This window comes from Bidens hawaiensis, unplaced genomic scaffold (genome assembly GCF_021521415.1).
Source record: "Bidens hawaiensis isolate Kalapana, Puna unplaced genomic scaffold, B.hawaiensis_p1.1 tig00012466_1, whole genome shotgun sequence".
Lineage (NCBI taxonomy): Eukaryota > Viridiplantae > Streptophyta > Magnoliopsida > Asterales > Asteraceae > Bidens > Bidens hawaiensis.
In genome coordinates this window covers 113,468-172,681 of record NW_027492016.1, presented here as the reverse complement: position 1 = coordinate 172,681, position 59,214 = coordinate 113,468, and the positions used below count along the sequence as shown (strand labels likewise).

At 39.3% G+C, this 59,214-nt stretch overlaps 2 protein-coding genes and 2 pseudogenes across 3 annotated transcripts; 2 read left to right on the top strand and 2 right to left on the bottom strand.

Moving 5' to 3' along the window:
* The first annotated feature begins 9,425 nt into the window (after nt 1-9,425).
* On the top strand, nt 9,426-11,599 carry LOC143541023 (UDP-URONIC ACID TRANSPORTER 1). Its single transcript, XM_077033943.1, has 4 exons — nt 9,426-9,878; nt 10,169-10,272; nt 10,358-10,586; nt 11,201-11,599. Exons 1-4 carry the CDS (start codon nt 9,426-9,428, stop codon nt 11,345-11,347), a joined length of 933 nt encoding a protein of 310 aa, XP_076890058.1. The 3' UTR covers nt 11,348-11,599.
* Nucleotides 11,600-12,045: 446 nt separating this feature from the next.
* LOC143541001 (pentatricopeptide repeat-containing protein At2g22070 pseudogene) lies at nt 12,046-14,387 on the bottom strand (annotated as a pseudogene).
* Nucleotides 14,388-20,606: 6,219 nt separating this feature from the next.
* LOC143541022 (dual specificity protein phosphatase 1B-like) lies at nt 20,607-22,021 on the bottom strand (annotated as a pseudogene). Its single transcript, XR_013136685.1, has 5 exons — nt 21,950-22,021; nt 21,719-21,854; nt 21,506-21,623; nt 21,076-21,221; nt 20,607-20,913 (listed from the first exon to the last, which is right to left on the bottom strand). The product of XR_013136685.1 is annotated as a dual specificity protein phosphatase 1B-like (transcript).
* A 2,711-nt stretch (nt 22,022-24,732) lies between these two features.
* On the top strand, nt 24,733-29,998 carry LOC143541057 (nuclear pore complex protein NUP93A-like). Its single transcript, XM_077033972.1, has 15 exons — nt 24,733-24,865; nt 24,934-25,025; nt 25,862-25,928; nt 26,215-26,274; nt 26,380-26,469; nt 26,571-26,840; nt 26,928-27,023; nt 27,113-27,247; nt 27,354-27,407; nt 27,737-27,820; nt 27,905-27,991; nt 28,058-28,948; nt 29,023-29,204; nt 29,294-29,585; nt 29,808-29,998. The coding sequence occupies exons 1-15, from the start codon at nt 24,764-24,766 to the stop codon at nt 29,883-29,885; spliced, it is 2,580 nt and encodes an 859-aa protein (XP_076890087.1). The 5' UTR covers nt 24,733-24,763; the 3' UTR covers nt 29,886-29,998.
* Nucleotides 29,999-59,214: the final 29,216 nt, after the last annotated feature.

Below are 59,214 nucleotides of genomic sequence, written 5' to 3'. Positions count from 1 at the left end.
AGGAAGTTAACATGAAGCTCAATCCGAGCAAATGTACTTTCGGCGTACTAGAAGGAAAATTTCTAGGTGTAATGGTCACCAAGGATGGCTTCAAGGTGAACCCTGAGAAGGTGGAGGCCATCCTTGACATGCCCTCGCCATCCACCATGAAAGAAGTTCAGAAGCTGAATGGTAGATTGGTATCAATCAACAGGTTCCTAGCGAACCATGCAACCAAATCTACCCCATTTGTCAATACATTGAGAAACTGCTTAAAGAAAAGTCAGTTCAAATGGACTCCTGAGGCCGAGCAGGCTTTCAGTGAGATTAAAGAATGTTTGATAAATCTGCCCGCGCTCACAGCTCCTTTTCCTGGTGAAACTTTGACATTATACCTATCAGCAGGAGAGCGCGCCATCGGCGCATTATTATTGGTGGATCGCAAGGGAATCCAAACGCCAATATACTATGTGAGTCGGGTGCTGACAGATCCTGAGACGCGCTACTCCATCATGGAAAGTTAGTTTTATCACTAACACACGCGTCGCGCAAGCTTCATAGATATTTCAATGGTCATCCCATTAAAGTTCTGACTGGTTACAACATCCAGCAAGTCTTGCGGCGCCCCGCGCTCTCAGGAAGGCTGACAAAGTGGGCGCTGGAATTAGGAGAGCACACGATCTCCTATAAGCCCCGTCCAGCAATAAAGGGACAAGTCTTGGCTGATTTCATTACAGAAGTCCCAGAAGGAAGAATTGAAGAGGCTCAGCGCGAGGTAGACCCTCCGCGAGCCAATGATGAAGAAAATGTTTGGAGATTGTTCACTGACGGAGCTTCAAACAATGAAGGTTCCGGCGCAGGTCTCAAACTGGTGGATCCAGAGAATCATGAATATACTTACGCCATCAGGTTGGACTTCAAGAGCACCAACAATGAGGCTGAGTATGAAGCCCTGCTGGCTGGCCTGCGCATCGCGCACAAATTCGGGGTTAAAAAGCTAGAGGCCCATGTTGATTCATACTTGGTAGCAGCACAGGTCAATGGCCTTTATGATGCCAAGGAGAACACCATGCCTCTATATCTAGAGCAGGCGAAAAAGCTCATCGAGCAATTTGACTGCTTCAGAATCATTCATATTCCACGCAGTGAAAACAAATCTGCAGACGCGCTGAGTAAGATGGCATCAACCAGTTTTGATCACTTTGGCAAAGATGTCAGGGTAGAAGTAATGAGCAACCCGTCGGTGGTAGCGAAGTCTGTCCTGGTAACTCATACAACCCCTTCATCATGGATAACTCCAATAATGAAATTCTTAAAGGAGGGAAAGGTACCAGATGATCGCGCGCAAGCGAGGAAGATAAGACACAAGGCGCAGAACTATGAACTGCTTGACGGTACATTATATCGACGCTCTTATCTTGGGCCGCTCATGAAATGCCTAGATGCTGAGGAAGCAAGCTATGTGATCAGAGAGATACACGAAGGAATCTGTGGAATTCATGCTGGCCCGCGCATGGTGGTTGCCAAGGCAATGAGCGCAGGCTACTATTGGCCAGGCATGTACTTGGACGCTTTAAAAGAGATCCAAAAATGCAAAGCATGTCAGAGCTATGCGCCAAACACCATGCGGCCAAAGAACAATTTGATTCCAGTGACCTCCGCATGGCCTTTCCACAAATGGGCAATCGACATTGTGGGTCCCCTACCGCAAGCGCAAGGGCGAGTAAAATTTTTGGTAGTGGCAGTAGACTATTTCACAAAATGGGTTGAAGCCAAGCCACTAGCAAAAATCACAGCCGAAGCGATGAAGCAGTTTATATGGAGCCACATCATATGCCGTTTTGGCTTGCCCATGGAAATTGTGAGCGATAATGGCAAGCAATTCACTGACAAGAAGATATCCAGCTGGCTCAAGGAATTGCGCATCAACCAAATTTTCACTTCAGTTTATCACCCTCAGGGGAATGGACAAGTGGAACGCGCGAACCAAAGCTTGTTAAATGGGCTGAAGAAAAGGTTGGAGGGAGAATCCCATTCTTGGGTCGAAGAGCTACCTAATGTCCTGTGGGCACACAGGACATTAAGCAAAACAAGCAATGGCGAATCCCCGTTCAGCCTAACCTATGGAACAGAGGCAATGATTCCAGCAGAAGTTGGATGCCCATCCCATAGAGTGCTCATGATGAGCAAGATTGATAATGAGCGCGAAAGAAGGTTGGATCTCAACTTACTTGAAGGGCCCAGAGAGGCGGCTATCATCAGTGAAGCCAAATACAAGAAAAAACTGGAAAAATATTACAACCAGCGCGTGAAAGAATGCCACTTCAAGAAAAATGATTTTGTCCTTCGAAACAATGAAGCTAGCCGCGCGATACCCCCGGGAAAATTGTCCCCCAATTGGGAGGGACCATATCAAGTCTTGGAAGAATTGGGAAAAGGCGCATACGCCTTAAAAGATTTGAATGGAAAGAAGATCCCGCGCGCATGGAACGCGGCACAGCTTAGAAAATGTTTCATGTAAAAATTGTCAAGTTTGTAATCAAGGCTTAATAAGCCATTATGAATAATGATGCGCGCTATCTACTCTTAATGTGGATTCTATTACCTTTTGCATACATGTTTCACACTTCCCTTTATTAGTTTTGAGCAATATGACAACATAGTATTGACATCAAAACGAAATAAAAACGAAGTAAAACATACATGCGCGAGCTTCAAGCTCAAACGCGTTAACGAGTCTTAACTCTAAAACGTCAGGGCCTTAGCCCAATTCTACTACCTTTTGCATACATGTTTCACACTTCCATTTATTAATTTTGAGCAATATGACAACATTGTATTGACATCAAAACAAAATAAAACGAAGTAAAACATACATGCGCAAACGCGTTAAAGAGTCTTAACTCTGAAACGTCAGGGCCTTAGCCCAATAATGTGAGCCTTAGCTCAAATAACTCACAACATCCATCCTGCATGCTGCGCAGCCTGACCATAAAATACCTAAACACAACTAAGGCAAAGCAAATGCCAAAACATAGTTGTTAAGGTCTCAGGTCGAGGTCTCGCATAAAATTGTAATGGATATCTGAGTAACACATATTGACACGTAAAGGCTAAAAAACTCATAATTCCATTCGCGATGACGTCGCGCAAAAGAGGAATAATGAAAGCGCCAAGACACGTGTCAACATAATCAAGATATGGCAAAATCACTTACAATATGACAAGGGTTAAGTATAATAAATTCATTACAACCTTGTTCTTATTCCAACGTGCAAGCATATCTTATATTCAACAAGCAAACATGCGATATAAAGAGATGAGTAGGAATGCGCAAGATGCGAAGAAGGGAAAAAACAGAATTTCATTCAAAAGCAGTGAAATTTACAAGTTTACAAGATGAGATACAAACTACAAATAAAAATAAAAAACATGAAGGGCTTCTCAAGTCTCCACGTTGACATCAGTCTCTTCATCATCCTCATCATCGCCCTCGGCATCTGGCGCAGCCTGCTCCTCATCATCTCCAAACTGACCATAGTCAAGTTGTTCATCTTGAATGGAGTCTTCGAGCACGACAGTGTCAGGAGCGGATCCTTTGGCCACGCCAGAGCCGCTAGCAACGCCAGCATTCGCCGCGCCATCATCGCCGCCGCCAGCCCCTTCGCACTCGTCAAGTAATTTCTTTAGCGCGACGAGATCGGGCTGGTCAGCAAGCGCGGATATCTGCAAATCATAAGCAAAAATATGAGTACAAAAAGACTTAGAAAATAAGTCAAGGTAATCTCATTAAGGTTAAAATACCTGCGCAAGGATGGGAATGGGAGTATTCATATATTTCTCCCCCATCGCGGCCATTTCCGCGCAGGCCGCGTCGCTCTGATAAGGGTACTCGGATGGGTTCTTCTTCAACATGCCATACTCATAACCATCCGTGAACCCTTCAGCTCGGCCCACTAAGCGCGCGGCAGCGTTGCAATCCATCACCAGGGCCTGAAACTCGTATGAGTATTTCATCGCGTAAGCGCAACGAGTCATGCCCTGTGAGATCAGCCATCGGCGATCCTGCGCGAGGCCAGCAACAGACGTCTCGAGGGCAGGAACCTGAGAGTTTAATAACTCAACAGTTTCCTTAGTCTTTTTTAGCTCCTCTTTGTCGGACGCTGCTGCCGCCAGGACTTCTTCCTTCTCCGCCCGCGCAGCATCAAGTGCTTCCTGGCTAGACGCTGCCGTCGCCAGGGCTTCATCTTTATCGGCCTGCGCGGCCGCCAGCTCCCTCTTCAGGCGCGCAACCTCACTCTCCAGTGATGATTTTTCAGTGATAGACTGGACAAGAGCTTGGTCACGCGCCTCCGCCTCCAGCTCCAAGTCGCGCGCTCTGCGCGCGTACTTGGCCGCGTCCGCGTCCGCCTCCGCCGCCTGCAGCTTCTCCCGCGCCGCCTGAAGCTCATGCCCGCGCTTCACGAAGGCGCTGTTGGCACTGGCTCGGTTCTCACTGAGCTCTGCTTGGAGCTTCTCAGCTCTTTCGCGAGCATCAGAAAGATGCCAAGCAGACACCTTAGCCTCTTGCTTGGCTTCCGCAAGAGCATCACGTACTTTAACGTAATCAGAGCGAAGCTCTTGGGAGGCAGCAATGAAGGCCGACCCAGCAAACATATGATAGTTGAGCAGGTCGTCGCTAGCGCGGTCCTCCTGGAACCTCCTTTCAGATGGAGGCACAGCATGAGCCCAGAATTCCGCACACATACCCATGGACTGAAAGGTGCTGTCTTCAGTAATATTCCATCTCGGGCGGTAAGTGTGATTGGCTTCCTGCAAAAAACAAAGAAATTATTTAAGTCATCAAAACATTAAGATGGAAGTCCGCGCAGCGGAGCAAAAAAGAACCTATACCTGCGGGGATGAAGCAGAAAAGTCAGCGCCAGCCCCACGAGAAGGCTCCGCCGCGAAACCTCGTGGCGCTGCAGGGCTGGCGCGGGCGCCGTACGAGTCTTCAGCATGAACCTCCTCATCCTCCTTTGAAATAGGCCTCTTCTCCTGCGACCTAGAGTCAAAATCAGTCTCGCGAGGAGGGCTGTGCGCAGGAGGAGGTGAGGAAGGTCTCGACGCCGCCAGGTCGGCGCGCAAAACGGCCTCCTGCTCCTTAGTAATCCCAATGAGGGGAGATTCATCGCTTGCAGGAGCAGGAGCAGAGCCAGCGGCGCTGGCGCCGGCGCCCGAAGTGCCACCAGAAGCTTGTACGCCAGCTACGGGTTCTATGAAAAAATCAACAACAAGAAATGGTTACTGACTTGATCTAAAAGAAAGTCAGAAAATAAGAGCGCAATACGTACCTTGGCGCAACTCCGTTCGCGAAGCAAACATCGCCATGAAGTCCATTCTACCCTTCTTTGAGGGTAAAACAGGGGACTTCGAAGCGACCTCCGGCGCAGCCTCGGCATCTTGTTGCGCTGTCGCCGGCTCTACAAACATTTGAGTGAGCAAAGATTCATTAGTAATTCTATCAGAATCGCGCTCACAGAATCATAAAAGATAATCAAAAGATAAGCAAAATATACCTGTCGAGGGCGCAACACCGCTTCCCTTTTCCGCCGCGCGAAGGGAGGAGGTAGCGCCACCATATCTCAAGTGGACAGGAGGTCTGCCCACTTTTTGAGGCAGGGAAGCCAAGGAAACCTTGGTGGTAAACCCCTGGGTTTTCCCAAATCCCCCCGCCTGAGTAGGAGGATCCTGAACAACAGGGGCATTATCCTTCTTCTGCTTCTTACTGGCCCCTGCGCCAGTTTTCCCCTTAGCTTTACGCTTTAGTTGGGGCGGCTCCTCCTCTTCCTCCTCCTCTTCCGCGAGCTCCAGCTCGTAGTTTTCGAGCGCATCTACAATACACACAACAGAAGTGTTAGCAAAATTTGGTATTATAAAGGAAAATGCATAAGTACAAAGGCTTACCAGGCGCATCGCTGTCGAAGACAAATCCCAGATCAACAGGGATGAACATGTCATCGAAGCGATCGGGAAAACCAATCTCCCCAGCGCCGAGCGCGACGGAGCCACCCTCCATATGTTCATCATAGGCGGCGTGGATATAATCCTTGGTGACTGCACAAAACAAGTCAAATGATATCAGCAAAAAAAATTATATTCGCGCAGAAGTAAAGCAATGAGATAACTTACACAACCCGTCGACTTGGATAACGGGCTCGAGCGCGCTGTCCGCCCACCTCTTGCTCATACCAACCCCCACCAGCGCCTCCTCACAAATGTTCTTGGCGGGGGATGGTTTGGCGGTCAGCTTATTAACCCAGGCGCCAGTTGGGTTCTTGAGGACACCCACATCCGCAGGCGCAGAAGAAATCGAGCGCATGGTCATACGGATGGGGATCACACCAGCCCTTATATAAAAAAACCTCTCAGACCAGTCATGAAGGCTCTTGAATGAAACAGTGGAGCACTTCACCTTCTGACTGCGAGGAACGAAGGAGAACCAAGAATCTTGGATCTTGGGCTTATAAAAAAATTGAAAGCGCCGAGGGGTGGGCTCCTCGCGCTGGGATTTGCACATGAACTCAAAGTGAGTCATGCGCACAAGTCCAAATGGATGGACTTGGGATATATGAATCCCATAAAACTGAAGCAGTGCACCCACAAACCTTGTCATCGGGAGACGAAGGTTGCAGTGGGTGAAAAAATGGCTATAAAGGGATATATAGCCGGTAGGCGGGTCCGCCGCCGTTTGCCCGGCCCCAGGCAACATGCAGCCAAACAAGGGGGGAAAACCCTGAGAGGCAATAAGGCTGTCAAGATCAGCCTGCCTCAATTTGCAGGGGATTTCATTCCACCTCTTCACAGCCTTGGTCCTCCCTACCTCCTCCGATGAGACCTCAGCAGCCTTCTTCCCCTTGCCGGTCTTCTTCAATGTAGACATTACTAACGATTTTCTACGGCAATGGATGGGGGAGATTGTGTTGTCGGAGCTATCAGACATACAACTGTGACAACGAACAAAGATTGCTTCTGAATAACAGATATTTGGGAAGCAGAACAAAGATAATCAGAAGACAAAGAAAGAATACCTCTGAATAATAAACAAGAAGATGAAGGATAAAAAAACTCTAAGGGCTGGCTTTTATAGGCCCAGGAGAGAGAAATTTTGGTGCTGAACGGACTTCACGCGCCCCCACTCGCAGGTTTAAGCCAATGCGAGCGCGACACGTGTCCATGACACTGTGTGAGGGGACATGAAAGGAAACTATACGGCTGCTGCCAGAGTTCACGCGCCACCACTCGCAGGAACGGACCAACGCGAGCGCGACACGTGTCCCTGACAGCATGTGAGGGGACACGAAAGGCAACTGTAGCACCTCGAGCACACGAAAGGTCTGACACGTCTCCATCACGTACAGGGACGATTCGTTTGCAACCAAAAGGATAGAATTTCGCGCAACGGTGAATAATAAGAAGTAAAAGACAAACCCCTATTAAAGGAACAAACTGTTAAGTCTAATATCTATCTTGCCTCGCTCGCGCGAGACAAGACACACATTAGACTGGGGGGGCTTGAAGAGGTATGTACCCGCCTCAACACCGAGCAAGGCGGGTCAACCCACAAGATATAGACAAGAGGCTTGAAATCAAGGCATTACGAAGTCACAAAGCCAAAACCTATGCGCATGGCGCATATCACATATGCTCATGCATCACATGCTCAGGCATCATACGCCCAGGCACCACACATGCTCAGGCATCACATATGCTCACGCATATCACATATGCGCGTGGCGCATCAGCGCGCGGCGCATATCACATGCTCGTGCATATCACATCTGCGCATGAAACATCTGCGCGTGAGAATAAAGAGAAGACCTCGCGCATCCTCAGGATTGGCGCATATCACACACGCACATAATCAACCTCGTCCTTATCCAAATCAGGATTAGGGCAACCTTGATTGTGCACGTCAGACAACCTTCCAGAAGGTATCTTTTTAAGGAATAAGAATATGCTGATGTTGACAGCTGCCGAATGAAAGGTGGACAACTCAGCATAACCCATGTGCTACCACGTGATTATAACCAATGAGAAAGCACCAGGTGTCCCAGAGGACACGTGGCGCAGAGCAATTGGAGGAGGCCAACAAGGCTGAGCCCAATCAGTGGAAACCCTAGCACTATAAATACAGCATCAACTCCACAAGGAGAGACACTCAATCATATCACATTCAATCATATTCAATTACATTCAATCACAGACAGTTACAGCCAGTAACATACACAATCATCAGATAACATCCAATTACAGAGTATTCACCTATTAAGCAATACACTCCAAATTCCTTACTCTCACATATTATTATCTTCTCCCACAAATACTTATTCTCACACCGGAGGGTTACCCCAAAGAGGACCCCTCTGTCCCTTTCTGAGGGGTAAGTTGACGGTGCTGTTCATTTTGTAGGTGGAAGAACACAGATCCAAGAAAACCATCGGTGAAATAGTATAATCACACCCGAGGAAAGTAGATCGTCTACCAGTGAGTCGATCCACGCTTCTTCACATAGATATTATTTTCATTTAATAGTTTATAAAGTGTCAACACACCTAGACGTGGGCTGAGAAAACGGCTTCTATGCACCTATGTTATAAATGAAATGTCGCCTTACCCATTCGGAGCCACCACTACATAGAGTAAAATTTGTTTATCTTTTACCTAGTGATGGCTACAAATTCACAATAATAGATTATAGTATGTGTTAATACATCCCTTGTCTTTTCACCACTCTTGTCCGTTGAAAATTGCCTCTTTGGTGGTCATGTATAACAATTTACTCACAAATCTTAATTAGTCCACACGGAGTCCACCAAGAAAAACAGAAAATGGGAGATGAGATGGGCTCGAAATGGAGAAAATAATGAGGGTGATAGTTGGTGGGTTTTCAACAAATTTTCAAAAATGCAAGAAAGATGAAACAAATCCAAGAAAAATGGTGTACCAACTCGTGATTTTGTAAAAAAAATGCAAAATTTAGGGATATCGGTACCAACCTGGTGGCCTTATATATTTATAAAATATATTTTATTTTTTTAAACGGTAATTTAAATCACTAACTAACCCTCTCAATCATCTTTATTCCCTAAATATAGAACCATAAGGTACTACGTTGGCATGTCCTGGACGAAATCTCATTCACCTATATACCTGTACTTGGAATCACACCCTTTCATAAAATAACTATAATCGATAATTTCATTGGTTTTTAAATTATATATATTTTCTATCAACCTAATGATAATTTAAATAATATTCACGGTAAAACCTATAAACAACACTTGTTCCAAGTTCCTTCCGACATAAAACACCTCCTAATTTGACTCCAACACAAATTCACCCCATCACAAACATCAAGATCCAATAACCCATCTCCATCTTCATTCATAGATCCACTCGCCAACATGTCAGCTTCTTCTTCTTCTTCACAGATACTATTCATATCCTCGCTTATCATCCTCTGGTACTCATCAAACATCGGCGTCCTCCTCTTAAACAAACTACTCCTCTCCACTTACGGCTTCAAGTTCCCAATCTTCCTCACAATGTGCCACATGTCAGCCTGTGCCATCCTCAGCTACATCTCCATTGTCTTCCTTAAACTTGTCCCCTTCCAGAAGATCAAATCCAGCTCCCAGTTTTTAAGGATTGCAACCCTCAGCATTGTGTTTTGTGGGTCCGTTGTCGGTGGGAATATTTCCTTGAGATACTTACCCGTTTCCTTTAACCAAGCTGTCGGTGCTACCACACCGTTCTTTACCGCCTTGTTTGCGTATCTGATGACTTTGAAGAGAGAGTCTTGGGTCACTTATTGTGCTCTTCTGCCTGTTGTTACTGGTGTTGTCATTGCTAGTGGGGTGTGTTGTTTAACCCTTTATTGAATTAGTGAATTAATTGTTTGATCCGATTTTCGTATATAAAGTATTAATCTTTATTTATTGAGCATGGATCTTGATATGTAGTTTGATAAATGTTTTTAACACAAAGTATTGATGCTAATGTAATAATATGTCACTTATTTAAGTTGACTAAAAGGGTATTTTGGACTTTTTAAAAATTCCTGATCATCATTTATGTTTGCAGTATCTTGAAATTTGATGTTAATGAATATGCTAATGAATGTAACTAGTTAAGTGATTTGTGACAGGGTGAGCCGAGTTTTCATTTATATGGATTTATTATGTGCATAAGCGCGACCGCTGCTAGGGCTTTCAAGTCGGTTCTTCAAGGGATCTTGCTTTCTTCCGAGGGGTAATTTGCTTTCCGCTCGCATAATATATTGACAATGTATATGATAAATCATATTTGTTAAAAAGACAGAACTTTATGTTTGTAGGGAAAAATTGAATTCTATGAATTTGTTGCTATATATGTCTCCGGTTGCTATTATTGTTTTGTTGCCGGCTGTACTTGTAATGGAACCGGATGTGATAGATGTTACCGTCTCTCTTGCAATGGAGCATAGGTTCATGTGGGTGCTGCTTTTGATTAACTCAACTATGGCTTATGCAGCCAACTTGACTAACTTTTTGGTGACTAAGAACACGAGTGCATTGACACTGCAGGTTTGTTACTCGCCATCTTGATTCCTTTTGCATTGCTTATTTGCTTGTATTAATTAATGTGGTCATAACGGGTTGGGTAATGTATCTACAAAAGTTGTATTCTTAAATGATAATCAGTGTATATAGATGAAATGATTTGGATGGTTGTAACTTGTAAGCATTTGAAGACCATTTAAGTGACTTTTGACACATTTGGCCCGTTTGACTAGTTCTTCTATAGCTACTTTTTTCCTATTTAAGTTATATAGAAAAACATGAAATGACTCATTGCCATATGATCAATTTTCAAACAATCTGAGTGTAAATTTTCTCTCTGCAGCGTTCGTTGTAGAACTCGGTTGTTTATAAAAGTTCTATTCGGAAACTTAAAAAGTAACTTCTATTTAAGTTAAATTATTAGTCGGCTTGACCTAAAAAGTCAAAGCAGTTTACCAAAGCTGAATCCAAAAGGACATCAAATGGATTCCTTTAACTTAATTGTGTGTTTTTCAAAAGTGTGCATAAACTTTTTTTAAATAACTAAGTATAATATGATGCCTCACACAACTGTAACACATAGTTTTATGAAAACAAGATATTTTGTCTTGGAATTGAACTTTGTAAACAATGATCAGGTACTCGGGAATGCCAAAGGAGCGGTAGCAGTCGTTATCTCAATACTTCTTTTCAGAAACCCAGTGACAGTTGTAGGTATAGCTGGTTACTCGATGACGGTTATGGGGGTGGTTGCTTATGGAGAGGCCAAGAGAAGATACCAATGATATTTGCAGCCAGTCACCCTTTGTATGTGGATCTATGATTAAAAATTGCGGGAACACGAGTATTCTTTTATTAACGAATTTAACGAACTTTTATGAGCATATAATAGAGTTTTTATACGCATATTATCTAATGAATATTTGGCTGTTTTTATTTAGAAAGGGTTTGTTTGTATTCGATTGTGGTATGTAATTGTTAGCATTAGATTTGACTGTGCCAAAGTCAATATTGTTATATCGCGTGTTCCTGTTAACGATACTCTATTATTCATGTGTTTGTACTGTTGTATCCTGCCATAAACTGTTAGGTTCTAGTTTTAGAAATTGCAGATTTGGTGATGATTTAAAACTGATTAGTTAAAAGAAAAGGATAAAAGTAGTTTAAATATAAAATCGCTTACAACAATTTGTACAACACGAGAAGCTAAAATATTCAACTGTTGACATGATAATAACTATTCAGACTTTATGACACCATCCTTTATAAGATAAAACTTACTGAAGGAAGTTGAAAACAACTTCATCTTATATTCTTCTGAACTCTGATAGCAAAGAATTTGCATGCTCTAACTTACAACTATTTGTACAACACAAGAAGCTAAACTAAACTGAATATTATAGCTTGAAAGTTTCTATAATATATATATGTGTGTGTGTGTGTGTGTGTGGGTGTCAATTGCGCAACTCATGTCATGACATGGCTACCAGTAATCACGACATGAGCATGTGCCATTTTTGAAATGATGAAACCGAGTTGCATCTCTAACAATAATTTCCCTACCAACAAGTTTTGAAATAACTTAATAGCAGAGGCTGCAGAGTGACAATCTTTACACACCCTCAAATTCTTCATGATTCTCAAAGTACTGTTTTTTGGAGTCTTCATTAGTGCAAACACGATAGCAAGTTTTTCACTATGATGCATAAGAATTTGCTCTTTAACCTCTTCATCAAGATCATGCAAAACCGCTTCAGTTTTTGGTACAAACCCTAATTTCTTGATCTCCTTCCAAATCTCAGCCATATTTCGATAAATTTCATCTCTTTCAGGATGAAGACCATCTTCAGCTCCAAACACATGAACTTGATTCATTATTTGAACCCAACTAAACCCTTGATCTTTCTTCACTTGTTTGACTTTCATTGACTTTCTAATCTCAGCAGCATTCTCCCAATTCCCACAAGCAGAATAAACATTAGCTAGAGCCGAGTAGGCCCCACTGTTATCCGGTTCAATTAGCAACAACTTTTCAGCTGCAATTTTTGCAAGATCCGTGTTTTTATGAACATTACTAGAAGCTAAAAGTGAACCCCAAGCTATAACATCAGGTTCAATTGGCATATTTTGTATGATATCATATGCTTCTTGAAGTCTTCCCGCACGTCCATAAAGATCAACCATACACGCATAATGACTTAAGGTCGGTTCAATCCCGTGTTTTTCTTGCATTAATTTAAAATACTTGACACCTTCTTCAACCAATCCCATATGGGTGCAAGCCGAAATCACTCCAACATAAGTTATATGGTCGGGTTCTATATCAAAACTCAACATTTTTCCAAATAACTCCAAAGATTCTTTTCCATGGCCATGTTGAGCTAACGAAATGACCATGGAAGTCCACGAGACAGTATCTTTTAAACAACTTATTATATCAAACACACGATTTGCATTATCAATATTTCCAGATTTAGCATACATGTTAATCAAAGCATTACTTACAGAAACAGACGGAGCAGATTCGGATTTTATGGCTCTGGCATGGATTTGTTTGCCATGTTCTAAAGAAGCCAGACTTGAACTTACACTCAATATAGCTGCCAGAGTGTAACTGTTAGGTTCCGGACCCTCTTTGATCATTGATCTAAAGAGATTTATTGCTTCATTATTAAATCCATTCTGCATATACCCTACAATCATGGCGGTCCATACTACAACATCACGGTGTTTCAACGAATCAAATATTCGTCTGGCTGGATTCATGTCCCCTTGCTTGATGTATCCGTCTAAAAGAGATGTAAACGCGATTATGTTTAGATCTGAAATATGATTTTGAGATACAATCTTTTGAGCCGTGTTCACATGACCAAATTTAGAGTACATTGAAATCAAAGCATTCCCAACAGCTCCAGATAAATCAAGTTGGAATCTCACAATGTGGCCATGAATTTGTTTCCCCAAATTCAAGTCATTAAGATTCGCACAGGCTGATAAAACACTTGCCAATGTAAACCTATCTGGTTTTAGAGGCGTAGTTTTTAGCATATTTGAGAACATATCAAGAGCTTTAATGTCCAAACCATGTTGAATGTAACCCGAAATCATTGAATTCCATGTAACTATATCTCGGTCAGTCATTTGCTCAAATTGAGCAAGTGCAAGATCGAACCGTTTACATTGCATATCCATTGATATCACAGTATTCCAACTCGACAAACTCTTCACTTTCATCCTACCAAACACGCTTTCCGCTGTAAACAAATCACCTGATTTCGCATACATGTTTAGCAGAGAATTAGCAACGCTTGGGTACCCACTGAGCCCGACTTTCACTACACACGAGTGAACTTTCCTACCGATCTCCAACGATTTCATTGCAGCACATGACGCAAGAACAATAGTAAACGTGTACTGGGTCGGTATCACTTTGGAATTTATCATGTCAATCAGCATCCTGATAGCCGTTTCGAAACGACCAATCTGATTATAACCCACCATCATTGTAGTCCATGACGCGGAATCCGGTTCAGGCATTTCGTCAAACAGGCGGTGCGCGTATTCAATCCTTCCCTGTTTCGCATAAGCGGAAATAACCGTGTTCCAAGAAGATGCATTTCTAACAGGCATTTCATCGAACAGCTGACGGGCGTCAGCAAGAAACCCGGTTTTGGCATACAAGTTAATGAGATTGTTGATTAGATTCACACCAACAAGAACACCAGACTTGATTATTCGAGCATGAATGGTTTTTCCCGCGCATGGGTCTTTGTTAATCAGGGTATTTTGAATTAGAGAAACATAGTGTTGTTGATGTGCCATGGAAATATAAAAATTGAATTTTATTTTATTCGAATTCAAATCAATTTAACGGTGTAAAAAAAAAAGGGAACTGAAAAAGACCGAGGCCGAATATTTTGATAGGCATTGATGTCATTGATTTCAGGTTGGAATATTTAACGCTCGGCTACGTTTTCATATTGGTGTCTGTGTGGAATCTTGTGGTTGTGTGGGTTGTGATTACGGTTCTGTTGTATTGTTGTGATTGTAATTCTCTTTTCTCTTTTTACTCTCATTCATTTTTACCGGTTCAAGTATCTTCTTTTTCTGGGTTTTGTTGGTTTTGGTGTGGCTTGAGCTTGGAACACCATGAGTTCATTTGTGTCGGTAATGTATGGGTTTTGGAATGCTTCTATTAGGTCACTCATGTGTGAATTAAAAACAATAAAACAAGGAACTCCACAAAAATCATATTATTTACTATTCACGTATGGTTAGAATCTTAACCATATAATTAACACAGAAGTTAATGTGTTGATTTCCTAACTCTTATGTTTAACATTAGGTAGGCCCGGCCCAAAGGGAGAGTAAAGAGGGCGACGGACCCAGACCGACTCTCCTGAGAGACCCATAATTGTTAAAAAAAATAAAATTATATGTTATATATAATTTTGTTTTAAAACAAAAGCTTAAAAGATGAGTTATTGGTTGAAAGGAAAGAGGGGTAGAATATGCAATTAAAGGTCATGGGTTCAATTTCCATAATTAGTGTTCTTTTTTTCATAGAAAAAAACTATTTATGTTTTATATGAGTTATTTTAATAACTTGTTTATTTTTATTTTTTTATGTTTTGGTTCATACTGGGCTTTTAAAAGGTAACCCTATTGGTAAAATTGTCTATCACATAATTAGAACACGATTTTAGGGGCCCATTTTTTACTCGTTCCAGGCCCCAAAATTTTAAGTGACTCTCGGAGACGGCCCTGAGATTATGTGTTATCAAAATACCCATGTTGCTTAAACCAGTGGCTCTGATTCCACTTCTGTCACAACCCCCATCCCTATACCTCGAGAGGGGAGCCGTGAACGCGAGCGGTGGTATCAGTGTTTATTATTTACCGTAGTTAGGAAAAATCTTCATAGTGTAAAACACCATGATTTTCATTTCATAAACTGGGATAAAATCCATATTTATGTGGACAAATGTTTTATAGGGATAAACCCTAATTTACAAAACATGTTTCTTTACTCTGGTGATAAGCCACTTATTAAAGCTGGAAGGCCCGTAGGCGTCATTCCTTTGTCTTTAACAAGTCACCTGAAACATGTTTAAAATATTTGACCAGCATGAAATATTAGTGAGTACATTCATTTATAAACAACTCATTTTTACAGTTACAGCATTAAGATGTATTTGCATCTGCCCACTACAAATTAACGAAAGGTACTTGTCACTCGACTATATCTGTGATTGTGGTCATATTACTTATTGGCTAACACTTGTCCAATAAGTAACGTGTAATAGCCCATTAGGCAAGCCTTGTATACAAAGCCCCACAATACCAATACTCACTATCCCGTAAGTCTACAGAGACTTAATCACTGTAATGCAATTAAAATCTTTTGAAAGCATTTTGACTATCTGTCATGAATTTAATAAGTTTAAAAAAATCATCATGACAGTATTGGGAAACTAGTTGTCTCACGCAAAAGTGAGTTGTAGAAAAACTCGAATGTCTCACCTTACAAGTTTACTGTTTATGAGCTTCTTGGTATTAAGCACCAAGTTTAGTACATATATGCATTAGTATAAAATGATAAGTTTTAACGATAAGCACGAGATCGAAAACTTTACACGATGGCACAAAGTCTCACGTTGTTCAGGGCGAGATTTGGATTCGTGTACTAAAGTCTCGATCAATCAAACTAGGTATCGTTGCGGCTACTCAAGGTATTATACTAATACTGTAATATATCAGAAAATGAGAGGAAGCGCAAAAAACTGAACAATTGAAACAGGCCTTGAGCTTCCCGTTTTATAGCTGATTTTAAAGTCAGTGTCATATCACGGACTCGGGAAAAGGTCATCGCATAGTGCAACGGCCATATAGGTTTGCTGAGTCATCCCTAGTTATGCCACACGGCGTGAAAGTGTAAAATGCGCCATAAAAGCGCTCATCGTCCTTCTTTCGTGCCCACGCGCGTGCACGGCAGGTGCTTTGCACCCTCGCTAGAACCACTAAGAATGTGTCTTCTCATACAAGAATATTATCATATGAGCTCTCTTCCTTATAATGAGCTCACAAGTTTTGTAATCTAGCAATATGATACAAGAATTTACTTTCTAATGTATATCAAGGTGGAATGATTTCATTTCTTCCTTCACCAATGTGGGATGAACCCACCTTCTTATTTATTCAAAGTGGGATATTTCCATTTACTTATTTCATATTTTTCATCATGTATTTTGGAAAATTTTGGGATGTTACATATAGTATGGGAAAGAACCAAGTATCGATTCACGGATACACTTGTTTGATTTTTACTACTAAATCGTTGTATTTATTTTTAAGTAGAAGTAAGCATCGTATTAGTTTTGGTTTGAAAAGTAAATTTTAAAAGAAATTAAATAATATTTTTGGGTTTTTATATTTTTATAGAGATGATCAAGGATAAAAGTATATCATCTTGGTTAAAAGTCCTCTTAATTTGGTTTAACAGTTAATTAGTAAACATGTGAATAACATCTTATTCCTTTACAACTTAACTAATCTTAATTGGTATTTTAAGTATAGGCTTGCTTTGGTAATTAAATGTGGGAATAACATCTTATTCCTAAGTCATGCTATTCCATGATAATTAAAGAAAGATATATGCATAACTTCATGATCTCCACTAAAACATTATTTTATGTAAGCAAGTGGTTTATATTAAGTATTCATGAGATAACTTACTTTAAATATGAGACAATCCCTTAAATTACTAAGTAAATTGTCCTTAATAGTTTTGTAAAAATAACATTTGTATTGTACTTAAAATACCAATTAAGGTTAGTTAAGTTATAAAGGATCAACCTTGAATTAACAATTATTAGCCCACACAACTCTTGGACAATTATAGAACTTATGCAATAACCATCCAAGAGTTGTTTAAAATAGGTTATGTTGTACACCCACTTGACAAGTAATTAACCAATTTAGTGGATTAGCATCAACAATCTGTTTTCACAACATTGTCAACATTCTCATTTGAAAGATGATCAATTACTACTAATACTTCATTTGGTCCATGTTTTTATTAGGAGTTATGTTTTTATCAACCAAGGCCTTACAAGAACGGCAATTCATCGGCTTATCATCAAGCTCGGTACTTGTTATCTCTTTTAAGATTTGTATTTTTATCAACCAATGCCTCAAAAGAGTGGCAGCTCCCCGGCTAATCATCAATCTCGACACTTGGTATTTATTTTAAGGTTCATATATTTATTAACCAATGCCTCACAAGAGTGGTAGTTCCCCGGCTTATCGCCAAGCTCGGCACTTGGTTTATATTTTAAGAGTATTTTAACATTTTCCATTAAGTGATAATTACAACATAACATTTACTTTTTATAAACCAATCACATGTTTAACCAATATTATTAAACTTTAATTAAGATTCATTATACACCAAGATGATACTATGAAAGTTTAGACAATACTAAGCATAATGTTATACATCAAAGTAATAAATACAAACATGACCAAATAAGAACAATCTAACCAATTTGGATGACTAATCTTTGATGCTAATGGCTTTTTCCAAAAGCTTAATCTCATTGATCTTCAAAAGATGGATGGATGGGATAATTATCTTATTAGTGGTGGTGAAATGAGATAGGTGAAGTGGATTTAATCTTCTTCAAGGTGTGTTCAAGTCCATTGAATGTGGTGGATGAGCATTCAATTAATTTATAGGTTGAACAGGGCTCTCAACACGGCCCGTGTTGACATGGGCACGGCCGTATTGATCTTTTTGTGTGATTATATTAAATGCTCGTTGTCAGAAAGTACAATAGGAGAGTTTTTGTCTGGGCATGGCCCGTGTTGAACCTGGGCACCGCCGTGCTGATCCAGGAAGCATCTATTTGGTCTTTTCCTCTTGTACTTTCAACATGGGGTGTATTAATGTTAACATGGGCCATGTTGAGCTTCATAATATTCTATTTTGTCTTTTCCTCTTGTTCTTTCAACATGCGGTGTATTGGTGTCAACATGGGTCATATTGTGACTTCTGGATTTTGTCTTTTCCTTAGATGTTCTGAACGTGGCCATGTATTGAGTCTGTTTTCACAGTTTTTCTCCGTTTTTCTTCGTATATCAGCTCGTTTTATTCTTTAGGGCTATATTTACCCACAAAAAGAAATTATGAACATTAGTGGTCATTTATTCTAATATAATTGTTGATATTACGCCTATTTGAAAATATTTGTGTTGAAAAGATGTAGAAAATTTATATACATCAGGTTAGAATTGTTAAAAGCCCAAAACCCACCTTCAACTATAACACCATACAACTAGTTTACAATCATTTACACGAGTTAATTTGTAGTAAGAAATTGATTATTTGATAACAACTGAAAACCCATAAGTCCATAACCAACCTTATTTCATGGCCAAATTGAACTTGTACACATTAGAGAATGAATGGACAAAGGGAATGAAATAGATTATTATCATTTCTTTATTTTGTTTGGTTAATCTATCGGAATAAAATGAATTATTACTTTATATTGTTTGCTATTAAAAAACGTACGAATGAAATAGAAATAACAAAAACTCCTATCGCAAAATAATTTTTTTACCAAAAAAAATTAAAATGCAAATGGCGACAGTGGTGGTGGTGGTGACGACGGTGGTAGAACTAGAGGTCAACTAGTGATAGCGATGGTAGTGATGGTAGCAGCGATGGTGACGGTCAGGTGGTGGTAGTCAGGCAACAACAGTGGTGGTGGTGTAAATGGTGTTCAGGAAGCGGCGGCGGTGGTGACGGTGCTGGTGGCGGCTGCGATGACAATGGCTGTGGTGGCTACGGTGATAGTGGTGGTGGCAGTGGCGGTGGTGGCACTGATGATCAGGTGGTGGCGAGGGTGGTAGTGGCGGTGGTGGTTGTTAAGTGGTGCTGTTGAGAAGGTAGGATGAAAGAGGAATGAAATATGAAGGTCAAATAATGAGATTAAGGGCGCGCTTGTTTCACATAATGTAATGGATTTGGAATTGGAATTTGTATAGGATTTGTAATTGAAAGGAATTGGATTTGGAATCTGAACATTCCAATAGGAATTGAAATAGGAATGAATTGAAATCCAATTCCACTCTTGATGTGTTCGTTTGACAAATGAATTGGAATTATTTTTTTTAAACAAGGATAACAGCAGAAACATTTTAGTTTTTTTAGATTTTTGTTTTTTATTTATATTTTGCGTTATGATTTTTTATTTTATTTTATTTTTTTTGAATTTCTTTCAAGAGTTTTTCTATAAAATCAAAAACCCCTCAAAATAATAATAAAAATTCATAACTCAAACACATGAATTGAAAACAAAAAAAGTAAAAAAAACTTAAATGTTTTATTCGTTGTCCTCGTTGAAAAAACAAATACAAAAAAAACCCTCAAAAAAAGATTCCAATGAATTCATTTGAAATCTTTCATATTTTAGAAGGATATGGAATCATTTATTTAAAGGAATTTGAAGGAACTGAATTCCAATTTCAATTCCTTGATAACCGAACCAAAATGAAATTAAGACTCCAATTCCAACGAAACAAACACTCCATGCCATGAGATTTTAATTCCAATTCCTTTGTATTCCCACAAATTCTGTAAAACGAGCACGCCCTTAAGAGAAATTTATAATACATAAATTTGATAATGGCAAAATTATCTTTGTTTGCATATTCAAATTAAAAAGCAATATTTGCTTAAGATAAAAATAGAACACGTTTAACTTATAACTAAAAAAATGAACTTCATTAAAGAAAAACAAAAGCAATAAAAATGATTCTAATGCTTGAGCGTTTAAGTAGGATTGGGTTTGCTATCCAAAAATGGGTTGTGGCACAGCTTGTTGTCCGCTTACCTGCCACTTCATTGTAAATCGTTTGAATGTTTATTAATGTTATGTATTAGTATCCTTTTTAGATTAATTACATTGGCCCGCTTTAATCCCTTTTCTGCCCATCGCACACTCAAATCTCCCAGATGGCGAAGAGCTAGATCAGTCATGCCATAAGACCCAATGTAATCTACCAACATCAGAAGTTAATAAGCTAACTAAAAATTCAAAAATCCAAGTAAACAGCTCATGATTTAATAAGCCAGCTAAAAATGTCTTCCCATCAATTCTACGAACTCGTCGCCATCTTCAACCAAATCAATTTCAAACTCATTGTCATCTTTAACCAGATTTCAAATGCCTCGTCATCTTCAACCAGATCAATTGAAGCTGAGCCAAGATCCAAAGGTAAACTGCAACCAAGAACCTGTGCACGTTCCCATTTCCAAAAGCCGGCGAGTTGATTTGGAGTGCTACTTTGCCAAACGGGGAAGAAGAGGAATCATATTTACGGACTAACTATTAATTCCTCATATTTAAAACAATTGAGGTTTAATGTAGATTCTTTATAGTCAAGGTGTCTTTTAAGAGGATCCTTAATCACGAGCCGTTTTTTTATGAAAAAAACTACAGCATACCTGGAAGAGATTTCTCATAACTTTGCAGCTGCAATATGAAACCAGCGTTGGGAGCAGCCACGCTTCGTTTACTTTTCACAAGCTTCAGGGCTTTAGACGAGTTCATGCCATGTGTCTTCATCAAATAGGCCACAACAACACTCACACTAGATCAAATATATAATACGTTAAACATAGTGTTAATTCATATGCACATAATATCTTCAATCAAGCATTTAAAATTTTAGCAAAATAAACAAATTGGAAATAAAACTATAGAAATCAACACATCAAAAACCTAGCATATGATATCTACAAAATAAAGGTAATATATGCGGTACTCATATGTTCTCTTTTCATCAACCTACTTTTTTTATGTCAAAGTAGCAAAGCAATGAACCAGCATGCTGTCATTTAAAAAAAAAGAACATATTTCATAAAAACTAATCACCTTCTAGATCTTCCTGCAAAGCAATGAACCAACACGCTGCCCGTTCTTTTAGCTTCATTAATGCAACTAAAACAGTCATCAAAGAATTGTGCAATGTTTACGTCTCCTCTGTCATGTACTAAATCAATTAAAGTTATACGGATGAGAAATATTTAAGTTTATTGAAACATATACAAGGAACAATATCATCGATCAATAAAAGAGCCATCTTACAATCAAGCGTTTTGTAAGTAAAATCATTTGGGTATGGAGGTGGAATTGAAGAAGCAACAGTTAAAATGTGAGTAATGTTCAAGCTTTTCAAAAGTGTCTTGTTATTGGCAGCTTTAACTGAACCCAAATAAAGACCCTACAATAAAAGCAATGTGTGAGATTGATTGAGAATTAATAAGTAACATGATGTTAATAAAGTTTTAAGAGATTGATTTTTCAGTTTTAGTTTACCTCTTCGATTTGAGATGGAATGTCGTCTTTAATATCCTTTGCTGCCTTAATTGCTCACAAAAGGTCATCCATTGCAAAGCTGTTAGTCAAATTCAAAAACTAGAAAAGTTGTGAGTTTTTCTTAATGGCAGATTCATGCACCCAATGAAATCAATCTGCACATGTAAAAATAGACATCTTATGACACACGAATGAGAAAGAAAAACAAACAAAAAGTCCCAACAGAATTTTATAAACTGGTTTTGAATTGTTTAGAAGTGTAAGCATTTATAAAACATTAATTTCTATATGGTTTACTATTTTTCCAAAATAGTATAAAACTGGTACAGAAAATAAAACTATTCCCTAAAGACTTTAACAATTAAATATTAGGTTCATAAACCACCAAACTAGCAAAATCAAGTTTACAACAGTGTGCATAAAATCTGTAGAACCTATATGTTTTTTCAGAAGACCTGCCCTATATTAATATACAAACCAGATACCAGAATTAAAAGTACAAATGGTCCAATGAATCCTAATTTCTTAGGTGGTCTCAATCTACAAAGAACCCTAATCAATTTCTTCCCTAATTTCACCAAATTAGAAAACAGAACCCTTCCAGAAACACAAAATTACGTCGTAATCGACAAAAAATGCTGTTCAATTCGCTAATTACTAGGTTCCTTAGGTTTTAAGTTCAAAACAAAACGAGCGAGGGTATGCTCGAACTCGGCTAGGTTTTAAACTGGGCGGCTCAGTTTGGCTCGAGTTTGTATAAACGAGAGTGAACTTGCTGCTCAAACTCGGTTCGGTTTATAAACGAGCACTCAGTTTCATGTGACTTGATCAGTATGGGTACTTATAAACCAGTATATCTAGACAAAATAATGTTATGCAAAATACCATATACCTACTTTGTGAGAACCAAGAGTTATAGAAGAGACTTTGTATAAAATAATTTCTAAAAGAAAAAGAAGTCATATGCATTTGATCCAGAAAAGTAGGTTTAACTTACCTGAGGTGTCTGGATGGATTCCTTTTATGGAAACCAAATCAACCAAACCTAGCAATTAATCCAAGCTGCAACACAACAAGGAAATACAAAACGAAATCATTTCACACAAACATTATATTGTGGTTTCAAGCAACTTGTGACATTATGAAAGAAAAATAAGTTATCAAATTGAGTGAAATTAACTGAAATCGTTTCCAGCTGTTGAGATAAATAAACTGATAATTCTTCATATTTGAAACTAAGTAAACATAATTTGGTTAAATAACTCTGTCGAAGAAATTCAAAGCAAAAAGCAAATTCCAAGATGAAGAAAACATAACCTCCACTTACAATAAATTCTCTAGTTATAAATTATAAATTTTATATAAATTGTAACTTATATTTTTGTCGTTTATATATCAATATCTGTAAATAAATAAATAAACTTAATGAACTCAACTCGATTACATTACGACCCAACAATGTTGACCCAATACACCAAAAATAAATCCTAAATTAGGATAACCCAAAATCTGTAAACCCATCTTCGACACCAAAGTTTGATTTTTATCTTATGCTATAATTACATGGGTGTATCTTATTTTTAGTAACAAAAATGAATGTTGTAGAACCCATAGAGCATTAGGTGGAATGAGTAAGGGCTAAAAGCGTGTTCGGAATTGAGTTTGAAACAAACTTATTACCTTATTGGTGTTTTAAAAGAGCCAATAAGTTAAAATGTATTTGGCAATCATAAAAATCTTTTTTTATTTTAGTTTTTTGAAAGGGTTAAAAAACAGTATTTCAAAAGCCTCAAATTCTAGCTTTTCAAAATGGCTTTTTGAGAAAGCCAATAAGCATTTTTCAAACTCAATCTCAAACATGCCCTAACAATCAATTGTATGTAATTTATGTGTATTTTTTCATACACACACACACCAAATTTTACATATAAAATTTCAGTTTTGACTAATTTTGACCAAGTAATGATTATACGGTGATTAGTCAGTAGAATATCAGCTAGTGGTTAATCCACGATAAATTGGTTAATTCAGCGATTAGTCCATATGACCTAAGCAGTTAATGCGAAAAAATATCGGATATCGGTCAAGGACTATTATATGAGATATCGGTTATTACAGTGAGATACCAGTGGGATATCAGTAATTTTAATATCATGTAAAATTCATATATATGGCAATTTAACACTAATAATTTAGTATATTCTCATACCATTAACAAATTAACCTTTTGTAAATTGTAAAACACTAGCAATCATAGTAAGTAAGAATTGATTAAGACTTAAAACAGTAGCATTGAACACTAAAAGTTGATAATTAAGACTTAAAATACTGATACCGGGAATATTGGTGACGTATCGGTCAAAAATTAGTCCAATATCGGTCAATATCGTTGATATTATCGGTACCGATATTCTGACTTATATATCGCTAAAGAACCGATAACCAATTATCAATTACATGCCATATGTCATATGATGTAATATCTTTCAAGTATATGTATACACTTTCAACCAAAACTTGTTGTATTGTAAAATACTGTATCCATGAACAAAACATATATTTATAGTTGAAGTCTTTTTTATAATTTCCGTCCGCATAGACAAAACAATTTCTGTACGCCTTTTTTTTTTTTTTTTTAAATACAATATTACTAGAGATGTCAAGAATTAAATATAGGGGAATAATACCCCTGGTTTTCGAAAGTTAGGGCTCTTGCGTTTTGAGCTCCAAACCAAAACCCCAAAACCATAACAACAACAACAACAACAACAATAATAATAATAATAATAATAGCATTTTGGGTTCGGTGCATCAATGGCGAACGACGCAGACATGAGCAGCTGGACGGATCTCCTGCATTCATCTTCCAAACTTGTTGAACAAGCTGCTCCTTCCGCCCAATTTCCTCCTCTCCAGGTTATTCATTTAGCTCGCACTGTGTATGCTTATAGTGCTTAATGAATATTAATATTATCCTCTCTCAGAGAAACTTGGATCAATTAGAAGCGTTGTCTAAGAAGCTCAAGTCCAAAACCCTAAGAACCGAGGCTCCTTCTCAATCAATTGCAGCCACAAGGTAGCTAGCTTTTCATTATTGCATTTTATTAATATTCTGTTTCTTTAAAATTTGAATTGTTGTTAGATAAATTGATACAAGTACTTGAAATAATTTGAATATTTCTGAGAAACAAGTTTGCTTTGTGTCTCTTTGTACTAGACTCAGTAGTGTGAGGACTGATATATAGTTGAGATTAAGTTTGTATAGCAAAAAACTAGGAATTACAAGAAAAAGTGTGTTTAACATGGAGTTAGTGGACAGACTGCAGTATGAAACCGCATTTTTAGCTAATCACCACCTTGATTTATTAAGATGCATCAATGGTGCATTGTTGCATTAAAAGTAAGTAATGAACTTAATACTTATTTTCCAATGCTCTGTTACGATGGAGTTTATATCTTATTGAGTATCGTGCATGATTTTACACTGCTAAAGTGATTTTAGGTGTAAACTAGTGTTTAGTGAAGGAAGATATTTTACTTGTGTTGTACAGGAAGTTCTTTTTCTTTGGATTTTTGAAAATTAACTAAAAGCAGAATGCAAGTTTTTGCTCGCATGTAAAAGCGAGTGCGCATTTGTAGTTGTGGTTTGAAAATCGTAAACCTAGGGTTTACTTGCGTTTTTTTAAGAAGACATGATACTAATTTGCTAAAATGTGTATCTTGGTAATGAAATGAAGTTCATTAGAGTAGTCCTGGTTTAGAGTTTGTATCACACATTCCTTTTCATACAACATACAAGAAAACAACTAAAAAGTATTACGAAAAGGCAGTATATGTAAGGATGATATTTATGGTTTTTGATCTTAGGTGATGGATCCTGTTAATGTATGTAACTTGTTAACTTATGTGCAGGCTACTTGCACGCGAGGGGATAAATGCTGAGCAACTGGCACGTGAATTAAAATCATTTGAATTGAAGGTATTATTTAATTAACTTGAAGCATGTCAGGCTGATTATATTTGCTTATTTATGCGTACCATTATATGTGTAGTTTGTTTCACTAGGGCGGTGAGTGTTGTCTTTTGATGCGAAAATAAACTTTAGTTCAAGTTGTGCTTTTCCACTTTTGTTTTAGAATTTGACTCCAGTTCTTTTAGATTTTCTATGTTATTTAGTTTTTCAATGCTACTTTGTTTTGAGAGTTGTATATTGGTTACTTATTCACAAATTTTTACCGAGTTAGATCTTGTAACTTTGTGTGTAGACAACTTTTGAGGATGTTTTTCCGGCTGAGGCTACAAGCGTTGAGGAGTACTTGCAGCAGGTACCTAATGCATCTACTGCTGCATTTTTAATGAACTAAATGTGCATGGATTATGTATAATTATTTAAATAAATGGCAACGCTTGTCACAATTTCATATTTTCAGGTTCATGAAATGGCAATGGTCTCCGCTGTTCAGGAAGCTCAGAAAGATAATCTCAGAAATTTTAGTGACTACATGATGACAGTTTTAGAGGTTAGTTGCTTATTAGTTCTTTCATTTGGAATTTACTAAGTTATCTAGTTACACAGTTATGCGTTTAATTTTGAACGCTTATTTTGCTTTGTATTCGTTAGGATGACTGGCAAAAGGAAAAAAGGGATTTTCTTCACAGCATGAGCCGCATTTCAACATTACCAAGAACCAATGTGAACGAGTCAAGCTTTGGGGCTACCCGTTCCGGACCGATATTATCTCTAACATCTAGCCCCCATGTTTCATCTGGTTCCTCTAGCATGGAGCTTGTGCCAGTAGGTGAGAAGTCAGCCATTGATAAAAAGGCTGAAGCATATGCTGAGGTTGTTAGGACTCTAAATGATGCCAGACAACGTGGCTTATCATTTAAAGTAAGTTTGCTAGTTATTAATCTCTCACTGTTTTTTCTTTTGTGGATTCAATAAATGTGCATGTTAGTAATTTATTCCATTTGGCAGCCAGCTACTGCTTTCAAGAGTGCATATGAAAGTCTTGGTTTGGATGCTTCTGGTGGTAAGTCTGTTACCATGGGTAAGATTTGGCATCTAATTCAGGTACCCACTTACTATGCAATCTGTTCATATGACTTAAACATTTTGTTGATTATATTCCAATTATATTCTCATAATTTATGCTATGTTAGACTTTGATGGGCGAGAATTCAAGTTTTCCAAGAAATATTTCAAAGAAAATGTCGCTAATAATCGGTGCAAGGAGACACCTGGAGTTGGGACATGAGAAGTATATCATGGAAATGATACAAAGTCATCCAGCACAGGTAATAAAATATATATTCCTTTTATTTTTTTGGTTCAGTATGTTTATTTACTCTCATATTTTGCACTATCTGTGTATTAATTATCTTTTATACTTTTTTTATGTAGGCTGCTCTTGGTGGAGTGGTTGGAAACTTGCAGAGGATTCATGCTTTTCTTAGGGTTTGTGGTCACTTCTTGGGGAAAGTTAACATACAAATTAAATTAACATGCTAACTGTGCGAATCAAGTAGTGTAATTACATAACAAGTAGTGTAATTATGTAATTGCATCGTATTGTACTTACACTATGCTGTAATTACATTACACTATAATTACACTATAATTATAGTGTGGTGTAATTACACTACTTGTATATGTAATTACACTATTTGATTCGCACAGTTAGCACGTTAATTTAATTTGTATTTGATCCAAACCCCTTTAATGTTAATCAGCATATTATACTCTTATGTGTTTGTATTTTTACTAACTCTACTTTTTTTATGCAGATTCGTTTGAGAGACTATGGTGTTCTTGATTTTGATGCTGGTGATGCTCGTAGGCAGCCTCCTCTTGATACCACATGGCAGCAGGTGTATTTGGATATACTTATTATCTATATACTTTTCCTAGCATATTATTCATTAATTAAGTTACTAACGTTTTGTATAATACAGATCTATTTCTGCTTGAGAACTGGGTACTATGATGATGCAAGAGATGTTGCTTCACGATCTCGTGTTTCTCATCAATTTGCATCACAGGTATATTATATTATACTAAATTTCAAATCTTTCAGTTTAACTGTTAACTCGTTCTAAATTTGACAGCTGGCAGAATGGATAACAACTGGAGGCATGGTATCAGTGGAGACTGCTTCCATTGCTGCAGAAGAATGTGAAAAAATGTTGAGAATCGGTGACCGAGCAGGCCGGGGTACTTTTGACAAGAAAAAGTTACTTCTATACGCACTCATATCCGGTTCCCGCAGGCAGATTGACCGCCTGCTTAGAGAACAACCTACACTTTTCAACACCATAGAAGATTTCTTATGGTTCAAGTTATGTGCTGTTCGTGACTCGACATCCGTTGTTTTGAACGAATGCGTCTCACCTTACAGCCTGGATGATCTGCATGCTTATTTAAACAAATTTGAACCATCTTATTATACAAAGAACGGAAAGGACCCGTTAGTGTATCCATATGTGTTACTGTTGAGTATGCAGTTGGTGCCGGCTGTCATATATTTGTCTAAAGATATTGGAGATGAGGGGAATAACATAGATGCTGCTCATATAGCGATTGCGCTATCAGACCACGGTGTGTTATCTGATGTTGGTGGGACCGGTCTTAAAATAGGGGTGATGGATGCTTTTGCTGAGTCAGCTTGTATTATTAGGCAGTACGGTTCACTTTACTTGAGGCATAATAATCTTTCTGTGGCATTGGAATATTATGCACAAGCGGCTGCTACAGTTGGCGGTGGACAGGTGTCATGGTCGGGAAGAGGAAATGCAGACCAGCAAAGGCAGCGGTTATTGATGATGCAACAGCTTCTTATGGAAATATTGTTGCGTGATGGCGGGATTCTGTTATTACTTGGACCAAGAGGCGCGGGTGAAGAAGGTGAATTAGGGCGATTTTTGAGTAATCAGAAAGATAGACACACTTTTCTGGTTGAAGCTGCTCGCCAATGTCAGGAAGCCGGGCTTAATGACAAAGTAAACATTCTTTTCAAAGTTGATCTTAAAATAAGTCAATTACTGCTTTCTGTAACGTTTATCTTGATTTTCAGGCTATAGAGATTCAAAAGAGAATTGGGGCATTTTCAGCAGCATTGGATATTATTAACAAGGGTCTCTCGGAAGCTATATGTTCTCTCTCACGTGGTAGATTGGATGGTGAGAGCCGAACAGCTGGGCTTGTTCATTCTGGAAACGAGTTGCTCGAGACGTTTAAATATTATCCACACGTCAGGTTAGATCTTAACTTTGGTTCTAAAACTAGTTATTGTGATTTCTGAAAATCGTTTATGATAACTTGTGAACATTTGTGACTTTGTGCAGTCTGCAAGAGAGAGAATATGTGTTGGAGCAAGAAACCTTGTTAAGACAGCTTGAGACAATTTTGTCTATTCATAAATTGGCAAGACAAGAACATTATCTAGATGCTTTAAGGGAGGTTGCTAAGCTTCCATTTCTACCATTTGATCCCCAAGCACCTGACACCTCAGCAGACATGTTTCAAAACTTGTCTCCCTATGTTCAAGCATGTGTTCCAGATCTTCTTAAGGTTGCTCTTCAGTGTATTGACAATGTCAGAGATACAGACGGGTCACTTCGTGCATTGAGGACCAAGGTATGCTTGTTAAGATATAAAAGGTTACTCTTTTGGTATCCTAAAAAATACAAAATCTAAAGACTTAGCTTGATAAAAGTTATTTTCCACTTAAAATATGCTACTGAAATCGGTCTTTTAACCCTGAAAAAGAGTGTTTTATTAACATGCATTTAAATCAAGTGCTATTTCGCTCTATAATTTATAATAAAGAGTTATAAGTTATTTACATCTCTTGTGCAGATTGCCAATTTCCTTGCTAACAATTTGAATCGCAATTGGCCACGTGACTTGTATGAGAGAGTGGCGCGTACCTTGTGAAGTCGAAGTTCTTGTGAGATTTGTTTTGGTGAGTGTTAAAAGTAAGAGACTAAGTTTTATGCAATAATGAATGTATGGTTATTATTATCACTGTAACGGTGCATATGATGCTATTGTAGTGTTTTCATCCGCAAATGTCAATTTCTAGAGCTCTTTTGTGTTTTGGGATGTTTTATTCATAACTTAGTAGGTGAATACCACATTACCACTTAGAATTTTGTTTTGATGATGGTTGTAATTTTAACCAGTGTTGAATCAACAAGTAGGTATGGCGTTAATGGATTAGGCTTGGCTAATGTGGCTTTATAATAAATGTTCTGGTTAATGCTTAGCCAATTTTAATAAAGAACTATGAAGATGACAACTATTTATACATGTTGAGGTTTAAGCCTTTTTGTGGAAAGTCCTAGGTTCAGTTATTAAGCAAAGAGTCAATTAAGAAAAATTGTAGTAGTTTAGGCATAGTGTAGCTTTTTAAAAAGTAAACATACAAAGTAATTGATTTAAGTGGTGGTGGTTTTCTGCATATAATTTGATTGTTTTGCTTAACGCTAAATTAAATTTCATATTTTGACATGTCTGATTCATTGGACTATTTTATGTCAACTGAAATATAATTCACGCATAAGCAAACATTTCACAGACCAGGTTTGAACGGAAAATGTGCTTGTTATAGTATAATAGTATAATTCGATTATTTGCATCCATACGTGTTTTTAGTATTAAGTTGTTTGCATGTCAACCTTTACAAGTATTTCACGAGTCTCATGGCAATGAAAAACATAAGATGCTAACCTAGAGGACTGAAAGACAAATTTTTTTCTTTAATTATGGTGACGATTCATGTCCAACCAACAAAAAGAAACAAACTTAACTCCTTTTTGTTAGATAACCCGTATGCCAACATGCCTATTAGTTTGAGAAAACTATCGATTATTAAGCATACTAAATTGAAATGATGATTAGAATATCCTTATGTGTTAAGATGTATCCTCAAGTTAGCAACTAAGGGGGTGCTTGTTTAGGTCTGAATGGTTCCATTCAGATGCACATGTCTGATTCGCTCAGATTAAGAGCGTTTGGTTGCATTTTATTCGGTCTCTGAATTGAATTAATTTCCCACGTCAGTTGAAAAAAGACGCTGAATTTTTTAAAAAAATGTTAAAGCATGTGAATGAAGAATTCTTGATCTTAAAAAAGAATTACTAAATTTGTGAAACCCGACAAGTAGCCAAAAAAGTGAATGTCCATATTATTTTGGGTTAAATTCCCTCTTATGGTTTATGACTGTATCCCTTGTGTTTAAGAAATTGCCTATTCTCTATGTTGCATACACCGGATAAAGTAATGGCATAGGGAAAGTTAACTATTTAATTTGCTAACTCAAAAAGAATAATTCTATAAATATATACCTTATTAGTTTTGATGATTAACATACACCATTTTTTTTTAACGGCGACTTTCTTAGTTAAGTGATAACGCGATCGCATTCACGGCTCCATCACCCTCGGTCCAGACTATGTTGACATTATCGGGACCCACGCAGGAACATAAGGATCATTTGGCATTTCGGGTAAAACCCCCGCTCACCCCGCCCGAAGGCACGACAAGTTTTATGCATCAGGGAAAATCCGGTCGGCATCAGGGATCGAACCCGGGTCTCCCCGTGTCTTCCCATCCTTTGCCTGGCCAACTGGGCTAGCCCAGCTGGTTATTAACATACACCATCTAGTCCTACTTCTAAATTTATACATTTGTTCATCATGGGACTCAAACCCTCAACATCACAGTAAGAGACACCATTTTACACACCTTGATACCGCTATGCCAAATATGCTATTATTAGAAACTTGTTTTTTCATGTCTTACGCTGCCTTTTTTCTTTAACCAATCACCGTAAACCTAAAGCTGTCCATTTTCAATTATGTGACGTGAACCTTTTAGGTAAACCAAAATTTAAGGACAAAACAAATAAACAATGGCTTAAATAGTTTGGTTTATTTATGTAGTTTGTCGCCTACCTAGACTATGGTTGTGTTCCTGTGATCTCGTAATCACAAGTTTGGTGAACTATTTGGTGATTCACATTTCCCTTTTATGAGTTTGGAATTTTATGACTTAAATTTGCTCCACATGACATGTGGACAAATTAAAACACCTACTTTTTAAGTAATTTATAACTTATAAAGCATAAGGTACATCTTCTATAGCATGTAAGATAGGGACAAACTTGTCCATTAGAAAATATGCATAGGATTAGTTACAACATTGCCCCCTCAACTATACTCAACTTTTTTAAATTTAAGAAATAGTTACAACTTTGAATATTCATCTTTACCCATATATTTCTTTTTATTTTAATTGTAAACCAACTTTCCACCAACGATTTTCCAATGGCCGTAACTTTTTCATACGCTAATATATGTTTTTTTAAATTGCACCATAAAATGAGCATTTTATTGTCTTTAATTTGGGTATGGTATTGCTACAGTTTTTTCAATTAAAAAAATTAACACGTTACGTATGGGCGTTCACATTTCAGTTTTAACGGTTTCTAAGTTAAACCGTGAGCCAAACCATTGGTTCGATTTTTTTATCATTGAAAAACGAAATTGAACCGTTGAAAATTTAAACTGAATCGTTACTAACGGTTTGGTTTCACGCATTGAGCTTCAGTAATAAGTTTATAGTTCTGTCTGGTTTTATAAGGCTGATTTTCGATATAAATCATAAACCAAACCGTTTGCTATGGTTTGAACATTCAGAAATCGGCTGACCAAAAGTGGTGATTAGTTTAAACGCTTTAAGGTTTCAAACGAACTTTGAACATCCATAATTGTTACATCATTACTAGGATTTTTATATCACGTTGCACGTGCGGGCACATTTATAGTATTAAAAAAATAAATTTGATAAATTACATACTTTGAAAGGATTAATATTAAGGTTATTCTCATAAAAGGTTTTGAGAACAAGTGGATGTTGTATAACAATATAAAAAATTATTATAATAACTTTGTTATGGAGGAATGGAAGGTGGAATGCAATAAACCATTCCAAAGAAATGAAAAAAAAACATGTTTGGTTACCATGCATGAATGTAATTGATCATTCCAAATAGAATGAAACTCCTTCCATTTTGAGGATTTTCATTTCTTTGGGTATGGGTGTTTTTTTTTCATTCCTTCAAGGAATAAAAAAGTCAACATCATTATTACTATTATAAAATTATAATTATATTATTATTATTATTATCATTATTATTATTATTATTTTCTAATTATAGTTATTATATTATCATTGTCGTTTTGTATATTATAATATAACTATTATTATATTAGAACTATTACTACATTATCAATATATTTTATTTTTATATTAGATGAGTTAACATTTCACAACGCATATACAGTTTAACGATCTCGTTGCAGCACGAGGTCCTAAAAATACTTATTATGAATATTCATTTATTATTAATATTATTTATTTATTTTTAATTATTATTACTAATAAAAATATTAATAATGATAAAGTGATTAATCATTCCATTCTTACATGGTAACCAAATATGACAATGGAATGGTAATGATCCATTTCATTCATTTCTCCATTCCATTACCACGTCCATTCCGTTCCCTCATCTATTCCATTACCCCGTACCAAACATACCCTAACGCTTTCAAGTAGTTATAAAGACCTACAAATATATATTAAAAACTTATTATGAGAAAATAATTAACCCTTATAATAGTAAACACACCCACATATAGGGCTGTCACTTTTACCCAAAACCCAACCCGAAAAAACCCGTACCCGAACCCGAACTAACCCGACCCGAAAAACCCGAACCCGAGAAAAGACTAACCCAAACCCAAACCCGAACCGAAGTGATTCGGGTTGGTTCTCGGGTTTGATTTATAAGTTTCGGGTCAACCCGAATAAACTTTTAGTTTTGAAATTAAATATATTTTTAGATATAATAGGCTTAGTTTTAGTTACTAAAGTTATCAGAATATGAGCCTAATCGAATGTTATCATTCCAACTATTATGGATCGATTGTTTATTGTTAATTATGTTTTCCGTTTATACTAATAGTAACCGTAATCGAACAACCAAATCACGTTTGATTAAAGTCGATTATGGTTCGAGTTAGTTACTTAGTATACTCTTCTTTTGAATTGTTTTATGACTTTATCAAGTTAAGTTGGTTTATTATTTGATTATTTGCGTTACGAAACAAAGAAGGATATGTTGTCTTAATTTTAACATTGAAGTTTTTAACCTTTTATTGTTTTTTGTTTCATTTTCTATGATATTCGAAACTCGATTAACCCAACCCGAAAAAACCCGAACCCGAATTACACGAACTCGAAAAACCCGTGAGAGATTTGGGTTGGGTTTCGGGTTAAGATTTAAAACTTTAAAACCCGAAGAACCCAACCAAAAAAACCCGAAACCCGAAAAATAAACCCAAAGAACACCCCTACACACATATATAGGGGTGGGTTATTGTATAAGAATGACTTATCTTACATTACGTACACGACCTTCCAGAGCGTTGGATTACAAAGCACAAGGTGGCAGTTTCGTAAATAACCCAAACTAGTTCATGATCAAATTCATCGATTACAAATCTATTCTGATCCAAATTCTGAACTCATTGCTCTATCTCATTCAATTTCTAAACCCTAATCAGAGCTTAAAGTATGAAATCTTTAAAGTCAAAAACCAAATCAAAATAAAACGTCGTTGAACACCAAGAATCTTCAAATTTGATAAAAAAATGATGATTTAATAAATCAAATTGATGTGTAGAAGAATTTAGATTCACAATCGATTATGAAATTGCAAAATACTATACTCAATTGAGCTCTGATTACGGTTCAAAATATTACGTTTAAACGTTTCGAACAAAATTGAAGATACTAAAACGTTCTTGTAACACCATGAAATACCCCGTCTAAATTTGGGCTAAAATGTCAATTCTGAAAGTTAGAGGGTCAAAAATGAAAATTCTAATTTTTATGATTCTTCGTGCGACGCAAAGATGACACTGAAACTACTACGCGCTACGCAAAGTAGCTGGCACTAAAATCGAGATGAAGGAGTTTCGCGTTATGCGAAGTAATACTTCGCGCTACGCGAAACCTCGTTAAGTAATCTGATACACGTGTCCAACTACGTATCACCACGTGGCACGACTTGCAGGCCACGTGTCCTGACATGTCAGAGAGTCGGTTCGCACAATGTGAACGGTTAGGGTTTTATCCTTCGCGCGACGCGAAGAAAGCCAAAAACAAGTATAAACATGACAGCTACGGGTTTGAGCCAAACCATCCCAAAACACCTTCTTCTACACATACTTAACCTATGAATTCGTTCCCGAAGTTTCCCGACGTTCCGACGGCTTGTTCCCACAAAATTTGCGCAAAAAACGAGGTTCCAAAGTCCTGTTAACGATCAACCGCCTTATTAAGTGAAGTCCTATCGACAAGTTGCCGATCTTTTCTTCTTCTCATTCTTGAGTGATCGCTTAAGGTAGGAATTATGCATTTGTTACTTTATTACATAGTTATTTAAGACCTAGTTAATAGTATAGTCGTTAACAGTAAACAATTTCCAAATAATGCTTTATTAAAGTAATAACGTTACTTTCATAAGAAGTAATGTTATCAAAACTATATATTTTGGCGGGCATGTAACCATAAGGGGGATATCATTAGTAGATGTTTCTTGCCTAAGGTAAGTAATTGATATAAATCCCAATCCACCGTGGGACCCGTTTACTTATCTGGAGATACTTGCCAACGTGATAGAACCTATTAGGCCAAAGCATGTTATACCAAACGTCATATGTGAAAGACAAGTATATTTTCATAAACGACTATAACTCTATCAAGGTTAAATCAAGCTTAAGGTCTGCTGAGTTAAATGTAACATTCATTACTTTTTAAACCCGAAAACCCGATCCATTTTAAATTTTTGGTTTTGTTATAAATTTATATATGTATAAATATATAATTCTCAAGTTTGTTTCGTGTATTTATATGACTTTTGTTAAATGTGACTTGATTTCGTATTTATATTCGTTTAAACGAGTCGTTTCGTCGTTTCATTGCATTCATGTTTAACGTACATCATTAAATTAATATTCACGATGATTTACGATTTTAGTTCGTTCGTTTTCTTTCTTTTTTTTTTTTTCATTTTGTGCAACTAACAAAACTTTAGGATTTAGAGTTTCTATTCAAACGATCTCCCAACTATCCGGGTACAATATGAAAATGTCCAAGTTATATAAATTCTACTTTATTTTTATCACCATTAAAAGTACAAGGTTCAATTTGCAACTTATACTACAAAATTGTAATTAAATAAAACTTGATAGTACAAGGGCTAAAGTGTAAATATTGATTTAAATTATATTTTCCCAACCCTCCAGCCCCTCCCTACCCACGTTTTCACGGCCACATCTCCGACCAGATTTCCGGCGAGCCGAGATGAACTCCGGCGACCTTTTAAACCCGTAAAACTCGCGATATAATTCAATTAAATTGTTGTAACGACCTTTGACGTCAACAATCATCCTTAATCAACACATTAATTACATTATAACATCCTAAATCGTTGTCTAATCCCCGTAATAACCGCCGGTAAATCGGCAATCATATTAACGACCCTTTAACGAGCCTACGCTCCTATAACTAGTATAAATAGGACGTACACCCTCTGCTAAACTCGCACCAATATTCAGTCCTCTCTCAAAACACTCTCTATAATCTTAAATTGGCTCGTTTTGTCCGATTCCGGCCAAGTCTTGTTCGCCACCATCCCGACACTATTTCGAGTTTTATATATATGAAATTTATTCGTTTCAAGCCGTTAATCAAAACCCCTAACTTAATTTAAACCAACATTGAACGGATTAAGGAGATTGAAATCTAGGGTTTCTTTAGGGAAGAAGATGAGCTTACATGTTTATATATATTAACTTCCTGTTCTTAATCAAACTCAAGGTCTGGTTCAACTTGTTAAGTCTCTGTCTGGTAACCATCAGACCGGGATTCGAACTCGGGTCAGTGCATTCTTTTGGTATTTTTTTTGTTAAACCAGTTTTATTTATTTTATTAATCAAATAAACTAATTTTAAATTAAATAAAATCATTATAAACTAAATTTTATCGATTCTTACCTAAAAACCAATTTTCCTATTCCGTCAAATTCTCGAAACCCATTAATATTATAATATTAATTTTTGTTTTTATTTATTCATTTATTAATTTATTTTCGTTAAACGGTATAAAATGCTAAAACTATAAAATCGTATCGTTAAAATCCAGGCTTCGTAAATAGGATAAAATTGTCATATTAATAATATATTATTAGTTGAAATGATATTTAACAAAAAATAAAAATAATCCGTTAAACCATTAAAGATAACTTTATAATTTGATCCGTTACCATTATAATTCATTAACATAATCAATTTTTCGGGTTAAAACTTCATTAAAATCCAATATTCGTAAACATTATATTTCATATATTTGTGTTAAATTATTGATCGAGAATAGTTAAAATAATATAAATCGTTAAACCCCGTTAAAGCCTAAAAATATTATTATAATATAAAAATGCCATAAAATAATAAAAGATGCATTTAATAATGCTTAATTCTGTTAACCAAATATTTATAACATTTTCAGTCCCGATAGTTAGACTTTGCTTTTGTTTGAATTATAATTCGAGAAGTTCAATCGTGTCGGATTTATTTAACACACTTTCGGTTGCTCTGGTTTCGTTATCATGATTTCGGTTTCATTGCAATGTTTATCTTCAAATTCAAGGTGAGTTTCTCACACCCCCTTTTTAAACGTTTTTCATATTTTGGGGGTGGCATATGTATCCTACAAAACTTCAAGTATTTACGGTATTGCTTACAAATTACAATTCATTACATGGACTTGTGTGTTTACTTGATTACTTGCTCAGTGGTTGCCTCAATAAGTATGATTATACGCCTCCCTTTGCACTTAGGCCTATTTGAATCGATTGGAAAAGGGACCCCATATCCGAGTACGTTGGTAGCCCCAACTGGAATGACCTTCATTTGTTCTTTACACTCTGGTCCATTGCATCGAGTGTAAAGAACCCTTATGTGCTCATTTCACAAGTTTCATGGAATTGTATGCTTTTTATGTATATCAAATTGTGGGAATCTCACTACGTATGTTCATAGCTGACTTTATTTTATACATATGTTACAGGTATAAAGATACGAGGACGAAAGTTAGAAGACATATAGCATGCCTATAGGATATTCAAAGAACAACTTATCATTTGTATATTTATTTGTTACAACTTGTATTATTTGATAAACTTGTGTTACATGAAGATTTAAATGAAATAATGTTACTATGGTCACCTAATAGTGTCACGTGTGTTTGAGCAATCTGTATGTCACACTCAGGCGTTTCCGCTTTAGTCGGGTGTTATAGATTGGTATCAGAGCCGTGGCTATAGGATAGGACATTAGACATAGTGTTCTAGGTAGCTATAGCTTATTTGTTAAATTTGTAGGTTGCATGATAGAATTATGGGAGCCTCTACTTGAATGTTTAAACGCACTTACTATTACTATATTACTTTACTGCTGATTTCATTAAACGCCTCATGAACACAAGTACACACACACACAAGTCCAAGGCTTAGGCCTAAAACAAGTTTTCTCAAAAGCAATTTCAAGCAATTTTCAAATTCGGTGTTCCGATATTTCATCCTCTTAAAGACTATGTCCTCCTTGTGATAAGGATATGGTTGCACTCCTTAGGATGTCATACAAGTCATGGTGGTTCATGCGACATGTGACTCTGACCCTCAATGTTTTATAATATGTTTTAACTAAAAGTATGACAAGTCGTGGTGATACACGAATAACCAGCTTTTGGTTCGATTTGATTACGCATTTTGATTTTTGTTTTTAACTGAAAGTTTGTCAAGTCGTGATGATACACGAATACCAAGCTTTCGGTTCGATTTGATTACGCATTTTTGATTTCATTGGAACATACAAGTCATAATGATTCATACAACGTGTGGTTCCAAATACTTAATTGTTCATATTGCGGTTTTGAAAAGTCATTGGGTTATGTGAATAGTCAAGTTTTTAATTCGCTTTCTGAGTTTATATATTCATAGAAATTTCTAAAAGTTGTGCTATTACAAGAATTGTCGAGTTTCAACCCATTTCCTTTATTTATTATAATTCGAAATGTCATGGTGATACATGGATCGTCGAATTTCAATTCAATTCCTTTATCTATATATTCACTTGCTGTTTTTGGGTTTAAAATTGAAAACCCGAAAAGTAATGATGATGCATGAATTGTCGATTTTCAGCTCGCTTTCTTTATATAATTCATTTATTATTATGGTTTTATTTGAAAATTCAAAAAGTTGTGGTAGTACATAAACACTCGATTTTCAATTTGATTTATATTAAGTTTGTACAAATTCCATGTTCTTATTTCAAAACTTGATATATTTTTCATATGTCTATTCCAAGATTAATTAGATTATTATTGAAATTCGAAAACTTATGAGCATTTCAATTTTGATTTTGCTTCATGCAATTTCATTTTTATTGATTCCGATTTAGGAATTTTTCATGTAACGTTTCTTTTGATTTTGATATGAATTTCATATTTACGTCCAATGTCACGCGAATTGTTCACACTTCATGTCTTCTCGTCCTTCTCGACGCTGCTCTCGAAACTCAACCCACAAAACGACAACCCAAATCATCAAGTAATTGACCATCGCAAACCGACCATGACAAACCAAGATATCCTTACCAACCACAAACAATGCATTCAAACCTTCTCAAATCCCAACCTAACCTTTGGATACTCAAACCCAACCCAACCCAACCTAACCAAGATACTTACACGAGAACCCACCCTTTGTATAACACGTGCGATTCCACCACTCCGCTACTGTGATGTCGAAATGTTCCAAATGGTGTTAAGTTCGACCAACTCATCAACTTTTGTCTCATAACTATACATACTCGACACAACACCTTTATTCCCACGACCTGTTACTCAACTATTATCCTCCACCTCCTGCCTTACCTCATGCTCGAACTTCAAACTCGCTACTATTGCAGTAACCCGAGTGTGACATCTGCCCCGATCCGACCCGACCCAGGTACCCGTTTCTCTGATCCGATCTCTTTCTTTTATGATTTAATATTTATTTATACTTATATTTTACTTTTTAATAATAATATATTTTTCCTTCCCGCCTCTTTCTCTCTCTTTCTTTCCGCCGTCCCGTCCCTCTTCTTCTCTCTTTCCGCCTTCTTTTCCCTCTTGTCGTCGTCCCGCCCTTAAGCCTTGAACCTCTAACTGTCCTTTGTTCCTTCCCGCCTAAGGTTGTCTGCGCAGCTCCACGCGCCAGACTCCTTACAAGGAAGCCTGCGTGAAGACCACCTGTTACTGCGATACGCGAGACGAACTGTCCCCGCAGCGCGCTAAGGATTTTAGTTCTTCCCGCGGCGGGCTATGGATACCGTTCTTCCCGCGACGCGCTAAGGAATATAGTTCTTCTCGCGACGCGCTTAGAATTGAAGTTCTTCTCGCAACGCGCTTAGAAATGTAGTTCTTCCCGCGACGCGTTAAGGTTGGTTCTGTCTGCCTTCGCGCTCGCGCACTCTTGACCTTCTGTGTCTGCCTTCGCGCTCAAGCTTTCTCGCGCTATGTCTTGAGTCTTTTCTTCTGTTTAATCCAGCCGTTTACTTTTGTGTTGTCTTATCTTCTGTGCTGTTGACCTGACCTATCTTATGTCTGAAAAGCCACTTTTGGCGCAGCATGCGCACCAACCCCATTGGTTGACAGAAAAAGTGACTGACATTATCTTTTGAGATCTGCTTTTCCATGCTTGACCAGTACCTTTATCTGACCCGCCCATGCCTGTTTACTGTTACCTGTCAGCTTTTCCTTTGCCCCCTGCAGCTGCCATATCTTTTGATATCTTTTGCTTTTGGAATCTTTTACTTTTTGGAGATCTTTTCCCCTTTTCTAGGGATTGTGTTCCCTAGGGTTTCCCTATAAATAATAATGTTAATTTCCTAACACTACACACACAAAGCACTTAAACTCTCATGTTCTCTCTTGCTCCTTGCCGTTGTTCTTCCTCTGCCGTCTCCTCTCTCTTTGCCTTCGTCTTCTATCCTGTTATGCCCTGCTTTTCCGGTAATATATATATTATATATAATAATTTACTTATTAATTATGCTCTTATAATCAAGACTTAAAACAAATCATTAAAACAATAATCTTATTTATAGGTTAACTTGTGCTTGTTTAAAGTTGGGTCTTGCTTTATCTTACACCGCATCGTTTATCAAGTGAGTAATCTCGTACCTAATCCCTTTTTATTTTAATGTTTTGGGATGTTCATGTGTTCGTACAAACTTAGAGTCTTAATCTGTTTATGAACTTTAGTCGCGCAGTATCCCATGTGTTGAGGACGTAGACTTGGCTGTTTATTTGTATGTGTGGATCATTAACCGTCTTGTCGGTCTATTCCGCAGTTCTCATGGTACCATTAGATGAACACGGGAGAACTATCGTTTATGATTTTCTCTTTTGTTTACACTTGCACAGTCTTTCTTGTTTGTGAGCTCAATCGTGAGCACTGGCAGTCTATGAGTATGAATCTTAGAGTTGGTCCCGATCGGATTACACCCTTGTTGAAAACCAGACATACACATGTTGCGCGCAGATTTATTGTTATCTATGTATTGTATTAAACTTGATTTCTCACCAACACACAAGTGTTTGACGTTTATTTTAACACATGTTCAGGTTTGCAGTAGCTGTTTTGGAGCTCGAGGACACGTAGGAAGTTTTCTTTATTTTGGACCTAGATTAAAATGTATCAAGACAAGTTATTGCTGTTCGAATATTATGATTTATAATATATTGATTTATGATGATTTATGTTATCTTATGTCTACTTTGCGCGTGCGCGAATGAATGTATTTATTAAATATTGACACCCAATAGTGTCACGAGTAATGAAACAATATGTGGCGCCCCGATGTATAATCCGCCTTTGGTCGGGGTGTTACAGATTGGTATCAGAGCTCGTTGACTTTAGGATAGGTGGTTAGACGTAACGGCCTAGAATACCTAAGAGTCCCTTCTCGCGCATGAGAGAAATCTCATGTTTGTGCGCTTATTGTTAATTACTCGTTATTTATGAATATGCTCGCGCCTGCGCAGTATATGATTTTATGTTTTATTCCGCGATATTTCGATTTTTGTTGAATTTCGATTTTTATTGATTTTACTTACATATTCGTTTGTTGGATTTGAAAATCCGAAAAGTCATGGTGATACATGAATAGTTGATTTTCAATTTCCATTTACGATTATGTTCTGAGGTTGGAGACTTGAAAAGTCATGGTGATACATGAATTGTCAACCTCCAATACTCATTTTCTTGTATATTTTATATTGAAGATTGAAAAGTAATGGTGATACATGAATCGTCAATCTCCAATACTCGTTTGCTCGTATATTTTAAATTGGGAATTCGGAAAGTCATGGTGATACATGAATTGTCGATTCTTGATTCGAATTTGTTACCTTTATTAAGTCTGCATTTAGGGTCATTTATTTTACTTTAACTTTTGACAGTAACTGACTCCGCGAAACCAAGCTTTTCGAGGTTATACTTTGCGCTAAAACCAAGATATTAACTAAAAATTAAAACTTTTATAGAATGCCTCCGCTATCAGCTCGCCATCTCAAGAAGAAAGAAGCCGCGCGCAGACGTTCGCTGCAACGTTCCCAGGAAATAGCCGCCGCAATAGCCCAAGCCTTAAACCAAAACAATGCTAACACCTCTGGTTACAACATTAAGTCCTTTAACGCGGGTAACCCTCCAAAGTTCACAGGTCTTGAAGGAGCCACCGTGATGCTCCAGTGGCTTGAGAAAATAGAAAACACTTTCCTCCACACCCAATGCCCCTCAGACAGACGAACCCTATATGCCTCCAGTGTCCTGGAAGCAAGGGCGCTTACATGGTGGAATGGAGTAGCTCATGCGCGTGGCGCAGAAGCTGCTTCTAGCATGACATGGGAGGAATTCAAGGAAATTCTGACGCGAGAATTCTGCCCTCCCAACGAAATTAAGCGCCTGGAAGAGGAATTTTGGAATCTTAAGCAATACAGCGGTGAAGCGCGCGAGTACGCGACGCGCTTCCATGAACTAAGCCTGCTTGTCCCTCACCTTGTTACCCCTTCCCGCCGAGCCATAGAGAAATTCCTTGGGGGTCTCCCCATGGAAATTCAAGATTCTGTATGGGCCAGAAACCCAGTTACCCTCTCTGACGCCATCGAATTGGCCGCTGTGCTCAGCGACAACCATGTCAGAGCAGGAACCCTGTTCTTGCGGGGAACTGAGAAGACCAAACCCACCAAAACTGTCCCTGAACACGCAGAAACCAAACCAGAACCCTCAAACCATAATCAGAAACGTAGGCGCAGACAAGTCTACGCGCTTACCAGCCCGCCCATAGTCCAGCAACCCGCCTACGAACCTCTAGTATACGCCCCTCAACCCCTGTCAGCCTACCCAACTCCCCCTGTAGTCCACAACTATGCCCTAACCAATCCCGCACTCCCTGCCCCGCCAACTAAGAAACCCTACACAGGAAACCACCCCTTTTGCCCAACCTGTAGACTCCACCACCCACCTCAAGTCCCATGTCGACTTTGTAACCGATGTGGCCGCGCTGGTCACCTTGCAGAAAACTGTAGAGTCCTTCACGCCAATCCAATTGCGCCAACACCACCAGTCTACCCGCAGAACCCACAACCGACCTACCAAAACCCACGACCCAGATCGTGCTTCAACTGCGGTGATCCCAGTCATTTCCGGAACGCATGCCCGAGGCTACGAGTTCAGATTACGCAAGCGAATCCGGTGAACCAGATTTCGAACCAAGTGACACGCGGACGAGCTTTTAACATAACCGCGCACCAAGCGCAAGCGAATAATGACGTAGTTAATGGTACATTTTTGCTTAACGGATTTTATGCTTCTGTACTTTTTGATACTGGCGCCGATCGAAGTTTTATTTCTCGCGCGTTTGAGCAGAAGCTTGCGCGACCGCGCAACGATTTAAAAGAAAATTTTTCAGTTGAATTGGCTAATGGCGAAACTGTTTTAATTAACTCAGTGATTAAAGATTGCACGCTTAACCTTAACGAAAACGATTTTCTGATCGACCTCATCCCCATGCCTCTTGGAAGCTTTGATGTTATCATTGGTATGGATTGGCTTTCGCATAATCGCGCCGAAGTTATTTGCGCCAAGAAGTTGATTCGCATTCCTCGAGAAAATGGTGATCTTCATATCTACGGCGAGAAACCCTCCAACGGTCTTAAGCTTATGTCCTGCGCTGAAGCCCAAAGGCTTATGCGGAAGAAATGTGTTGCATTTTTAGCCCATGTGGTTAAACCTGATGAAGGAGAAAAGAAGCTTCGCGATATCCCTGTTGTGCGTGATTTCCCTTAAGTTTTTCCTGATGATCTTCCTGGTATCCCTCCCGCTCGTGAAGTCGAGTTTCGTGTTGATCTTGTCCCTGGTGCTTCCCCCGTAGCTAAATCTCCTTACCGTCTTGCGCCCGCTGAGATGCAAGAATTGGCAAGCCAACTTCAAGAGTTGACTGCTAAAGGATTCATCCGCCCTAGCTCTTCGCCCTGGGGTGCTCCGGTGTTGTTCGTTAAAAAGAAAGATGGATCGTTTCGCATGTGTATTGATTACCGCGAGTTGAACAAACTCACCATTAAGAACCGGTATCCCTTACCGCGCATTGACGACCTCTTTGATCAACTCCAAGGTGCCTCTTGTTTTTCCAAGATTGATCTCCGCTCTGGCTATCACCAGTTGCGCATCCGCGATGAAGATGTTCCGAAGACTGCTTTTCGAACTCGTTATGTCCATTTTGAATTCTTGGTCATGTCCTTCGGTTTAACCAACGCACCCGCCGTTTTCATGGATCTAATGAATCGGGTGTGTAGGCCTTTCTTGGATAAATTCGTGATTGTGTTTATCGATGACGTTCTGATTTATTCTAAGACCAAGGCCGAGCATGAGCAACATCTTCGATTGGTATTGCAAAAGCTTCGAACCGAGCAGCTCTTTGCCAAGCTCTCCAAGTGTGAATTCTGGTCTGATGAAGTACAGTTTCTTGGCCATGTTGTGAACAAGATGGGTATTCATGTCGACCCATCCAAAATTGAAGCAATCAAGAACTGGATTACGCCGACCACTCCTACCGAGATCCGTTCCTTTTTGGGCTTAGCTGGTTACTACCGGCGATTTATTTCGAACTTCTCAAAGATCGCATTGCCTTTAACAGCTTTAACGCACAAAGGCAAACCGTATATTTGGGGCTCGAAGCAAGAAGAAGCATTTCTGACGCTCAAGCGATTGTTGTGTGAAGCTCCTGTTCTTGCGCTACCTGAGGGTAATGATGATTTTGTCGTGTATTGCGATGCATCCTGTGACACCCGGTAATTTCCCAATCCTATAAACTAAGTAATCACCCTAATAATTAGGTGATTGTGAACATTATGCGCGCTAAATTAGAATCAGCGCGGGCATGTGTTATGTGCGCCCTGCGCGAGCGCGCTATATTAGAATCAGCGCGGGCATGTGTTATGTGCGCCCTGCGCGAGCGCGCTATATTAGAATCAGCGCGGGCATGTGTTATGTGCGCCCTGCGCGAGCGCGCTATGTTAGAGTCAGCGCGGGCACGTTATGTGCGCCATGCGCGAGCGCGCGATGTAAGAACCAGCGTGGGCATATGTTATGTGCGCCCTGCGCGAGCGCGCGATGTAAGAACCAGCGTGGGCATATGTTATATGCGCCATGCGCGAATGTTTTGGCTTTATGTTTTCATGTAACTTAACTTTATGTTGTCTAATGGGTTGACCGTCCCGCATGATGCTAAGGCGGGTGCATCCCAAATCGTTTATGCGCGTGCGGAAGGGGAACTAACCTCCCCGCATGGCGGGAACATTGAGAGTTAGTTTGTCTGAAGCTCCAAGATGGAATTGACTTCAACATAACTGATCACTATGTTGAAATACCAAGACCACCTGGAGAATCTACAAATGAAACTCATTGTCCCTGACTGCGAGAAGGTTACGCACCTACCCGCAGCAAAGAAATGTCCTTCACTCAGAAAGCTATGCGCACAAAGTTATTCGCGCAGAACACTTAGCCTAATCTCCAGATTTAAGGAGGATTATTCCCGCCCAAAAGGAAACAGTAGCGTGTTTCAGAGATTTCCACTTTTTACTGTACACTGACAAAAGTACCTGAAAAAGCACACTGTAACATGAAAAGTCAACTGTCGGCCACCCCACTCTCACCAACCACAGACCTGCATGTCCTGTCCAAATCAAATCAGAATCTTTTATCCACTCCCTAGGACCAACACCTCCACTTTTAAATAAATAATAATAATTTTCATACTTTATCATCATTACACCTAGATATGAAAAGATTACAATCCCCTAAAGCAAGGGATTGTGTTCCCTAAATCTTGCCTATAAATATGTAACCCAAATTATCACCCAAACACACTTCAAACTTCTCTCTTAAGAACTGCAAACTTGCACTAATCATCTCCTAAGCATCCGTTGTTTTCATTTCCGATCCTGTTACTAGGTAAGCCGAGATTATAACCTTGAGATCTACTTTCCAACCCTTATATTCTCCTATTTCTTGATCTTAATATATATACTTCTTGTTATTTAATCGTATTCTAGACCTTCAATTCCGAGGCCAACACCAAGAAAACCCGAATCTCGATTAATCCCTTAACAAGAACCACAGGTGAGTCTCACAGCCCCTATTTTCACTATTTTCACTATTTTTAAACTGTTTTCGGGGCGAGGGACACGTACTTAAATTATGTTTTATCATGATACTCTTACAAGCAATGCAAGCAATTATTTGTTTAAATAATGTTTCAATATGGTATATTTACGAGCAATGCAAACGGTTATCTATGGTTTTCGATGAGAGTGCGATACGAGTAAATGATCACTTTACCATTGGAACTCTAAGGGTAGGGACTGCTGGTTTGATCCACCCACTCGTAGGGGTCGCACCTCTTACACAGACGAGTGCCTAGCATGTCACGGGGCAGTACTATGGGATTGAGCCCGCTCGTAGAGGTCGCTCCTCTTACGCAGACGAGCGCCTTGTTTTCCGGCACAACGTCCGCGCGTAACCCGCGGGACGGTATTATTCGCTCGTAGTGGCAGCGCCACTTACACAGACGAGCACGGTTTTTCAGAAGTGTCCGCGCGTAACCCGCGGGACGGTATTACTTATTTCGCTCGTAGTGGCAGCGCCACTTACACAGACGAGCACGGTTCCCAGAAATGTTCGCGCGTAGCCCGCGGAACGATTTTATCAGAATATGTTATCAGAACTATGTTTTACTAAGCACGTGTTTCAATGATGCTATCAGAATTATGTTTCAGAATGATTTTTATCAAGACTATGATGCAATACGAATTATCAAGTTACTAAAACTTGTGAACTCACTCAGTTTATACTGATTCAAATGTTTTACGTGTCTTTCAAGAGATAACTAGGTAGCGCATAGAGTCACACTTAGAGCACCTCACGCTGAACATCTAAAACTAGCTTTTTGGAAGATTTTAGTTCTATCCCTTCGATGCGCGCGGTTGTTCCCGCCGCGCAAGGGGATATGGCGTGGAAATCTTCAACAGTTTTTATACTTGGATGTTTTTATGTAATTTTTAAACAATGTAATGTATTTGTATTAAACATTTCATGCGCAATGAAAATCTTACTTTGAATGTTTGCAATGGCCCGTGCTTAATTATCAATCCCCACTCGCGCGCGCCCGGCTGTTTCCGCCGTTCAGGGCCGGGTGTGACAGATTGGTATCAGAGCATTGGTTATAGCGAACTAGGAAAAGAAGTTTTAACCTAGACTATAACCGTTGGGGAATCACATGAAATATTTTTCAAAGAAAATATTTTCAAAAGAAACTATACACACACTTAGGAACACGGGTCACACAGTGTCTAGTGAATAAAGATAAGAACATTATGTGCTCAGAGTACATGCGCTAAGTTTGATATATTTTCATTCTCTTTTAAAGCGAGAATGCCTCCAACTAGAGCCAAGGGAATTACCATGACACCCGAGGAACTCGCGGAAATAATCGCGCAGGCGATCGCGACACATGAGGCCAGCAAGGCCGAATCTAGTCAGGGTCGTCAGGAGAACGAGACCCCAGAACCCGAATCAGGAGCCTTGGACAAAGGGTGCTCCTGTAAGACATTTATGGCCTGTAGGCCTTGGCCATTCGAGGGTACCGAAGGGGCCATTGGGCTCTACAACTGGATTGACAAGATGGAGACAGTTCTCTCCATTAGCGGATGTAGTGAGAACCAGAAGGTCCTTTACGCGACCTGCATGTTCCAAGAAGCAGCTTCGTCTTGGTGGAAGCTTCAAGTGAAGACTATGGGGCGAGAAGTTGCTCTTCACAAGACCTGGGAGGAGCTGAAGGAAATGTTGATGAGAAAGTTCTGCTCTCGCGCAGAAATTCAGAGTCTACAACAGGAATTCTGGAACCACACCATGGTAGGAACGGATATCGACGCCTACAACAACCGGTTCAACGAGCTTTGCCAGTTGGTGCCAGACATGGCAAACACGAAGGAAAAGAAGATCGAGAGGTATATCTTTGGGTTACCTCCTGTTGTTAGGGTTCCGCTCAACGCCGCAGCGCCTCCAACCTTTGATGAGGCGGTAGCGCGGGCCATCACCCTTACAAGGGATACGGTCCGTGCGGGTATGTTGACTACGCGCGGAAACGAGCAGCGAACCTCTGACTCCAAGAGGAAATGGAACTCTCACCACCGAGGGTCCGAATCCAAGCAGCCACCGTTCAAGAAGCAGGAGAGCGCAAGGGTTTACGCGATCCAAGCCGCGGAGCCATCAAGGAAAGGATACAGCGGGCCTTACCCATGGTGCAACAAATGCAAGTTTCACCACGAGGGTGAATGCGCGAGCGTCATGTGCGCCAAGTGTAACAGGTCAGGGCACAAGACGGTGAATTGCCATGCTAAGGAAGCTGGAGCCAGTGACAACTGCTACGCATGCGGAAAGCCAGGGCATTTCAGTCGGGATTGCCCGCAAAGGGGAAACCAAGCTCGCGGGAGAGCTTTTGTGATCGGCGCGGGCGGAGCTAAAGAAGAGCCGAATGTGGTAACCGGTACGTTTTTGCTTAACGGCCATTTTGCATCTGTCTTATTTGATACTGGCGCTGACCTAAGTTTTATATCCGCTGAGTTTAAAGACTCCCTAGGCCTAGCAACCAGTAGGCTAGACACACCTTATACTATAGAACTAGCCAATGGTAGGCAGTTATGCGCGAACGAAAGAACTGAACAATGTGTAATAGTCATGGGAGGTCACGGGTTCAATATTAACTTGTTGCCAATAGACTTGGGAAGTTTTGACATTGTGGTAGGTATGGATTGGTTAGTCGAGAACCACGCGGAGGTTATTTGCCATGAGAAGCAGGTTCGGATCCCACTGTTGAACGGAGAAACCTTGGTGATTCAAGGGGAAAGAAGGGGAGTTGCGACGAAACTGATTTCGTGCCTAAAGGCGCGCAAGTGCCTAAGGAAAGGGTGCTACGCCTTCCTGGCGCATGTAGTAGAGAAGAAAGGAGATGAGCGAAGAATTGAAGACTTACCAGTAGTGCGTGAATTTCCAGAAGTTTTTCCTGAAGATTTGCCCGGATTACCGCCGCCGCGACAAGTCGAATTTCGTATTGATTTAGTCCCAGGAGCTGCGCCAGTAGCTCGAGCGCCTTATCGACTAGCTCCATCTGAGATGCAAGAGCTATCCAATCAGTTACAGGAACTATTGGATAAGGGTTTCATACGCCCAAGCTTTTCACCTTGGGGAGCTCCAGTACTGTTTGTTAAGAAGAAGGATGGTTCGTTCAGAATGTGTATTGACTATAGGGAGCTGAACAAGCTGACAGTCAAGAATCGGTACCCCTTACCGAGGATTGACGACTTATTTGACCAGTTGCAGGGATCCAGTTATTATTCGAAGATAGATCTACGGTCAGGATACCACCAACTTAGGGTCCATGAGGAAGATGTGCCGAAAACAGCCTTCCGAACTAGATACGGCCATTATGAGTTCTTAGTGATGCCTTTCGGGCTAACTAATGCGCCGGCTGTATTCATTGATCTGATGAACCGCGTGTGCAAACCATACTTGGATAAATTTGTAATTGTATTTATAGATGATATTCTGATTTACTCTCGGACCAAGGCCGAGCATGAGCAACACCTGAGATTGATTTTGGAATTGTTGAGGAAAGAAAAGTTGTATGCGAAGTTTTCCAAGTGTGAGTTTTGGCCTAGAGAAGTTCACTTTCTCGGTCACGTTGTAAACGAGAAAGGAATACACGTCGATCCTTCCCAAGGTCAAGGCCATCGAAAACTGGGAAGCGCCAAAAACCCCAACTGAGGTGAGGCAATTCCTAGGACTAGCTGGCTACTATCGACGCTTCATTGAGAACTTCTCCAAGATAGCTCTACCTCTGACCGCGCTAACTCAGAAAGACAAGAAGTTTGTTTGGGGCGAAAATCAGGAAGCGGCGTTTCAAATGTTGAAACAGAAGTTATGTAGTGCGCCAATTTTGTCTCTGCCCGAGGGGACGGATGACATCGTCGTTTACTGCGACGCTTCACATCAGGGACTCGGATGTGTCCTTATGCAGCGAGACAAAGTCATAGCGTATGCCTCGCGCCAACTCAAGACCAATGAAAAGAACTACACAACGCATGATCTGGAACTTGGAGCGGTTGTCTTCGCGCTAAAGATTTGGCGCCATTACCTCTATGGTACAAAGTGTATAATCTTTACGGATCACAAGAGCCTTCAACATATATTTGATCAAAAGGATTTAAACATGAGGCAACGAAGATGGGTGGAGTTGTTGAATGATTATGATTGTGAAATTAAGTACCACCCTGGAAAGGCGAATGTGGTAGCAGACGCGCTAAGTAGGAAGGAGCGAATAAAAACGCTACGAGTCAAGGCTCTAAGGTTGACCATTCGCGCAGATCTCTCTACCCGCATCCGAGACGCTCAGCAAGAAGCCTTGAAACCAGAGTTTGTTAAAAACGAATCCCTTGGGGGTATGATTAAGAGTTTGGAACTTAAAGAGAACGGCAATCTATATTTCGCTAACCGCATATGGGTCCCTCTCAAGGGAGGATTGCGCGAGCAACTATTAAACGAAGCTCACAAGACGCGGTATTCCGTACATCTTGGCGCAGACAAGATGTACCAAGATGTTAAAGCGTTGTATTGGTGGCCCAATCTTAAAGGCGCCATCGCGACGTATGTCAGTAAGTGCCTGACGTGTTCGAAGGTGAAGGCTAAATACCAGAAGCCGTCGGGGTTACTTCAGCAGCCAGAAATTCCCATGTGGAAGTGGGAACAAATCTCTATGGACTTCATCACCAAACTGCCAAGGACACCTGGGGGTTACGACACGATCTGGGTTATTGTAGATCGGCTAACTAAGTCAGCGCACTTCCTGCCGATCAAGGAAACCGATAAGATGGAAAAGTTAGCCCGATTGTATATTCGAGAAGTAGTTTCAAAATATGGAGTCCCAGTGTCCATCATTTCTGATAGAGATAGTCGGTTCACATCAAGGTTTTGGAGATCGTTACAAGGGGCTTTAGGTACTCGTCTTGACATGAGTACGGCTTATCATCCCCAAACGGATGGGCAAAGCGAGCGAACAATCCAGACATTGGAAGATATGCTGCGCGCGTGCGCAATCGATTTCGGAGGTAGCTCGGATACTCATCTCCCATTGGTTGAATTTTCTTACAACAACAGTTATCACACAAGCCTCAAGCCTCAAGACACCCGGTAATTTCCCAATCCTATAAACTAAGTAATCAACCTAATAATTAGGTGATTGTGAACATTATGCGCGTTAAATTAGAATCAGCGCGGGCATGTGTTATGTGCGCCCTGCGCGAGCGCGCTATATTAGAATCAGCGCGGGCATGTGTTATGTGCGCCCTGCGCGAGCGCGCTATATTAGAATCAGCGCGGGCATGTGTTATGTGTGCCATGCGCGAGCGCGCTATGTTAGAGTCAGCGCGGGCACGTTATGTGCGCCCTGCGCGAGCGCGCGATGTAAGAACCAGCGTGGGCATATGTTATATGCGCCATGCGCGAATGTTTTGGCTTTATGTTTTCATGTAACTTAACTTTATGTTGTCTAATGGGTTGACCGTCCCGCATGATGCTAAGGCGGGTGCATCCCAAATCGTTTATGCGCGTGCGGAAGGGGAACTAACCTCCCCGCATGGCGGGAACATTGAGAGTTAGTTTGTCTGAAGCTCCAAGATGGAATTGACTTCAACATAACTGATCACTATGTTGAAATACCAAGACCACCTGGAGAATCTACAAATGAAACTCATTGTCCCTGACTGCGAGAAGGTTACGCACCTACCCGCAGCAAAGAAATGTCCTTCACGCAGAAAGCTATGCGCACAAAGTTATTCGCGCAGAACACTTAGCCTAATCTCCAGATTTAAGGAGGATTATTCCCGCCCAAAAGGAAACAGTAGCGTGTTTCAGAGATTTCCACTTTTTATCATGATACTCTTACAAGCAATGCAAGCAATTATGTGTTTAAATAATGTTTCATTATGGTATATTTACGAGCAATGCAAACGGTTATCTATGGTTTTCGATGAGAGTGCGATACGAGTAAGTGATCACTTTACCATTGGAACTCTAAGGGTAGGGACTGCTGGTTTGATCCACCCACTCGTAGGGGTCGCACCTCTTACACAGACGAGTGCCTAGCATGTCACGGGGCAGTACTATGGGATTGAGCCCGCTCGTAGAGGTCGCTCCTCTTACGCAGACGAGCGCCTTGTTTTCCGGCACAACGTCCGCGCGTAACCCGCGGGACGGTATTATTCGCTCGTAGTGGCAGCGCCACTTACACAGACGAGCACGGTTTTTCAGAAGTGTCCGCGCGTAACCCGCGGGACGGTATTACTTATTTCGCTCGTAGTGGCAGCGCCACTTACACAGACGAGCACGGTTTCCAGAAATGTTCGCGCGTAGCCCGCGGAACGATTTTATCAGAATATGTTATCAGAACTATGTTTTACTAAGCACGTGTTTTAATGATGCTATCAGAATTATGTTTCAGAATGATTTTTATCAAGACTATGATGCAATACGAATTATCAAGTTACTAAAACTTGTGAACTCACTCAGTTTATACTGATTCAAATGTTTTACGTGTCTTTCAGGAGATAACTAGGTAGCGCATGGAGTCACACTTAGAGCACCTCACGCTGAACATCTAAAACTAGCTTTTTGGAAGATTTTAGTTCTATCCCTTCGATGCGCGCGGTTGTTCCCGCCGCGCAAGGGGATATGGCGTGGAAATCTTCAACAGTTTTTATACTTGGATGTTTTTATGTAATTTTTAAACAATGTAATGTATTTGTATTAAACATTTCATGCGCAATGAAAATCTTACTTTGAATGTTTGCAATGGCCCGTGCTTAATTATCAATCCCCACTCGCGCGCGCCCGGCTGTTTCCGCCGTTCAGGGCCGGGTGTGACACATCCAACCAAGGTCTCGGTTGTGTTCTTATGCAACGAGGCAAGGTTATCGCTTACGCATCAAGGCAACTCAAGGTTCATGAAAATAATTATACAACTCACGACCTCGAACTTGGTGCAGTTGTATTTGCCTTGAAGATCTGGAGACACTACCTTTATGGTACTAAGTGTATCCTTTACACCGACCATAAAAGCCTTCAGTATATCTTTGATCAGAAGGAACTTAACATGAGGCAACGCCGATGGAACGAACTCATCAGCGATTACGATTGTGAGATCCGGTATCATCCTGGTAAGGCTAATGTGGTAGCCGATGCGCTCAGCCGCAAACCCTGCCAGCTTAACTGTATCTTGCCGCGCACGCAGCTTCACTTCGCGCCGATCCAAAGCAACCTTGAATCGCGCATTCGTGACGCGCAGCGCGCATCCATCAGTAATGGTAACCTTCGCGCCGAGTTAGCGTGTGGCGCGGAAGCACATTTTGTGCCCAATCTGAGTGGGATTCTCTGCTATCTTAATCGCATCTGGATTCCCTTTGATGAGAATCTTCGCGCTGATATCCTGAGTGAAGCGCACAAATCTCGGTATTCCGTTCATCCTGGCGCTGATAAGATGTACAAGGATTTGCGCATTACTTATTGGTGGCCCGGTATGAAAAAGGATATTGCTGTGTTCGTAGCTAAATGCCTGACTTGTTTTAAGGTAAAAGCTGAACACCAACGCCCATCTGGTTTGCTCGAACAACCAGAAATTCCTATGTGGAAATGGGAAGGTATAGCGATGGACTTCATTACCAAGTTACCTTTGACAGCAAGCAAACATGATAGCATTTGGGTAATAGTGGATCGTTTGACTAAGTCTGCTCACTTTCTGCCCATTCGTGAAAACTACCGTGTTGAGCAACTCGCGCAGCTTTATGTCAAGGAAATTGTCTGCCGCCATGGTACTCCTTTGAGCATCATATCCGATCGCGATGGCCGTTTTATATCTCGCTTTTGGAAATCTCTCCAATCTGCGTTAGGAACTCGCTTGGACATGAGTACTGCATATCATCCTCAGACTGACGGACAGTCTGAGCGAACCATTCAAACTCTTGAGGATATGCTACGATCTAGTGTTCTTGATTTTGGAGGTAATTGGGATTCGCACCTGCCTTTGATCGAGTTCTCTTATAATAACAGCTATCATTCCAGTATCGGTATGGCGCCATTTGAAGCACTTTACGGTCGTAAATGCCGCTCCCCGATTTGTTGGAGCGAAGTGGGTGAAGCTCAAATCACAGGACCCGAACTAGTTCAAGAGACAACCGATAAAATCGCCAAGATCCGAGATCATCTGCTGACTGCCAGAAGCCGACAGAAAAGTTACGCAGATCGCAGGCGAAAGCCTCTCGAATTTCAAGTTGGTGATCTTGTTCTCCTCAAAGTGTCTCCCTGGAAGGGTGTTGTCCGCTTTGGGAAGAAAGGTAAGCTTGCTCCTCGTTATGTTGGTCCATTCGAGATTCTCGCGCGTGTGGGAAAAGTTGCCTACAGACTAGACCTGCCGCCCGCGCTCAGCAATGTGCATCCAACGTTCCATGTTTCCAATCTCAAGAAATGTTTAGCTGACGAGAACCTTCACATTCCGCTTGATGAAGTTCAAGTTGATGAATCTATGCATTTTGTTGAGAAGCCTGTTGAGATTATGGATCGCGAGGTTAAGCAAACCAAGCGCAGTCGCATCCCTATCGTGAAAGTTCGCTGGGAGTCCAAGCGCGGAGCCGAGTTTACATGGGAAAGGGAAGATCAAATGAAGATCAAGTACCCGCACCTGTTCTCTGCGCAACCTACTTCGAGATAAATTTCGGGACGAAATTTCTTAAAGTAGGGGAGACTGTGACATCTGCCCCGATCCGACCCGACCCAGGTACCCGTTTCTCTGATCCGATCTCTTTCTTTTATGATTTAATATTTATTTATACTTATATTTTACTTTTTAATAATAATATATTTTTCCTTCCCGCCTCTTTCTCTCTCTTTCTTTCCGCCGTCCCGTCCCTCTTCTTCTCTCTTTCCGCCTTATTTTCCCTCTTGTCGCCGTCCCGCCCTTAAGCCTTGAACCCCTAACTGTCCTTTGTTCCTTCCCGCCTAAGGTTGTCTGCGCAGCTCCACACGCCAGACTCCTTACAAGGAAGCCTGCGTGAAGACCACCTGTTACTGCGATACGCGAGACGAACTGTCCCCGCAGCGCGCTAAGGATTTTAGTTCTTCCCGCGGCGGGCTATGGATACCGTTCTTCCCGCGACGCGCTAAGGAATATAGTTCTTCTCGCGACGCGCTTAGAATTGAAGTTCTTCTCGCGACGCGCTTAGAAATGTAGTTCTTCCCGCGACGCGTTAAGGTTGGTTCTGTCTGCCTTCGCGCTCGCGCACTCTTGACCTTCTGTGTCTGCCTTCGCGCTCAAGCTTTCTCGCGCTATGTCTTGAGTCTTTTCTTCTGTTTAATCCAGCCGTTTACTTTTGTGTTGTCTTATCTTCTGTGCTGTTGACCTGACCTATCTTATGTCTGAAAAGCCACTTTTGGCGCAGCATGCGCACCAACCCCATTGGTTGACAGAAAAAGTGACTGACATTATCTTTTGAGATCTGCTTTTCCATGCTTGACCAGTACCTTTATCTGACCCGCCCATGCCTGTTTACTGTTACCTGTCAGCTTTTCCTTTGCCCCCTGCAGCTGCCATATCTTTTGATATCTTTTGCTTTTGGAATCTTTTACTTTTTGGAGATCTTTTCCCCTTTTCTAGGGATTGTGTTCCCTAGGGTTTCCCTATAAATAATAATGTTAATTTCCTAACACTACACACACAAAGCACTTAAACTCTCCTGTTCTCTCTTGCTCCTTGCCGTTGTTCTTCCTCTGCCTTCTCCTCTCTCTTTGCCTTCGTCTTCTATCCTGTTCTGCCCTGCTTTTCCGGTAATATATATATTATATATAATAATTTACTTATTAATTATGCTAACTTATAATCAAGACTTAAAACAAATCATTAAAACAATAATCTTATTTATAGGTTAACTTGTGCTTGTTTAAAGTTGGTTCTTGCTTTATCTTACACCGCATCGTTTATCAAGTGAGTAATCTCGTACCTAATCCCTTTTTATTTTAATGTTTTGGGATGTTCATGTGTTCGTACAAACTTAGAGTCTTAATCTGTTTATGAACTTTAGTCGCGCAGTATCCCATGTGTTGAGGACGTAGACTTGGCTGTTTATTTGTATGTGTGGATCATTAACCGTCTTGTCGGTCTATTCCGCAGTTCTCATGGTACCATTAGATGAACACGGGAGAACTATCGTTTATGATTTTCTCTTTTGTTTACACTTGCACAGTCTTTCTTGTTTGTGAGCTCAATCGTGAGCACTGGCAGTCTATGAGTATGAATCTTAGAGTTGGTCCCGATCGGATTACACCCTTGTTGAAAACCAGACATACACATGTTGCGCGCAGATTTATTGTTATCTATGTATTGTATTAAACTTGATTTCTCACCAACACACAAGTGTTTGACGTTTATTTTAACACATGTTCAGGTTTGCAGTAGCTGTTTTGGAGCTCGAGGACACGTAGGAAGTTTTCTTTATTTTGGACCTAGATTAAAATGTATCAAGACAAGTTATTGCTGTTCGAATATTATGATTTATAATATATTGATTTATGATGATTTATGTTATCTTATGTCTACTTTGCGCGTGCGCGAATGAATGTATTTATTAAATATTGACACCCAATAGTGTCACGAGTAATGAAACAATATGTGGCGCCCCGATGTATAATCCGCCTTTGGTCGGGGTGTTATACCGAGCACACCCGTTATAAGGCCTAACTTGTTTCCGCCATACAAAACCTCACCCCACGTTCCTTGTCTACTTAAAGTTTATTGTTTTCCGACGTCAATACCGAGTTTCTTCAAACTTATCTACTATGCCTAAATTTTAAATAAATAATTTTTTTTTCATGCATAATTTTTCACGTTTATTTCTTTTACTTGAAATTCCAAATTTCGATTATTTTAATTAGTCAATTAATAACTATATATATTCACAAAATATTTTGTTATACGAACTATATTCAAGTTAAATTCCTCCAAAAGAAAATTTCATTTTAACAAAATGGGATGTTACCAATATTATTATTATAAGGATGATTATATTATTATTTCGATAAAATCTTTAAAATAAAGTATTTTACTTTAAAACAAATCGTAAGCCCGTAAGGCTATTTTACTATCACTATAAAAGTTTCGTCTTCAACGAGTCATTTTACTTGACGACCCCCAATAATATTTTCATAAAGCGCCGCCCAACAGAAAATCTTTTACACTAAAAGTTTATAAAGTTTCGCAAAATTTAGCACTTACTAAATATTTCTTTGCAAATTATGATTTTTCCTTGGGTTATAAAACATCACGTTTTTACAATTGATTTTCACAAACTTAAACGAATTTCAACAATCATTTCTTTTCACTTCTTTGCCAACGCCAACAAGTTTCGGATTAGTAAACCATACCACCGCACATAATAACCTTCATGCCACAAAATCCATTTTCGAGAAGACGAGCCTCGCAAATTACCTCTTTGTCTTCCTTTCTTTCATACGTTATTGATATTTTTCTGTTTTGGCATTTTCATGAAGTTTTATGCATCGGGTTCCTTTCAAATGTTTTCTACGAAGTTAATATCGAGCTGGATTATTCGTCGATTTGTGAACTACTCCCATCTATAGATATATTCTGAGGCGGTTTACTTTGTTATTTCAATCTCGTGGCCCATAATCGCTTTCCATTGAACGCAATCGTTTAGTGGAAGTCGGGACTATGAACATGTTTATATACATGTTGAGTTATTATTGTTACATGAATCGTTTTAATTGTTTGATTATTTCTATTTTCACTCAACGTTTTATTCGAATTATCTTGTTATTCTTGATCTCGATATTTTATCAGTTCTAATTATTTTGTCCTTTATCTCAATGCTATCAATTTAAGACCAATGTTTTACTTTGATCTCCCAGTTTCAATTATTTATTTATTCTTAATCTCAATATTGCCCTTATTCACATTGATAATTTATTAGAAATTTCATTTGTTCAACGAGTCATTATTGACTCCAAGAACTTACTCTATTATGATATTTTGACATTAAAATTTCGTTTATTCTTGAACCAATGCTTCACCTACTTTCGTGTTTGTATTTGTTAGCTCAATGCTACGTTTATTTATCCGTTATTCTCAACCTCATTATTTCATTGATTGTGATGTTTATGACTTCAATTTTTTTAATTCGTTATTCTAATCAATTGGTGTTACGCAAGAGTTTGACTCATTTCGTTATAAGTTTGATAACATCGTTTATATCATTTAAAACTTCAACGATTTTATTTAGAACTAATATTTTCGCTTATCCTTGCTCTCAAGGATTTGTTTATACATTTTGTTAATTTAGATCTCTATAGTTCATTGTTCTTGATTTTCAAGTTTTATTTATTTACTTGTTTTAAAACCCACACAATGGGACG

What these genes read in the sequence shown, in the direction of transcription:
- LOC143541057 (XM_077033972.1), top strand. Translation starts at nt 24,764, where the DNA reads ATGGCGAACGACGCAGACATGAGCAGCTGGACGGATCTCCTGCATTCA. An exon ending in AACGTGGCTTATCATTTAAA is followed by an intron (nt 26,841 to 26,927) that starts GTAAGTTTGCTA and finishes TCCATTTGGCAG; the next exon opens with CCAGCTACTGCTTTCAAGAG. An exon ending in TACAAAGTCATCCAGCACAG is followed by an intron (nt 27,248 to 27,353) that starts GTAATAAAATAT and finishes TTTTTTATGTAG; the next exon opens with GCTGCTCTTGGTGGAGTGGT.
- LOC143541023 (XM_077033943.1), top strand. Translation starts at nt 9,426, where the DNA reads ATGTCAGCTTCTTCTTCTTCTTCACAGATACTATTCATATCCTCGCTT. An exon ending in ATCTTGCTTTCTTCCGAGGG is followed by an intron (nt 10,273 to 10,357) that starts GTAATTTGCTTT and finishes TTATGTTTGTAG; the next exon opens with GGAAAAATTGAATTCTATGA. An exon ending in CGAGTGCATTGACACTGCAG is followed by an intron (nt 10,587 to 11,200) that starts GTTTGTTACTCG and finishes AACAATGATCAG; the next exon opens with GTACTCGGGAATGCCAAAGG.